This window comes from Poromitra crassiceps (genome assembly GCF_964638095.1).
Source record: "Poromitra crassiceps genome assembly, chromosome: 4".
Classification (NCBI taxonomy): Eukaryota; Metazoa; Chordata; class Actinopteri; order Beryciformes; family Melamphaidae; genus Poromitra; species Poromitra crassiceps.
The window spans coordinates 69,056,432-69,128,520 of NC_139626.1; the positions used below are offsets into that span (position 1 = coordinate 69,056,432).

The following is a 72,089-nucleotide window of genomic DNA, read 5'->3' on the forward strand; positions in this document are numbered from 1 at the left end:
GTGGGGACAACTGAAGCCGTTCCTGGACAAACTGAGTCAGGTGTGCTTGTTTAAAAAAAAATTCAGGAAGACACACCACTCCAATCCATACACAGCACAAATCCTCCATCTTTCCACCCATGGCTCTTGTAGGGGTGGGCATCACACGTTTGATCTCAATACAATACTACATGTATATGGATTCATTGGACAATGATGCGATATTTGCCAATATCACGATTTCTATACGATTCGATTGAGCGGCTGCGATCGATATTAGACTATATGCATTGATTTATATCCGAGAGGGGAGCGAATATCCTCTTTTTCTTGCGTGCTTGCTATGGTGCTCGCATTGTTTGTATGAGAAAGAGTACGCTAATAATTCATATTGATGTTTTCACTGGCCATCGATGCTGTGGAGCTGAACAGTCACATGAAATCTCTTGCCCCGGAAGTGAGTTTCCCATTCATTTTTTCCATAGACATTTAAAAAAATCCCTATATAACAAGTTTTAAGGCTGGAACCAAGCCAACTCGTGACCTACTGAACTGTGAGTGACCATAAAACATTTAACTTGGAGCAAAAACAAAAAATGTATCGGATCATTGAATCGATGCATCAATGCAGATCGATGTATCGTTCCACCCCGAGGCTCTTGCTCCGTAGCCTGGTAAACCAGCCCGTCACGTGAACTCACATTTCATTTGGTTTTCCGTGACGGTCTGGCCCCGACGCCAGTGGGGGGGTTTAGCAGAAGGTGCAGAGCGGAAGAGCCAATCAGCGACTCCGCTGTGATTGACAGCGCAAGTTGGCCAATCAGGAACGCCACTAGCACTGCACTAACAAAACAGTAATGGCTGCCTCCTTGCCTGATCGTCTCGAGGAGTAATGTCAGCGTTTGTCTAGTTTATACAGCCATAAAGTGCTGTTAGTGCAGAAATAGACTCAATAACAACAATTAAACAAGTACAGGAGTATCGTCGCAACCGCAGAGTTTCTTGGCGGAAAATATGTTTTTGCCATTCTCCCGAGTGGATTTGGGTTTGATTGGATCCGACGCTGATTGGCTGAAGGAGTTGTCTGACAAGGCAACTACGCCCGCCCATGCTCCCGCCCCTGCTAAACCCCCCCCCCATGGCGTCGGGGCCAGACCGTCACACAGAACCAAATGAAATGTGAGTTCACGTGACGGGCTGGTTTACCAGGCTACTTGCTCCGTGCACTCAAATCACATGTTGTGTTCTCTCTTGACAGTTCATCGTGTATGAATAATGGTTCAGTATTGACACAATATTTGTTGTGCTCTGTTCACAGAACCAAAGCATTGAGATGAGACATGAAGCTGTTATCTGCACCCTCGTACTGTACCTTGGCGAGAAAGAAGAGGAACTTTTTGACGAATGCCAGGTAATGCATGATTTTTTTAACACTTTAAAATGTTAATTTGTTATCATTTAAAATGCAAATTAACAGTAAGAGAGGAAGGCAGACGAAGGGACGGAGGGAAGGGATGGAGATATTACACTCAGCGATGGCCCAAATGGCAGATAAAAAAAAATAAAAAATCATACTGTATCATCTGGAAGAACAAACTCAATTTCAATGATTCAAATTAAGTACAATCAAAAATCAAACGTGCTCTACGGTTACAAAGCCATAGGTGGGCCTTTTTCCATTGGCCCCTTTGGCCACTTGAGCTAAACCATGTCACCCTGATTTATGTTTCTTTTACCACTTTAAATGCGCCGAGCCTTGCCCGAGATGGACATGGGGCCAAAGGCACGGATCATGTTATCAGGAAATGGTACAGTAAAATGAAGCAGATATCTGAAAGTACAAACCGAAACACACGAGACAAATTAAACATCAAACCACAGAGATTTAATTATTAGAAGCTACAAAAGAACACTTGAGAGGCTTTTAAACACACCTTTCTCTCTGCTCTCTCCACTCTGGAGAGAGACAGGAGAGTTTGCTATTACAACCTATGCTGCAGCACAGCTGTTTATTTGAGGGGGAGGAGGGGGGTCGTCAAGGGTTGACTGAGGCGTTGCTGCAGCTCGCTTGCAATTTTGCAACCCGCTCGAGGTGGGTCTAGTGTGCTTTGGTCCCATTCCAGAGAAGGTCCATCTCGATCGCAGCTCGGCATGGCTTGGCACATAAAAAAAATTGTAATGGAAACTGAAATCAGCTCGACATGGCATGGCTTTACACAGCTAAAGGTGACAATGTGAAAGGTCAATTAAGGTGCAGAGGCACACGATTGGCTGAAAGCAACATGTATGCAGGGGCTACAATCTGGAATGCAGCCATCTTGTGCCATGTTCTGCAAATATTTTATGAATGCTGGCTTACTGTAAAAGCATCACAGCGTGAACTTACTGTAGATTTGACACAATTTAACATAATCTGAGCTATGTTTAACTCATTGAGTGCCAGCCACTTTTGGAGAACGGACGCTCCCAGTGCCAGAGTTTTCAGAGCGTTTTCAGTGATTTCTCGAGGCCCACAGAATATTGTGTGATATTACTATGTAAACACCGAACACGCAAAAAGAACAAGGAGACTCTATTGTATCATCAGCAAAAAAAAGTTTATTGATACCATTTTCCGTTCTTTAGTTATGAGCCGGAGAAGATAGGTTGTTTTCAGCGTTTTCAGGCATTTCAAATTATAAGCTGAGATATTCAGCCTTTTGTGAAATGCAGCATTTCAAGCACATTCACTGACTCTAGATACGGTAATATTTTCTGATGTAGTGATGTGGTGTAGTTGTGTCCTGCCCTGCGTGCCCCACCCCCCCCCCCCCCCCCCTCAGCTGAAAACTCCTCCCCACACTAGTAACACACAGCCTCGCACCAAGCGTCTAGGAAGCCTGGGAAGCGCCGCCTCCCAGGCAGCGCAACATGGAGAAGCCACACGCGGACTGCAGTGAAAGGTTTGGCTTTTCAGTGTCGCGCTGCTGCTTTTCTAGCGGCTAATCATGTGGAGAAACTATGCTGACAGACAGACAGAGGCAGAAGGACTCAGTTGTGTGCGCGGATTGACTGTGTTCGCAGCCCCCGTCAGTTGCAGCCAGAACAATCTACATGGCTCTGGAGTGCAGCATGAGCGGGTTCTCTTTCATCAAGGCTATTTTAGGCTGTGTATTCCTGACATTTCTGTAATCTGGAGAGCACTGTCGCCACCTAAGGGTTCTGTAAAATAGGTTATAGACCTCCAATAGCTACTATAGTTGTACAGGAGCTGCGGGAGGCTTTGATCGACGTCCCACCGTCAAAAAACGCATTGGACGTCGAAGGACGTCCGTGGCACTCTACGTCACTATTTAATTGGACGTCGAAGGACGTCCATGGCATTCAATGAGTTAATAAAGATCATTTTTAACACTACTGTATGTGTTCATTCTGCCCTGACAATGTAATCACTTCAAATGATTCAATCACTCTATTTTGTATTTGTTTCTCAACTGAATTGTCTTCTTTTTTCTTGTCAATTGTATGAGGGGGACAGTCGCAGTGATGCCACTCAACACATCCTCAAGATCCTGGTCGTCCATGGTGCTGATCGAGAGGAGCCAGTGGATGTATCCGTCGTCCTTGAGGGCAAGGAGATGTCAGGATGCGACAGTACTGCTGTCGCCATGGCAAGTACTGTACAATCTGCTGCTGGTACGCCTCAAATCACTTCTCCATCTTGCAAAAGACTGTAACAATTCACCTGCATTGGACCCTCGTCTCGCATACAGCAGCTTGTGGACTTTCCAATGTCATGACAGACATTAATCAATAACAGATGCATCTGATATAGAATGGTTGTTTTTTTGCTGTAACTGAATGTTCATTCAAGTGTCTGCTTTTCTGTAAAATGTTTCCAAAGTCAAGTCCTGGACATATTTGACCAGATCCAACACAAGTCTTTTAGAGCAGTGGTTTTCAAACGTTTTCACATCAAGGACCCCTACATGACACAAATTAGACCATGGACCACATTTGATAAGATTTTGTCCCAGGGTCCACCATCTGATACAATATTACAGAAAGTGTATGAAAATCCATGACCAAAATAGTCATACATTCTGTCATTGGATTACTTTTGGATGGAATTATAGTCAAAAAAATAATGTCTGTCGCTTTTTGATGGGGATCTTCTTAAGGACCCGTGGGGATCCCCAGGACCCCACTTTGAGAATCACTGTTTTAGAAAGTCAGAACATTTATGGTCGCTATGATTAAGGCACTTAAAGGGATAGTTTGGTTTGTTTGAAGTGGGGTCCTATCAGCTAGTTGTATACACTAACTGAAATAGGTACAGTGTTCTGGACGCTGAGCGCACCGTCTATCGAGACCCAGCACTCCAAGCAACAGCATCCACAGCTCTGTCTCTAGTACACGGGGCCAATAACTAAAACGTAATTTAGCCACCTAAAACAACGCCCACCTAAACAAATCAATATCAGTGTACATGCAAGCTCTATTTTGACAATTTTCAGCACTTTACTTTACCGTCAAACAGCCCTCTCATTCGGCACTATTTCCTCCCAACGTAGAACTACTGTATTCCTCCGCTAAACACCTGCACAGAACACAGAGCCGCGGTTTACAAAACAGAAAGGCTTAGAAGAGAGACAAAACACTGACTTACCTTAGAGACAACAAGTCACCTGGCCTCTCACGTCTGGGACGTTTTCCCCAATTCATCCTGGGAATGGTGAAAAAGGTCTGCAGGACACCCCGGCATTTAGGCAGCCTATTATGGCAGTTCCTCGTATCTCTCTTTCTGCGTGTTCACTCTCTCTCTGCAAAAGTTCCTCTTCTGTATATTAGTCTCTCTGGTTCATAATTGTATTTGTCACCAAGGTGAATGGCATATCGTCCTCGCTATCAAAATACTCATATTTTCGTTTGTGTATTCTATTTGTTGTCTTCACTAACAAGCTGGGAGAAATAACCCAAAATAACAGCTGATCTGCGGAGTAATCCAGCGCCGCGGCTCTGTGCAGGCGTTTAGCGGAGGAATACGGCAATTGTACGGTTGGGAGAAAAAGTAGTACCGAATGAGAAGGTTGTTTGGCAGAAAAGTAAAGCGCTGAAAATTGTCAAAATAGAGCGTACATGTACACATATATCGATTTGTTTAGGTGGCCGTTGTTTTAGGTGGCTAAATTACGTTTTAGTTCTTGGCCCCGTCTACTAGAGAGACAGAGGTCTGGAGGCTGCTGCTTCAGAGTGCTGGGTCTCGATAAACGGTGTGCTCAGCGTCCAGAACACTGTACCTATTTCAGTTAGTGTATGGAACTAGCTGATAGGACCCCACTTCAAACAAACCGAACTATCCCTTTAAGTGAATGATTTTTGAGTGGTCTTGTGTCTGCCCTGGTATGTCACCTTTTTCATTATCCATGTTTGCATCCCTGGTCAAGCTAATTCCACGGTTTTGTTGTTTCAACCATTTGGAAGGTTTTACGGAATGCACCTTAAGTAGATGCTTCCAGATGTCACATGTGATATGAACATTGGTGATTCATTGTTGGGAAAAAAATAAACTGTTAAATGGTATTTTAGTTGTGATTTGTGAATATTTCGTAACATTTATGGAAAACATGTAAAAACATTTACATAATAGACCCTTCTCACGGGGGCCATTTTGTGTCGAAAAGGCAGAATAAACACAGGTGCAAGCAAAACACTAATGAGGATTTCCAAATTCCAATCATGGAAGTTGGAAACCCTCATTAGTGTTTTGCTTACACCTGTGTTTACCCTGCCTTTTCGACACAAAATGGCCCCCTTGAGAAGGGTCTAATTATAGTGAGTAATTATTAAGTAATTAAAATGTCAAACAGAGAACAATACAGATGAATAAGATTTACTTGATAGTTTTAAATAACATTTACTTAAAGGTTTTAAGTAGATCTTACTTGATACTGGCAAGTGAGTTGTACTTAGTATTTCAGCACTAAAATTTACTTGAAAATCGCTGTGCAATTTGTCGCAGTGTTTTCTTTAAGTAAATCTTACAAATTATTTCTTTGAGTGTACCCAATAAAATAAAATGTAAAATTGATGGCTGTAGGCCAAATTTACATCTGCCAGGAAGTCTTGGTTTTATGTGAAGTCTTTGACAATGAAAATAGTATTATGGAAAGTACTGGAAAATCCTTGAATTTTATTTTGTAATGTCTGCATGAACGCTGGTTATAATGAATATGATTAACAATCTTATCCCCTAGGGTTAGATAAACAGAGGAGGGAGCAGTTAATTTGGAATAGAAGATCATTATAATTATAGCAAATAATAAAATAAATAAATAAGAAGGAAACCATGCACAGAACATACAATATGATTATTGAGTTTATCTGGATGAAAAATGCAATCAAAATTAAACAATAGTATGACTGTTGAGATAAACTGATTTATATAAAAGAGAACTAAGATTAGATTTTCTGTTTCAGGAAAAACAGGAACATCGAGGGAGACATCGAGTTCAAGACAGATGGAACATTTCAATAAAACAGACAGTTTAGCAGTGAGAAAGGATATTGATCTATGAATGAAATTGGAATGAATGAAGTGTGTGTGAATAGCAAGTAGGTGGAGCCAATGAAGACGACTCAACGCGCGACGAAGAAGAAATAAACCTTGCCACAAGAATCCTGCACTCCCTAATTGAATTCAGAAGCATATGCCAAATATTGTTAGTGAACTATAGACCTTGAAAGCTGTTAAGTGTAATAATATGTACTGTAAATGATTGAATTGAATTGATGTTGTTGTCTAGTACTAGAGTATGTAACTAATTAATTCTAGAAGTATTGTATAAAAGGCCTATTATAATATAGTATAAACATTATCATTATATAATAAGCATCATCATGGATTTTTGGTATCGCTGGTAGGCTGGGTTATGCACAGGCTTTTTAAGTGGGTGGTTCTATCAAAAGGGATAGAAGCTCGCAGAGGCCTTTGCCTACTTCAAAGGAAAGCAAATGGAAAAAGTAGGTTTACCTCTGAATGTGAATAAGCTGTTAAAAGTCACCGCACTCTGTGCAGAGCTGTGTGCAGGGTGGTTCATGACATGGTTCCCGGGTCATTTGATTCATAGAAGTGTTTTGGGCTTTGTGGATTATGTGATCTGGGAAAGGGCTGCGTTGTGGACCTGCTTGTGCGTATCTCTGGATGGGGTGAGATGTCAAAATGCTGATGATGTATGCTCATAGACAAAAGTTGCAAAACCAAAAAGCAACTTTATAATAAATCCCTCAGTTAAGTTTTTCCTTAAAAGGAAAAGAGGAGGGAATTGTAGATAAATAAAATATAACTCCTGTTCATTACTACTCCAGGAAGATAGAGGGCGCTGTGAACTGCAGACACAGTGTCTGGGCGGAGCCTAGACCAAAGGTTATAAAGGAGTAAGACACTCTTTGTTCGAGGTCATTTGCCATCTACAGGAGGTTGGGAGAGCAGGCAGTGAACTGGATCCGTTTGTTGGACTTTTGTTTTGTAAATAAACTATGTTACAATTTACTCTCTAGTAAATGGACTTATTTAAAGGTTAAAACAAAACCTCTCACCACAATTATTTACACAATAACCTGATTCTGTCTCGTCAAATCTGATACATTTAATGTTCTAAGTCAGATGTCTGTTGTTGGGATGGAGCCCAATCCAAATTCATTATGAGGAGAAGCACAGATCATGTGATGCAAACACATATTTACCAAGTTGCTTATTAGTATTCACATAAAAAAGACATGAAGGACAGCACACAGAGAGAGAGAGAGAGAGAGAGAGAGAGCGAGAGAGAAAGAGACTCCTGACACACGTTGCTGTTATGACAACAGACCATGGGACCTGTCCCGTAGTTTCTTTCTGCTATATCTAACAACAGATAATTTATTGCTTTAATTAATAAATTAATGTTCAATTCAATAATGTTTAAGTTTTCAATGTCTAAACGTTTGCTTTGGCAATAAGTACAGTGTTACGTCATGCCAATAAAGCCATTTGAATTGATTTGACAGAGATGGACACAGAGAGAGAGAGAGAGAGAGAGAGAGAGAGAGAGGGAGAGAGAGAGAGAGAGAGAGAGAGAGAGAGAGAGAGAGAGAGAGAGAGACAGAGAAAGACAGAGAGAGAAATGGAGAGAAAGAGATTCAGATTAATGTATTAAGGACTGCACAACAAAGTCGTCAGAATTTGCTTTCGGTACAGCATATTATATTATAGCACATTAGCTACTGTGTCAGCAGAAAAAACATGGACAGTACAGATAGGAAAAGAATACACAGACAGTACAGGTAGCATAGGAGCTGTTTTTGAACCGAGTTGTTTTGGTGGAAATGGATCTATAGCGCCGGCCAGAGGGCAACAGTTGGAACAGCTGGGTGAGATGAGTCAGAAATTATCTTTTGTGCTCTTGTGATTGTGCGTTTATGATAGAGTGAGTCTAGTGATGGGAGTGGGGTGCCTATGATTTTTGAAGCTTTTTTGATTATGCGTTGTAGTTTGTTTCGTGAATGGCTGTCCAGACTGCCGTAAGAGAGAGACAGAGAGAAACAGAGAAAGGGAGAGAGAGAGATGGAGAGAAAGGGACAGAGAGACAGAGAGAAACAGAGAGAGAAAGAGACAGAGAGAGAGATACAGAGAGAAAGAGAGAGACAGAGAGAAACAGAGAAAGGGAGAGAGAGACGGAGAGAAAGGGAGAGAGAGACAGAGAGAAACAGAGAAAGGGAGATAGAGACAGAGAGAGACAGAGAGAAACAGAGAAAGGGAGAGAGGAGAGAGAAACGTCCTTCCCTCCATTTCAAACACAATCAAGGTATATTTCATTGTTGACATGGTTGTTGTTGTTTGAACTATATAATGTTACAGTAACATAAGGTTTTGTGTTTTGTTTGTTACAAACTGTATTTTCCCCTCCGTCTGTATTACCATGTACTAAGTGCTTTGGCAACACTAATTCACTATGGTCATGAGAGAGAGGGAGAGAAAGACAGAGACAGAGAGACAGAGTGAGAGAGAGAGAGGGAGAGAGAGAGGGAGAGAGAGAGAGAGAGAGACTACAACAGGAGGATTTGGCAATATATTTAATAATTATCTACCGATATTAAAGCAATGTGTTATTTGAAGGCACAAACATTGTATTGACAATGAATGTTAAATTAGAAAAGACATTTGCCCGATTTATGTGACTTCTGGGATAAACCACGCCCACTTCCTGTCTTCTATCTGGAGACAGAGACAGATCATTTTGTTGGTTAAACAGAGACAGACACAGATAATGACGTCTCTGTAACCTCTAGTCTGTTGTTGTCCATGTGAAGTTACAACTGTTCAGTTACCACATTCACTCCTCTACAATCAGCCATGACCTGAACTGTGTGTGTGTGTGTGTGTGTGTGTGTGTGTGTGTGTGTGTGTGTGTGTGTGTGTGTGTGTGTGTGTGAGATCCTGTACAGAGTGAAGCATCATCTCAGCAGCTGTGTTTGGTCACAGTGTGAGTGTTTCTCTCTCACTCCTCTACCTGACACAGAGACATTGAGTTGCTACCTGTGCTAAACCCAAACCCAGGGTAAAGTGGTTCAGTGAAGGTGGAGGTGAAGGTGTGGAGGTGCATCAGTGTGTCAGAAGAAACTATGTAGAAGGACAGAGAGCCAGCAGGCCAGTCCAGATACACTGCTACTCTGTTAGAGGGGGAGGGGGAAGATATGGGTGTTGATTTATTATTATTGTGGCAGGCAGTGTAACCATCATCAGAGCAGGCCAGACTCCAGGACTTTTCATTCCCTCCAATCGTGCAGTTACCACCCTTTTCTTTCTTGCTGATTCCTCTGTAAGTTACTCCTATAGAAACCCATCCTTTCCTCTCCACCTCCCAGTAACAGCGACCAGTCAGACCATCTCTACACAGCAGCTGAACCAGGCCGTCAAATCTCTCTGGGTGATCAGGATATGGCTGCTCCTCTTTCACCTTTGTCACCTTTCTGTTGTCTTCAGACAGGAGGAGGCGTCTGTGTGCTGTGTTTGGGTCCAGTGTGAGTTCACACGCATCTGATGAGACAACAAGACACAACACAGCAGCAGCTTAGAATAGAATAGAACAGAATGTCTTTATTGTACACACATGGACATTTGACAGCACTGTGTGTGTGTGTTGCAGTGTCTTAGTATGTGTGTGTGTGTGTGTGTGTGTGTGTTGCAGTGTCTTAGTATGGGTGTTGCAGTGTCTTAGTGTGCGTGTGTGTGTGTGTGTGTGTGTGTGTGTGTGTGTTGCAGTGTCTTAGTGTGTGTGTGTGTGTGTGTGTGTGTGTGTGTGTGTGTGTGTGTGTGTGTGTGTCGCAGTGTCTTAGTATGTGTGTGTGTGTGTGTGTGTGGGGCATGAGGTGGCATAAGCCATGGCCGGCTCATCCTTGCACATGCTCGGACATGGGTCATAGTCTTCCGTCCGACCTCTCAATAGTTCGACCACTCATGAGTTAGACTACCCAAAGATCCGCCCTATTATTTTATTCTTATAAATCCGACCTCCCAAAAATCCGACCGCAGTAAATTAGACAGTTGCGTGGGACTCCAGAGAGAGAGACATCTCTCTCTCTCTCTCTCTCTCTCTCACACACACACACACACCCTCCATCTCTCTCTCGTTCCGAAGCAAATGCGCAGCGGGTCGTGCACGCCACGCACAATTACGGCGTTTTCACAGTTCATACGGTTATTTCGGTGCCTCGTAAGACCAGACACAAAAATTATAGTCTGTTTTGTTTTCCAGAAATTCCAACTTGTTTGGTTCGGTTTCACACCAGCCAAAAAGCACCGACCAAAGTTGCCAAGTGCCAACGCTCAGATTGGCAGGAGACTTGACTCCTAACCGGAATTTCTGCGTAGCCTATAGGCTATTATGGCGATGTATATGACCCTAACCCTAACCCTAACCCTAACCCTACAGAGAAATGCACAGACTGCTTCTGTTGGAAGTGCTGTATATAGGCAGATTTACGCGAGGTCGAACTACTGGGTATGAAATCCGACAGTCGGAATAATGGCGTTAAAATGGTCGGATTAATGGAGGGTCGACATTATGAGACTACAATGATAAAACTCGCCGTAGACATCAATGGTCGGATTAGCGGGTGGTCGGAGTTATGTGTAGTCTGACCTATGGGGTGTCGTACTAACGCGTGGACCCCCCCGGACATGCCTGCACATGCCTGGACATACCTGCACATGCCTGGACATGCCTGCACATGTCTGCACATGCTTGGACATGCATGCATATGCTTGCACATGTCTGCACATGCTTGGACATGCCTGCACATACCTGCACATGTCTGCACATGCTTGGACATGCCTGCACATGCTTGGACATGCCTGCACATGTCTGCACATGCTTGGACATGCCTGCACATGCTTGCACATGTCTGTACATGCTTGGACATGACTGCACATGCTTGGACATGTCTGCACATGCTTGGACATGCCTGCACATGCTTGGACATGCCTGCACATGTCTGCACATGCTTGGACATGCCTGCACATGCTTGCACATGTCTGTACATGCTTGGACATGACTACACATGCTTGGACATGTCTGCACATGCTTGGACATGCCTGCACATGCTTGGACATGCCTGCACATGCCTGCACATGTCTGCACATGCTTGGACATGCCTGCACATGCTTGCACATGTCTGCACATGCTTGGACATGACTGCACATGCTTGGACATGTCTGCACATGCTTGGACATGCCTGCACATGCTTGGACATGCCTGCACATGCCTGCACATGCCTGGACATGCCTGCACATGCCTGGACATACCTGGACATACCTGCACATGCCTGGACATAACTGCACATGCCTGGACATGCCTGCACATGCCTGGACATGCCTGGACATGCCTGCACATGCCTGGACATGTCTGCACATGCCTGCACATGCCTGGACATACCTGCACATGCCTGGACATGCCTGGACATGCCTGCACATGCTCTGACATGCTATACCTGTGTGAACTGCGTCTCACTATACTTGACATTGATTGGTTTGTAGATCGTGACGGTAACTGTCTGCCTTTCCGAAACCCTGCCACTCCGAACGTTAACTTCCATTATTCGGACTGGCGGTCCTTCACCTTTTTTTCATAGGTCCCACCATTACGAAAATTCCTGCCTTCATTATTCGAAATGTCGGCCCTTCCTCTTTTTTCTAAAGGATCCGCCATTCCGAAGTTTAGATATTGTGGAATATGGCACAAAAGTGCAGCCATTTCAGTCGCACACTGTGCGTCTCAGCAGCGCAGCAGTAGCCTATTAGAACTGGGCTTTTACTGATGCTTTCTGAAGGCTATTTACTTGATTAGACTTCTATTTTCCTTAGGATATTATTTTTTTCGTTATTGTTTAATTGTTTTCAGTTAATCAGGCAAGCTTATCCTATTGGAATTTATAATTATTTCGTATGACATTTTACACAGCTGCAGGGCGCATGGAGGGACAACAGAATTTTAGGCTTGGCCGCGGGCGTGTCAGCATGTGTGTGCGCTGCTCTCTAAGCAGGGTGTGTGCGTTGTGCACCCGCCTATACAGAGACACATAGCCTATTACTATCTTGCACATTGTGGAGTTAGAGGGAGCACCAACAACATCTTTGAACAACACGTCTGTTAGCAGAGTGGGTTAATGCAGCAGTTCTCGCGTGCACTCCCAGAGCAGCAGCAAGACGGAGGAAATAAATATAACACAAGGAACAGTTTCTCTTTCTCTCTCTGTGGTTCTTCTCCCATGGAGCTGGGTCAGAGACACACACACATACATACGTTTTCCGTGCATGTCATTGGCTGTCACCGCCTGTGTTGCCTTCAGGTAACATCCTAAATTACCATGCTATACAATTGAGAGCATATTTCTCTCTTATATCAACAACGTCTTTATTTTAATTTTGTTGGGCTCCACAATCATTTCGAGGATTCGAGGCAACAGGCAACCCATTTAGCAGCATCTGAGAGAGGTGCCTGTCTGAACGAGGTTCAGCTGCCTGAACGTGAACTGGAAGTCAAATCAAGTTCGGAGTGGCAGACCTTATGAAAATCGGAGTGGCGGGATTTCTGAGTGGCAATATTTCTGAGTGCCGATATTTCTGAGTGGCGGAACGTTGGAGTGGCAGCACGTCGGAATGGCGGCATGTAACCGATCGTGACGTCTGATGTTGGCTTGTTGTGAATGTGATGTTTTGATGGGTTTGTTGGTATCGGGGGGAACAGTGTGAAACAGTGTTTTGGAGGTTGACTCACACCACTCATTTCAAGTAATTTCATAACCAGGCTATTAGCCTATATAGGCTACTACTGCCATCCAAAGCTGAACAAAGAATGCCAGCTGCACGGGGAGCGTTGTCCCTTGGATGGAGTGCATGTTACACCAAACTTCATTCATAAATCTGTCAGTTTAATAATGTTGCCTTCATTGTCGGCAACGATAGGCCTACAGCCAATAAGGTGCTAATTAGGAATCGTTAGGAGAGACAATAACAATAAGCTGCAGCTTATATCTCCATAAAATATCCACCTTTAGCCTGCTGGAACACCTGTCAATCATTCCCTGCCTGTTGAGCGAGGTGGTGGTGTGTCTGTCTGCCTGCACTGTGTCTTTATTAATTAAGGGACTAGTTTGTGTCTGTGTGTTTGCTTCTTACCGTGATGCAATATGATTAAAAAAAGGAAAGTAATTTCTTTATCTTCAGCTCTTCCCTCCTCTCATAGCCTACAGTAGGATATCCTCTCTCACGCTCATCCTCTCTGAAAATAGCCTACCTAACGTTTAAGTGTTGGAATGTTTCCCCTTTTGACTTTTTACAACATCGTCGGATATTTCAATTAAAAACGTGCTCTCCTCCTCCCACCATGTGCTACAGTGGCTCATTTTTCATTGTTTCTCTGAAAATAGCCTCGTTAAACTAAACTTTCCTGTATTTGGTCCGAAAGTCCAAACTATCCCAAAAATGCTTTCACACTGCAAGCGAACCACACGATGGTGCAGTTTGATCCAGACCGAGACCACCTCTTTTCATCGGATCAAGGACCGGGCGTTTGGTCCGCACCGTGGTCCGGAGGTTTCACACCTGTCATTTTGGTTCGGATCAAACTGGAAAGTCCGAAAGTCCGGACCAAACGAGGTAGGTGTGAAAGCGCCCTAAGAAGAACACAATTGCTCGAGTGACATCACTGATGACATCACAACTGCCTGATGTAGTCACCTGTAAGTCAGCAGTTGACCTGGGCGAATCCATCGTGTGTTTTTGGTTGTTTTTGGTTTACAATTTTAGTTACAGTACATGAAGATGCCCACAGCCCTATGTTCCCACCAGTGTTGGGCAATACGGCGTTACTTAGTAACTGTAATCAGATTACAGTAACGTGTTACTTAGTTACTGTAATCAGATTACAGTTACACATTACACTTTTGCAAATCCATGAGCGTACAGTGAGCATCATTCACACCTGCAGGAGTTAACTGTGCTCTTATTCTTCTCTTCCTACCTCGATAACCATTGTGTTTACATGCATGTTGTAATTAAGCGGTTTTGCTGTCATTTCGCTGTGCTGCTTCTCTCTCTGCTTGTCAAATTCATATTAGGTTGTGGGCCAGATTTTTTCAAATAAGACCTCATGGGGGCCAGATTATGTTTAGGCTATTTGACTCGTCAAAACGTGGATATTTATAGTGCCATAAGAAAACATGTTTCCTATTCATACATGTATTAACAATACTTAGGCTACATATTGTGGTTGATGATGAGAGAATGATAAATTGCATGTTGGCACATGAAAACCCCACAAAATTACAAAGTAGAGAAGTAGAAAAGTAGTGTAAGAGAGAAGTTTAGCCTATTGTAACAAATAGGCTAGCCTCTCATATGTGCTACAGAAGGCATTTCCTACAACTATTCCCAATAATAATTACATACGTATTGTTAATTAATTAATTATCTGTCCAGAATAGCTGGTTCAGATACCGTGGTTAGCTGTCCTGTGATCAGTAGGTTTAAGGCAGTTTTAATGTTAGATGTTAGACAGGTGTCGACAGGTGTCTCATGAAAAGTGTTGTGTGGAGACTGAGGCTCAAAGGAGATATCGGGAGAGATCGAGACATCTGCACAAGCTGTCACAAACACACACATACACACACACACACACACACACACACACACACTTGAGCTACGGTAGCTAATTTGACATAGTAAATTATAGGGCTGCCATCGCATGTTTAAAATGCCATTATTTTGCATTTCAAAGCATTTTTAATTAGATATTAATCATTCTTACCAGTGTGTCGTGATTGGGAATCAAATGAATGCAAATAAATGTACTTTGTGATCTTGAATTTTAGATTTGGAATGTAGACAGGAGGTAACAATGTCTACAAAATATATCTAGAACCGATACTTCCGGCGGCGGCGCTGTGGAGCAGTCGAAACCCAAAATGACACAGCCGAAGAAGGCTGTTTCTGAGCTAAAAACGTTGGCACTTCCATGTGAATAATGGCTCGGTATTGGAAACTGTGTATTGATAACGTGTATATCGCGTGAAGCCATTGGAGCCGACCTCCCAGTGGTTAGAGGACCCGCGCATCTGAGACTCTGAAGGAAGAATGAGTGATGAGTCTCGCGCTAGCTAGCTGGCCGCTAGCTACTTTTAGGTGATCGCTCGCCTCAAACTCGATGTACTTCGGTGATATTTTAATTCCGTTTTACACAAGGTGCAAACTACGGCTCTTGACTTGTCCACTGTGCCATTTGGGGAGTTTTTTTTTAAAGTAAAACGAGCCATTTAAAAGCGTATTGCTGTCGTTCTCTTCCATGCCTCCTGCACAAGCAGGAGACAGGAAACCGAACGACTTGACTACAAGTACGGGTGAGACGAAGGGACAAAATAGCGGCATGCGATTAACGCGATAAAAAAACAACTCGTTATGGTCGGCATGCATTCACGCGTTAACGCTGACAGCCCTAAAATTTACGGACACAAGACATCTCTATTGCTGTTTTATTGCCAGTTACATCGGCACTAAAGGCTTAAATATACTTCTGCATCCGCCTTGACTTGGAGCCTTGCCGGCGGCAGCTAGTCCTGTATACTCTAACATCAGCTTGATGAGGGGTCGCAGGGAAGTCGGCAGCAAAAAAAATGGTAAATTGTTTCACTAGGATTTCAGTGACTACAAGTTAGCCCAAGGAAAGAATGTAGTGCATTATTAATAGCTTTCATTCTCTCCCGTTAACTCCCCATCTACATCATCATCATCATCATCAGTATATAAATGGGAGCTGGGGCTCTTTCTGTCTGTCTGTCTGTCTGTCTGTTTGTTTCTCTGTTTCCCATTGTGACATCATCCGTGATGTCATAAATCCCATTGACATCATCAGTGATGTCATAAATACCACTGATGTCATAAATCCCACTGTGACATCATCAGTGATGTCATAAATCTGACATCATCAGTGATGCTGGTCTCATTGGCCACGCAGCAGCCGAGCTGCGGGCAAGGCTGCGCAGCGGCCGATCTGCGAATACGAGCTGCAGGGCCAGCTTGGCGAGCTGCAGAATTTGAGGAATCGAGGGTGCGAGATAACTAGTTATATTATACTCGTGCTGTTCACGTCATTTGCATCGAGTCACATTTTTGAGGAGCTGCATGCAGGCTGTGCCGGGAGGCTCGGCTGCGGCACACCCCTCGGCGTATTTGGCCAGGGGTTTAACGTAGAAGTATGTAAAGCTTTTAAGAGTTGCAGAACTTTTCCCTCAGTTCATTGCTTTTTATGTGTAAAAGTCCTCCGTGTCGACTTGTAGGCTGTTTTACTGCCAATAAGTTAAGCTGCAGAACAGAGGAATGATCATCTGTTTATGTAAGGTACTGTCCTATGGATAGAAGTGATGAGTTGAGGTGGGGGCCCGGGATGGTGGCTGAGGGAAGAGGATGAAGATGTGCATGTGTTGGTGTGTGTGTGTGTGTGTGTGTGTGTGTGTGTGTGTGTGTGTTCAAGATTCAAGATTCAAGATTCAAGATTTTTATTGTCACTCCATGGTACAAGTATCACGTGTACTCCGTTTACAACATAGTACAAATATAACAGGGCATATGAGTGCAAAAACAGCAAGAGACACAACAAACAATAAGGCAGTATAGTGATAAGACAAGTCAGAGACAGTGGCATATTCACTGCACATAGGTGCACATGTCATGTGCATACTTTAGACGTGCTTAAACATTTTAAATTCGACGTATTTGACATACAGGTGCAAATAGCATGTACCTTATTAAACATACAATTAAACATTAGACATACGTAATGGTAGCAGCTACAGTATGGTACAGTACAGCTACTACACTATTTGTGTATGTTAAGGAGTCTCGTGGCCTGCGGGAAGAAACTGTTCCTCAATCGATTTGTGCGTGCTTTTGGAACCCTGTATCTCCTCCCTGAGGGTAACAGGGAGAACAGGCTGTTGTGGGGATGGTTTGTGTCTTTGATGATCTTCAGGGACCTCCTGAGGCACCGCTGTTTATACAGTTCATGCAGTTCTGGCAACTCACATCCTGTTACGTGCTGGGCCGCGCGTCTCACTCTCCGTAGCGCCCTGCGGTCCATGGTGGTACAGTTCCCGTACCAGGTGATGAAGCAGCCAGTCAGCAGGCTTTCAATGGTGCCTCTGTAGAAGTCCCTAAGGATTTCTGGCCTTAGCCCAAATTTCTTCAGGCGCCTGAGTCCGTGTATTCGCTGTTGGGCCTTTTTGACAACCGTGGCGGTGTGACCGGCCCACGTCAGGTCCTGGTGGATGTTGACTCCCAGGTACTGGAAGCTGTCCACCCTTTCTACCACTGTGCCGTTGATGGTGATTGGGAGGTGTGCGCCCCCCCCCCCCCTCCTGTAGTCTACAATGATCTCCTTGGTCTTGGAGACGTTCAGAGAGAGGTGGTTGTCCTGGCACCATTGTTCCAGGGCCCCCACCTCCTCTCTGTACGCCGTCTCGTCGCCCCCCGAGATCAGCCCCACGACTGCTGTGTCGTCTGCAAACTTCACGATGGTGTTCGAAGTTTGAGTCGCCACGCAGTCGTGGGTGTAGAGGTCGTACCAGAAGGGGCTGGAGACGCACCCCTGGGGCGCTCCTATGCTGATGGTCAGTGGGGAGGAGGTGAGGTTGCCCACCCTCACCACCTGGCGGCGGTCTGTCAGGAAATCCAGGATCCAGTCATACATTGCTGTGTTTAGTCCCAGGTCCTTGAGCTTGCGTACCAGCCTGGAGGGTACTATGGTGTTGAATGCTGAGCTGTAGTCCACGAACAGCATTCTTACATAGGTGTCCTTCCCCTCCAGGTGGGACAGGGCGGTGTGGAGCACGTGTGCTAATGCGTCCGCTGTGCTCCTGTTGGGGCGGTATGCGAATTGTAGCGGGTCGTGGTCCGGGGGGAGTGTGGGGCGGATCTTTGATATGACCAGCTTTTCAAAGCACTTGCTGGCTATTGGCGTGAGGGCTATTGGGCGCCAGTCATTGAGGCTGGTCACTTTCTGCTGCTTGGGAATGGGGATGATTGTCGCTGCTTTGAAGCAGGAGGGAACTCGTCGGAGGGAGAGAGACTGGTTGGGGTAGGAGAGAGGGGGGGGGTGGGGGGGGGGGGGGGGAGGAGAGAGGGGGGGTGATGGGGGGGAGGAGAGGAGGAGAGTGGTGGGGAAGGAGGGGAGGCGCTCTGGCAGAGGGGTCAAACCTAGTGTAGAACGCGTTGAGTTCGTCCGGTAGGATGGGTGACGTGCTGGGGTTCTGTCGTTTCACCTCTTTGACATCTGTGGCAGCATGGAGACCTCTCCACAGGTGTCTGGGGTTGTTAGTGTCCAATTTTGACTGCAGCTGCCTTCCGTAATCTCTTCGTGCTTTTTTTATACCGGGTCGGAGGGCATATTGTGCCTGCTTGTATTGTTCTGGTGTACCAGAACTGAAGGCGGTGGTCCTGGCGTGAAGGGCAGCCGTGACATCACTGTTGACCCAGGGCTTTTGATTTGCCATTATTTTGATTCTCTTTGTGGGGACTATGTCGTCGGTACACTTCCTTATGAAGCATGACACCGTCTCTGCATATTCGCCCAGGTCTCCTGCAGCTTTGAACTCTTCCCATACTACGGTGTCAAAGCAATCCCTCAGGATGTCATCTAATTGGTCTGACCAGCAGTGGGCGGTTCGGAATGCTGGGGGCTGTTTTTTTAGTTTGTGTGTGTGTGTGTGTGTGTGTGTGTGTGTGTGTGTGTGTGTGTGTGTGTGTGTGTGTGTGTGTGTGTGGAGGTGAGGTGGGGATGGCATGCAGGTTGGTTAGATTTATTTTATTTGGAAGAACTACAAAAAATACACACTTACATTTCTTCAGCCTCTCATCATATCTCTCTGGTTTCAGCATCTGCTCTCCACCATGGCCCACCCTGGAGGAATAAACAAAGTCAGACCAGCAGATTCTGATAATGGAAACATGGACATTTAAAGGAACACTATGCAGCATTTTTCCACACACACACACACACACACACACACACACACACACACACACACACACACACACACACACACACACACACACACACACACGCACACACACACACACACACACCAGGGTGGGAATTACACTTGCCCCTCCCTCTGGCCGTGATGCCCTGACATCCCTAAGGCCACCTTGGCAGTGCCCTGCTAGCAGCATGCTACTGTCAGTTGCTTTAAAAGTGTCAGCGCTCTCAGTTTAATGTAGCTGCTCTATGCAAAGGATGGCTCATTTTAACACAGATTTCAGAAAATTCCCTCTTCACTATGTCAAAAGAGCAATCAATGGCCTTTGTGCCCTGACATGTGGCTTTCTGCCCTAAAACAATTTGTGACGCTGAAGGCCAAATGGCCTTGCCCCTAAAATGATGAAATTCTCACCCTGACACACAGACACGCACGCACGCAGGCACGCACGCACACACACACACACACACACACACACACACACACACACACACACACACACACACACACACACACACACACACACACACACACAAGGGCTGCTCAATTAATGGCATTAATAATTTGGAGGGGAAAAAACAATCGATCATAATATATTATTGAATGCAGCCTGTAGAATAATAATAAACACAGATTATGCATTTATATGAGAAAAGACTCAAGACCGACCCCATGCGTTCTGAAGCCGCCTCCCTCCTGGCCTCCCTCTTGCTGAACTCCATGACTTTTTTTCTGGGTCTACTTTTCCATGTTCATTTTGATTTAACACCAGCTGTCAGGTCAAGTCACTGTTGCACTGTTGCACTCTGACTCTTCATCATAAGTAACACAACACAGAGGCTGGAGTCAAGTTGGAACGGGATCGCCATGTTATTCACAGGGACGGCTGCTGCTAACCTCCTGTCACCATGAACACGGCAAACAACACAACCACTTCCGTTTCTAGCCTTAAAAATAAAAACAAGCAGCGCAAAATAAACTTAAATGACTCATATATAGCCTTAACTATGAGGAACCTACATAAAATAGCTTAGACATCAACAATACTGGTTGTGATGTTATGATCACATATGGTGTGAAACTAGACTAAAGCATTACTCAAATTTATATTAAGGTTAACGTTACATTTAATTTTGAAAGCCCGCGGCAGAAGACATACTTTTACATTCTGGCTGACTTGACGGTGCTCATTGAGGAAACTGGAGAGGGCAGAGTGCTGTTAACGTTAAGCACGGCTTTCCCCCCCTCACTCGTGCTGATTTTAAACATCTCTAAGTGTACAGTAGGGTGCAGCTTCTAGAGATTATTTGTATAATGTCTTAAGATAGAGAATTAGTTCAAATCACCTTAAATATCGCTGTAGAAAAGCCAATTGGCGATCACTCCCTTTAATCGTCAATGGCTGAGTTTCCCAACAAAGAAGCTTCTTAAGGAGTTAAGAAGGCTCCAAAGAAGTGTTTCCCAAACGCCTTCTTAACAGAAGATAAAAAAAAAAAAAAAGGCTCTTAACTCATTGAGTGCCAGCCACTTTTGGAGAACGGACGCTCCCAGTGCTAGAGTTTCAGAGCATTTTCAGTGATTTCTCGAGGCCCACAGAATATTGTGTGATATTACTATGTAAACACCAAACACGCACAAAGAACGAGGAGACTCTCTTCTATCATCAGCAAAGAAAAGTTTATTAATATCATTTTCCGTTCTTTAGTTATGAGCCGGAGAAGATAGGTTGTTTTGAGCAAAAAGAGACGTTTCAAATTATTAGCTGAGATAATTAGCCTTTTGTGAAATGAAGCATTTCAAGCACATGACTGACTCTGAAGCTAATATTTTCTGATGTAGTCACACCTCAAAAATAATTTCCTTCAATAAAACAGTGAAAACCAAGGAATTTTGTTTGGCAAAATAATATTTTTTAGCTGCAACCAGCAGCGCTGGCCCCTGCGTGCGCTGCTGGTTGCAGCTTCTTGCTGGTCTTGATTTACTGCTGGTGGGCATCAGATATTCTAGCTTGCGTTTGCCAATCCTGTCCTGCTGTCTGGGTCTGTCTGGGTCAGTGTTGTACGCTGCTCTGCGTGCCCCCCCCCCCCCCCCCCCCCTCAACTGCAAACCCCTCCTCCGTGGGAGTGTCTCTGGTGGCTTTCTGCTGCGTTTGCTCTGCACTGAAAAGTCCGCTACATCCAGCTTTTTTACAGCGTCCGTGTGTATTTGTCACCGGCTCCCATGCTTCCAGTTGAGAATAATAACAACTCCACAACTAATCATGCGGATGGGCTATCGCAGCGGACACGGAGGGGCTCAATTGTGGCAGCAGATTGGCTACTGCAGGCACAGCTAACGATATGCTTCATGCATATCGATGCATACGGATGCGATGCGATTTCCGTTTCCCCAACGACTTCTTCTCTGTTTTTTCCTCGCCTTTCTGTAATCTGGAGAGCACTGTCGCCACCTAAGGGGTCTGTAAAATAGGTTATACACATTCAATAGCTCCCATATTTTTATAGGAGATGTAAGAGGCTTTGATCCACGTCCCACCGTCAAAAAACGCAATTGACGAACATACTCGTCCTTGGCACTCTACGTTACTATTTGAATTGGCGAACATACTCGTCCTTGGTACTCAATGAGTTAAGAAGCATCTTAACTGGAGCTGTCCACCATCTCGATGTGAGAGGTCCTCTGCAGCCCACTAGATGGCACTCTGAGCCCACCAGTGGGCCACGACCCAGTGGTTGAGAAACACTGTTGTAGAATAACCTAATCATGGTCATGTTAAACAAGAACTTCTTCTATTAAACATTATTTATTTCAGACATGGACTGCAGTTCAAATTGCTTTATATACACAGCATACAACAAAATTGCGAGAAACACTACAGAATTTAAGCGACCTTGGGTTCTGTGAAAGGTGCTATATAAAAGATTCAAGATTCTTATTATAAAAGGAATCCATTCTGATTAGAGGAATATAGCCTACGGTAAAACATTTAAAACACAATTAACCATACATACAGGGGAGATTTTCAAGTGTTCCCCAATTTAAAACACTAAAGGGTGCATGAAAGAAAGTAAAAAGGGAAAAACACAAGAGGAGCAGTGGACACAAGTATCTCCTTTTGCCTGACGCGGCTGGGTCTGCCAGTGTTTCGTCATTAAGAAGGTGTTAAGAATGCCCCAGACCCTTCTTACAAAACCTTCTTAACGAAAGATCATCTTAGCGCTAAGAAGATTTTGGGAAACGCAGCCTTCTTAACGGAAGATCAATTTAGGCTAAGAAGCATTCGGGAAAGGCGTTGGCTTCGTTGGCTTCTTACGGGAGCCTTAAGAAGGGTCAAAGAAGCTTCTTAGCGCTAAGACGCTTTTGGGAGACGCATGCCTTCGTAACGAAAGATCATCTTAGGCTAAGAAGCAATTGGGAGATGCGTTTGCTTCTTAACTCATTCTCTGCCAGGGTCATTTCGGTCTGTGTGCTCCCAGTGCCAGGATTTTGAGCATATTTCCTGATCTTCCAGGACCCACAGAATATTCTGTGCTAGGAATAAAATTACACAACATATCTCACAATAAAGCAGAGACTCTCTTCTTACCCCTTGTAAAAAACTGAAACTCTCCCATGTTTCCTTGTTTAGTTACAAGCAGTGGAAGTTAGCTTGTTTTCACTAAAAATGCCCTCCTTGGGACAGAAATATGAGAAAAATAGGTTTTTAGTGAAGGACACCGTTTCAAGCAGAACTCTCTTTTGAGCCTTTTATTTTTTGCCTCAGTGACACATCAGACATATACAGTATTTGTTTTCCCAAATAAATAAATAAAAAATAAAAAATAAGAGAATGTATTTGAGGGAGCTGTGTCGGTCCATCCCGCCCAGTGAGCGGCTACAGAGAGAGAGAGAGAGAGAGAGAGAGAGTCTGGCCCCTGGGGTTTCTTGACAGATGAGTCTTGGCCGCAGTATTTATCAAAGTATGATAAATATGTGCACAAAATCAAATAAATAATTTACTTTTACAGTTGCCATGTGGATTTTTAGCTTAGCTTGATAAAAGCATAAACAAATGGAACGAACCCTTATGTGGTCACACTCACACACTCTCTCTCTCTCACACACACACACACACACACACACACACACACACAGGAATAACGAGTGCTGTAACGTTACCTGCTGTCACGTTACCTCTCATAACTAACGTTAGCACAGAAGATCACACAATAGCTACGTTAGTGCTGTAAACTTTGAGATGTTTATGTGACACATGTTTCGCCTTGGTTGCTGGGGACGGGTGTGTGACGCGGTTTGACGCGTTTGACGTATCCATGTGATTCCCCCTCCCTTGAGTGTGACAGAGCTCTCCCTTGAGAGGGAGAGCTGGCAAGAGGAAACGTGAAGCGAGTCATGCCGGCGGCATAAGTTATAAACAATGCGTGACAATTATACTCGAATGTTGTGTGTGTGATCATTTCATCTCAAACGCGATACAAAAAATAGGCTACTTTTTACCATCGTCATCGCTCTCTCCAAGTGGCACCCATTTCTCCTCCTCCGATTCATCTGTGTCAGAACGCTGTGAAGCTTTTGGGAAACCCAGCCAATATATGATTTGATTGCACGCACGCACGCACACTCACACACACACACACACACACACACACACACACACACACACACACACACACACACACACACACAAACAAGATTATAGACTCAGGGGGCAGTGGTGGCCTAAAGGTTAGAGAAGTGAGTTTATGATTGGAGGCTCGTTGGTTCAATCCGGAGGCCGGCAGGATAAATCTGGGTGGGGGAAGTTAAAAAGCAGTGCTTGCCCCTCCCTCGTTACCACCACTGAGGTGCCCTTGAGCAAGGCCCTTAACCTCAACCGATTCAGTGAAGCTGATAAGTGGTGAGCAGATCAGACTGGTTATACTAGTCAGCTTCCAGGTGTGACTGTGTGTGAATGTGAACAGGGTGCATTGCGCATACCTCCGCCAACCTCTCTACGTTTTGTGGTGTTATGTGAATCCATGTGGAAGTGAGGGGCCATTTTGTGTTTGGCCACGCCCCCTTTTGTCCAGTGAGCATTGGAAGTTAATCAGTTCTAAGTTGGCCTATGACTTACTTTTCTATACACAGTTTTGTGCAAATCCATTCATAACTTTTTGAGGCAGACAGACAGACAGAGAGAGAGAGAGAGACAGACAGACAGACAGAGAGACAGACAGACAGAGAGACAGGCAGACAGACAGACAAAGAGACAGAGACAGACAGAGAGACAGAGAGAGACAGACAGACAGAGAGAGAGACAGACAGACAGATAGACAGAGAGAGAGACAGACAGACAGACACTCAGAGAGACAGACAGAGACAGACAGACAGACAGACAGACAGACAGAGAGACAGACAGACAGACAGACAGACAGACAGACAAACGGAGAGACAGAGAGAGAGACAGACAGAGAGACGGACGGACGGACGGACGGACAGACAGACAGACAGGCAGACCGACAGGCAGGCAGGCAGACAGAGAGACAGACAGACAGAGAGACAGGCATGCAGACAGACAGACAGACAGGCAGACAGAGAGAGAGACAGGCAGACAGCCATGAGACGGACAGACAGGCAGACATACAGGCAGACAGACAGACAGACAGATGGGCAGACATAGAGACAGACAGACAGAGAGACAGGCAGGCAGACAGACAGACATGCAGACAGAGAGACAGGCAGACAGACAGCCATGAAACAGACAGACAGACAGACAGACAGTCATACAGACAGAGAGACAGACAGGCAGACAGACAGCCATGAGACAGACAGGCAGACGGGCAGACAGACGGGCGAAAACATGACCTCTATACAACCCCATCACTTATGAGCCAATAGAGGTGAGTGGTGGTCTATTTATCTGCACAGACTCTGCCCTCTGCCTGCATTTTCATATGTTCTTATAGTTTTGGTCTCTATAAGACTGTTCTGGGCTGCTGCCTTTGGACAGTAGACCTCCATGGGCAGGAGGGTGTCACCTGACATGCTAGCATGTGGAGCAGCAGGAGAGGGGCCAACTTTGGATGCTGTGTTTACTAACAGCAATTGACAGATCCTACATAGTCTGCCTTTAATAACCTTTAATATGGATTTTCACTCATATCCTCCATTAACCATTGAACAGTATCCCTTGTCTTCTCAGTGTGACAGAGAATGTGTGTGTGACTCTCAGCCTTCTAGTAGACATGCCTCTCCATACCTGAGAGATTCCAGTCTCCAGTGTGGATCCTTCAGGCCAGCAGAGAGCAGCTCTCCTGCTCCTGGATGATTGTAGCTCAGGTCCAGCTCTTTCAGATGGGAGGGGTTGGAGCTCAGAGCTGAGGCCAGAGAAGCACAGCCTTCCTCTGTCAGCAGACAGTCTGACAGCCTGCACACACACGCGCACAAGCACACACACACACGCACGCACGCACGCACGAACGCACACACACACACACACACACACACACACACACACACACACACACACACACACACACACACGATAAAACGATGGAGCCAGGAGTCAGAAGTCGTCTTAAATGAAGTATAGATCTTGGCCAAGAGATACACTCTTGCATATTCACGAATGGATACACAGGCTTACATACAATAAACAGAAAGTCAAAGATACTTATAGGACACACATCGGATTACATCTGTCTTGACGCACATTTGAAGGCTACTCTCTGGCCCTGTAGAGGGAACAGTGACACGGTGACCGGGCACAGTGTGAGATAGAGAGGAGCTGCAAATGTAAGGTACAGGTTATCTGAATATGAATCTGTCTGTGTATGCACAATAACTATGTGTAACTTAAATGAAAATGTATATGAATATAGTAATAAGTAGTGATTGTCCAAATAAAGGCTAATGTGATTAAAATTTTTCGCTATCACCTACTGTGAAAATAGTTCTGATAATCCTGTCAAATTCTAGCAAAACTAAAGTACAAACAGTTCAATTACAGACAAATTATTTAGTGAACAATGATTTATTTACATGGGAACAATAATTTAATTACATGTGAACAATGATTATGCAATTTACAAAGTATTTGGCTTCCTGAAAGTCTTTGGGCTCTATCTTCCCGGTATTTTTGCCTTAGCGCCCGTTAGCGCCACGCAAAGCCCTACTTGTGGGCGTGTCGGCCCGCTGCGCTTCACGTCATCTCGGCGCACATCTCCGTATAGGCATGTTTAAGCTAAACATCTTTCACAGCTGTGATCATGCCTGCCCCCTTAAAAGCACAGCGTCAGCAGCTGTGCACAGTGCTATCATCATGGCGACACCACAGGCACAGAGATTCAGAGAAGACGAGATGGAGGTGCTCATGCACGAGGTGATCTATCCTTCACTACTATCAATTCTGAATCACTATAGAATGACCCTTTCACTCACCCATTCATTAATCCATCCATCCATTCATTAATCCATCCATCCATGCATATCCATCCAGGTCGAGGTCAATAGCAGGGTCCTCTTTGGCGAGGGGATCTACCCCGCCGGGAGGGCCGAGGCCTGGCGGCGCGTTGCTGCCAGCATGAGCTCTGCGTCTGGCATCGACCATACTGGAGAACAGTGCAGGAAACGGTATAATGATGTCAGGCGCAGAGCCAAATCCAAGCTGGCAGCACGCGCCCAGTCTCGGTCCCGGACCGGCTGGTTGGGGCTGGTCCCCTCGCCGACCCAGAAAATGAGCTGACGCCGGCGGAGGAGGCTGCTGCGAAAACTATTCCCAGCGGGAGTGTGACTGGATTTCGAGGCGCCCAGGTGGGCGGTGTGGCAGGTAATGATCCATATTCCCTTTGTTTAATAATAAATACTATACTAATCCAATAACGATAGATCGCCATAGGACACTACCCAATGATAGCATATCAATAAATGTCTTTGGTTATATACTGAGTTGAAGTCAGCGGTGTGCGTAAAATAATGTTTGTTGGGACACACGTGCTTTACGCATGGAGTTCACCAATGATAGATCGCCATAGGCTAGCGGGACACTACCCATAGCCTATCAATAAATGTGTTTATGGTTGTAGCCTACACCTGAGTAGAAATTAGTTGTTTGTTGGACACTAGGCTACTTTGCGCACGGATGTCACATGGCATCAAGCACACCACCAGGACAGCGAGGGCTCTCCCCAGGTCCAGGAGGATGAGTCGATAGTTCTCTTCCCCGCAAGTCCCTCTCCCTCCACCCCCGCCACAACCCCCCCCCAACCCGCCGGAACCCAACCCCCCACCAGCCCACCCCGCCCAGACCCTACCCCCCCCCCCCAACCGATGCACCCCGTCCCCGTCCGGGAGCGCGCCCGCTGCTGCTCCCGCTCCGGCGGCAGCGCCTCCTCGGGCAGCAGGAGGTCCCGACGCCGATCCGGCGGCAGTGCCTCCTGCCGGTCCAGCTCAGCGGGTGCTGCTGCGCTCATCCCGCGGGTCAGATGCGGGCCGCGCATGGGGAAGGGGAAAAGAGGACGTTAATCCCATTATTTGTTTCCCATTATCATTCTTTTTCTATTAAAAATTCCCCTCTTTGAGATGGTTTTGTGTCCAGTCTTTCTTCCACTATAGGCTACACTCATATTCCAAAACACTCAAGTGAAGTGCATTCTCAATTCAAAGGTTAACAATTACACTACAGAAAAAGAAAAACATCTGGAAAGTGGCACAAGCTCAAAAGTAGACCAAACAAGAGAAAAGGGAATGTCTTGGATTTTGTTAAAGGAATTCACTGGATAAATGTAATCACCACTCAGTAGCCTACACATGTACTATATCGTGATTCAATTTGGCTCCTAATATCCAAGACATTCCTTTGAAAAAAATCCAAGAAATTCTGATGGTGGATTGGGCCATGCCTCCAATAGCACTGAGGGGGTGTTGAAATGACCCGGAGGCATAGACATATAAAGCAGCAGTGACTTTTCCAGCCACCGGTAGTGCATGGGGAGAGCTGGAACCAGTCTGCAGCTCTTCTGCTAAGATATGGCACACGTCTGTGACAGCCTGGCGGGTGAGACGCAGCTGCCTCCGGCAGTCCTCCTCGCTGAGTGGGTATAAGCAGATAGGCTACTTTTCAAAAATGGGTTGCAGGGTGCTTTTACTGAGACATAGGGCAAGCGGAATTAGTGAGAAGCAAGGCAGCCTTGATACATGACAAGCAGGCCAACAGTTTCCTAAAGCACAATGCTACAAATGCAGTGAAAATAATCCATTTGGGGGAAGGCAATTCTGGGCAAGTGAAAAAAAAATGCGTGGGCTACCTTAGGGACAGGTAGGTAGTCCTTGGACGGTAGACTCTCTCCCGCCTCTGCTCCTCCATCCCCTCTCCCAGCAATAAATGACACTAAATGACACTTGTGCGAGACACATGATAGGCTAGAGGCCCACCTGGGCCTGGGTCACGCCTACACCTGTGTCATCACAGCGCAAAACTGGACGGTGGAGGCAGACGATAGCTTAGACGCAGGGAAGATAGCAATAAGAGGTGCGCAAACGCAGCGCAAAGGCAGCGCAAACGATGGCGCCGTCCATCTGGGGATCCAGATGGACAACATGCTTAAATGGAACGCACAGGTCGACTACTTGTGCGCGAAGCTGGCTCAACGTCTCCACTTTCTGCGCAGACTTAGACTGTTCGGCGTGAGCTCCAGCATCATGTCCACTTTCTATAACGCCGTACTAGAAAGCTTGATCAGATATGGCATGACCGCATGGTTTGGGACTCTCACTGTACACCTCAAATCGAGAGTCATGAGGATGGTAAAAACTGCCATGAAGGTGATCGGCAGAAAGGATTACCCGACACTTCAGTCCATCTTCGAAAACAAAGTTATTAACCTGTCAAATAGAGTTCTGACTGATCCAAACCACATCCTCTACTCGGAGTACGAGATGCTCCCCTCGGGCAGACGGTTCAGAGCCAGCCGCTGCAAAAGCAATAGATATAGTCTATCCTTCCTTCCTACTTCTATTGCACTGCTGAATAGACAGCGAGCCCCTTCCTCACGGGTGTAACAAAGCGCGCTTGTTCTTTTCTTTTAGTCCTTCTTGTGGTTTCTCCTTGTTTTCATCTCGCCATGGTTTTATGCTTCTATGATTTTATGATTTTATGCTTTTTATGGTTATATGCTTTTATTTATCTTATTATTTTATCATCTTATTTTCACATGATAGTGCAATAAGGGTCAGTGTAATATGGGGGGTGCAATTTTTCTTGCCTAAACAGGCACCGCCTGTTCAACCCGGGTTCTGTGCAATGTCTTGTTCAAATGCTACTGTTGTCTTGCTGTCATGTTGTTGTTGTTTTCTTTTTCTTTTGTTGGTATATGTTACTGCCCATCGACATGCTGTAATGCACTTTGTAGCCCAAGACAAATTTCCCCTCGGGGACAATAAAGTTTATCTGATCTGATCTGAACAATAGGGCCCTTTGACTTCTGATACCAGTGAAGATGGCGGCGTATGACAGTGCTCAGTAAAACGGAGGCATGGACAAATCCTGTTTGTTAACTTTTGATTTGTGCCAAGACAAGTCCGTCTCTTTGTAAAGCTGCTTAGCTAGTTAGTGTGGGCGCAAGCCATTTCTTATTTTGTTTAGAGCGGGGAACTTTCCGATTACAGAGCCCCGAACTCTCTAGCCCGCTAAAAGACTGGACTCATAGCCAAAGCTAGGCTAACTGTAGCCTAGTGGCCTGGCTAACAGTAGCCATTTATTTCATTCTCCTAAAACGACCAAACAAGATATCGTCAGAAGGGGACTTCACTACAAATCCGACCGGGGACTGCGGTGTCTACAAGGGGGGGTTCGTCTTTAACCCAGGATCTGTGGTGGACGTGCCGCTCTACCAGACAACATCAAGCGGGGCCCATCGCTGAAGCTAAGGCAGCTAGTATGAGCGCCCCTCGGCTCCCAGCAGGCTTCTGTATGGAATTTCACAGTCTTCTCTTGCTGCATGAGACCTATCAAATATCCCCCAGAGCTTGGTAAGCCAGGAACACTCTTTCAAGAGCCTGCCGAACCGAGAACCCTCTTTCCCTGTGCTGGGTGTTCCAGTCTAGCACACAAGCTACTGACTGAAGCTGAGCTGCACCTCAGGTGAATCTGGTGTTGAACAATGTGGCTGTTGAGCAGGTGGTGGAGGCAAAACGTCTTGGTGTCATTTTAGAGTAGACTGTAAACTGTCGTGGACAAAGCATATAGACTCTATTGTTGGTAAAATGGGAATATAGCTGTTATTAAGAGATGCTCTGCTTTTATATCACCTCATTTGACCAAACAAGTACTACAGACTCTAGTTTGATCACATTTAGACTATTGTCCCATGATATGGTCAAGTGCAGCTAAGAAAGACCTAGGAAAATTACAGCTTGTTCAGAATAAAGCAGCTCGGCTGGGCCTAAGATGTAATATGAGATCCAATATAAATAAAATGCATGTCAAGCTATCCTGATTAAAAGTAGAGGAGAGGCTGACAGCATCATTCCTCGGCCGACTCAGAAATATCAATGCATCAAAAACACCTAATTGTTTGTATAGTAGACTAAGATTCAGCTCAAACACACATGCCTACTCAACTAGACATGCCAGCAGAGGTCTATACACTGCTCCTAAATGAGACATGCCAGCAGAGGTCTATGCACGGCTCCTAAATGCAGAACACAGATAGGGCAGCGTTCAGCCCTGAATCGAGCCATGAAGGCATGGAATTCACTCCCAGACAGAATTACTTGAGCTCAAAGCAGGGCAAGCTTTACAAAACAGATGAAACAACATTGAATGGAGACACGGTTGTAATGAAATCGATGGATCCCACCGAACTTGGGGGCACTGGCAGAATCTGCACAGCAAAATAATGTATTTTACTGGACAAATCTGAAACCTACCGGTCACATTTCAATAACAGTCTATGTACAAACATATCATGTAAATACAGCGCTGTGGAGTCAGGGCAGATAGGACTGGATGTCTGCCTCCGGACAGCTATTTCCAAGCCAAGGTAGATAGTGCTGCCTGCTGGCTTTAAATGTCTGAATACATTACCGTTTTGTTTTATTTTTTATGTTACATAATCCAAAAAGGTTCATGACGTCTGACTTAGTTTTACAGTATTAGATATTTCATGTGAAAAGACGTTATTTGTTTTTGTCATACCTGACAGTTTCGACTGCTATGCTTCCTGCAGCCTTCTTCAGAGACGTCACGTGATGTTGCTGTGACGTATATATGGATGGTTTATGTGGGTTTGGCCATCCCACCTACATAGGTGGGATGACCATGTCCCCTGCTGGCCGGTATTTTATGTAGGACTGCATCCCAGGTATGCGAGAGCATGTAGGCCCCCTCGTCCCGGTTTACAGTCGTGTGGGCACGCTTCCGGATCTCTAATGCCTCCCTGATCCAACGGTGGTATTTGTTGTTTTCCGATCTAATGACCTTGGCCTTCTCCCAGTCCATGATGTGGTTTTCCCTTTTGCAGTGATCCGAGATGGCTGACTTCAGATTCTCCTGCTCCGCTTTTTGTTTGATTGCACGCGTGTGCGCTCCAGATGTTTCCTTTTCACATTCTTTCTGGTGTTCCTTCTTTCGTGTGCCAAATGCTCTACCTGTTTCTCCGATGTAAGTTTTATTGTAGGTGGGATGGCCAAACACACATAAACCATCCATATATACGTCACAGCAACATCACGTGACGTCTCTGAAGAAGGCTGCAGGAAGCATAGCAGTCGAAACTGTCAGGTATGACAAAAACAAATAACGTCTTTTCACATGAAATATCTAATACTGTATGTTACATACTTATTGGCCAAGTATATTAACATTTATGGACTAGACAAGTCTGCCCAGGTTACAGGTAGGCAGCCATCTTGCATGCTGAGAATGTTCTCCTCGGAATGAGGATTGATTGACAGCTGTCATGTTGTGATATGATTGGTTGAAGTGGTGCACAATGTAGTTAACAAGAGTAATCTAATGGTGTAAAGTTTGTAGGAGAAGCAGCTATAATAATTTAAGTAACGAGTGAAGTCCAACTGCTGTAGTTGCAAAGTGACGTTTGCTTGGGGGGGGGCTCATGTCAGTGGGGGGATTCAGCTGAGTTCAGGAGGAGGTAGTGGGGTTTGTAGGGGGTGTTGGTAGGGTCCTTGGTGGAAGTGGCTTTCGGGCCTTGTTGGTCAGGCGGATGTCGGTGGCGAAGAATCTGTTCTTGTGGCGAGTGGTTCTGGTCTTGACAGACCTCAGTCTCTTGCCGAGGGGGAATGTTTTGAAGAGCTTGTGGCCAGGGTGGGAGGGGTCGGCCATGATCTTACGAGACCGCTTCAGTGTCCTGGCTGCATGCAGGTCCTGAAGGTATAACAGGTAGCATCCGATCACCTTCTCAGCACAGCGGATGATGCGCTGCATGCAGTCTGTTAACTCATTGAGTGCCAATGACGACTATAGTCGTCAATTCAAATAGTAACGTTCAGTGCCAATGACGACTAAAGTCGTCAATTGCGTTTTTTGACGGTGGGACGTGGATTAAAGCCTGATCCATCTCCTGTGAAAGTATGGTGGATGTTGAATGTGTAAAAGCTATTTTACAGACCCATTAGGTGGCGACAGTGCTCTCCAGATTACAGAAAGGCGAGGAAAAAACAGAGAAGAAGTCATGGGGAAACGGAAATCGCATCCGTATGCATCGATATGCATGAAGCATAACGTTAGCTGTGCCTGCAGCAGCCAATCTGCTGCCACAATTGAGCCCCTCCGTGTCCGCTGCGATAGCCCATCCATATGATTTAGTTGCCGACACCAGCGTCTTTCTGAAAAGTTACATTATTCTCAGCTGGGAGCCGGCGACACGCCGTGAAAAAGCGGGGTGCAGCGCACTTTTCAGTGCAAAGCAAATGCAGCAGAGTCACCAGAGACACTCCCACGGAGGAGGAGGAGGGGGGTGGGGCACGCAGGGCAGCATACAACCATTGACAGTAAACACAGACCCAGACAGCAGGCTCGATGGACAGAGACAGGCAAACAAGCTAGAATATCTGATGCCCACCAGCAGTAAATCAAGACCAGCAAGAAGGTGTAGGGTCTGCGCACGCAGGGGCCAGCGCTGCTGGTTGCAGCTAAAAAATATTATTTGGCCAAACAAAATTCCTTTGTTTTCACTGTTTTATTGAAGGAAATTATTTTTGAGGTGTCATTACATCAGAAAATATTAGCTTCAGAGTCAGTGATCTGCTTGAAATGCTTCATTTCACAAAAGGCTCATTATCTCAGCTTCTAAATTGAAACGTGTGTTTTTGCTGAAATCCACCTATCTTCTCCGGCTGATAACTAAAGAACGGAAAATGATATCAATAAACTTTTTTTTGCTGATGATACAATAGACTCTCATCGTTCTTTGGGCGTGTTCGGTGTTTACATAGTAATATCACACAATATTCTGTGGGCCTCGAGAAATCACTGAAAACGCTCTGAAACTCTGGCACTGGGAGCATCCGTTTTCCAGTGGCTGGCACTCAATGAGTTAATGTCCTTGAGAGTGGCAGCAGTGTACCAGATGGTGATGGAGGAGGTGAGGATGGACTCAATGATGGATGTGTAGAAGTGCACCATCGTTGCCTTTGGCACTTTGAATTTCTTCAGCTGCCGCACAAACTACATCCTCTGCTGTGCTTTCTTGTGCTTTCTTTTCTTTCTAATGCCCGAGTGGGCCTTGAAGATGTGCCCTTCTCACTACATGACCTCACCAACAGGAATGGACAATATCTGGTAGACCTCCTCCAGGAATATAATCTCATGGCCACCAACACCCAGTTTCAGAAGCGTCCGGGAAAGCTTTGGACTCACCAGGACCCCAATCTCGGCAGGAAACAGCTGGATTACATCCTTGTGCGGAGAAAGTGGAGGAACAGTGTGTTGGACACAGAAGCCTACAGCAGCTTCAGGACTGTCGGCTCTGACCACAGAGTCGTATCAATGCGTGTGAGACTGAGCCTACGGCAACCCAAGAACAAAGGCAACAAGGAGAAGATCGACTGGAAAGCACTTGCCACTCACCCAGAGCTACAGGCCCAGTACACAATCGTGGTGAGAAATCGCTTCCAGCCACTGGAGATAGAGGAGAATGCCACGGACTGCTATAAGCGCTTCATAGATGCCAACACGGAAGCTATGAAGTGCCTGCCAAAGAGAGTAAACATCAAGAAGAGCCTCATCTCTCAACATCCAGATGTCGTTTCGGCACGAAGCACTATCAATGAGTGCTATAGAGAATCTGGCAGGAGCAAGTCAGTAGAACACCAAACTAAAATCAAAGCCGCCAAGTCCAACCTCTATACCATCTACGATCGGCTCAAGGAGGAAGAGCTAGCCCAGCGGATCAGTGAAATAGAGACTGCCAATGAGGGACAACAACACGGAGAAGCATGGCGCCTTGTGAATGAGGTGACTGGGAGAAAGAAGTCACAGGGGGGCCAAATCGAGGCTAAGTGCAGAAGTGGTATAATCACTTTAAGAACCTGCTAGGAAACCCGCCAAATGTGAGAGATGAAGAGGAGGAGATCCCAACTATCCTCACCAACCCCTGCATCAGTGACGGACCTTTCACCATGGTCGAGCTAACAAAGGCCAAGAACACACTAAAACAAGGAAAGGCACCCGGCCCAGATGGAATCCCCACAGAGGTGTTGAAAAACTGCGATCTGGATGACATCCTCCTGAATTTCTGCAACACTGCATTAATGGAAGGAGAAAAACCAGATCAGTGGTCCCACACTAGCATCATTCCTGTCCCCAAATCAGGCACACTATCTAAAACAGACAACTACCGTGGCATCAGCCTAACCTGTAATCTGGCCAAACTCTACAACAGGCTTATCCTTAACAGGATAAGGGAGGCCATCGACCCCAGACTCAGGCCGAACCAAAATGGATTCCGTGAGAAACGCACTACAGTCTCGCAGATCCTCGCTCGAAGAATCATAGAGGAGGTAAAGAAGAACAACCTGCCTGCTGTCTTGACATTCATTGACTTCAAGAAAGCATTTGACTCTGTACACCGGGGGAAAATGATAAAAATCTTGAAGGCCTATGGAATCCCACCACGTCTTCTTGGAGCCATTGAGGCCACCTACACTAACACCACAGCACATGTTGTCTCCCCAGATGGTGAGACGGATACCTTTGAGCTGCTTGCAGGAGTCCTGCAAGGTGATACTCTCGCCCCCTTCATCTTCATCATGGTACTTGACTACGCCCTCAGGCAAGCTGTCAATGACCATGAAGACTTGGGATTCACCATCACACCAAGGAAGTCCAGAAGAGTTGGCCCGATACAGCTAACCGATCTGGACTTTGCAGACGATATCGCCTTGCTGTCAGACGAAATAACAGATGCTCAGGAACTTATATCAAGACTGGAGACAGAGTGCAATAAAGTGGGATTGCACCTCAATGCCAAGAAAACAGAATATATGGCCTACAACACACCGGACCATGCCCCTTTGAGGACCGTGGAAGGAGCCCCACTCATGCGAGTCTATGACTTTAAATATCTTGGCGCCCGCATGGAGAGCTCAGAGCGAGACATAAAGGTGCGACGAGCACACGCATGGAAGGCGCTCAACGACACCAAGAAGATCTGGACCTCAAATTTATCCCGGGGGCTCAAGAAAAGGATCTTTGTCGCTACCATAGAGACCATACTGCTCTATGGGTGTGAGACATGGACCCTTTCCAAGGCCACATCACAATCTATAGACGGATGCTACACGCGGATGCTGCGAATGGCATTTAACATCTGCTGGTCACAGCACATCACAAATAAGCAACTCTATGATGACTTACCATCCCTCACTAGTAAAATAAGAGACAGGCGACTACAGCTAGCTGGCCACTGCGCCAGACACCCTGAGCTGCCTGCTAGCCAAGTCATTCTGTGGGAACCAACTCATGGAAGGATGAACCCAGGAAGACCATTTAAGACCATGGTCAACACCCTAAAAGAGGACTGCGGAGCTGTAACAACTGGGGAGCTACGCTCCCTGATGGAAGCACGAGACGTGTGGAAGGTCCGACATCGTGCCCGACGGCGGCCATCCCGGCCTGAGTCGATGCAGTGAGTGAGTGAGTGTGCTTTCTTGATGAGAACTCTGATGATGATGCTCCCATTTCAGGTCCTGGCTGATGATGAATCCCAGGAAGTGGAAGGACTCCACATTGTCATGCCATGATCTCTTATTTCCTTATTACTGACAGAACTAAGTATAACTTTATAGCCTAACTATCCCTTTTTATCTTTTTATTTGCTAATTTTTGTGACTGATATATTTGCTCATTATTATTGAGACTGATATATAGGGCTCTACCTTCCGACAGGCGCTATCCCCTAATAGCGCTTGCGCACCTGTTTGCGCGTGCTTTAAAGCACGGAAGATAGCATTCCGCCTTGCGCCATCCGCCAGGTGTTCTGCCGAGTTTTGCTCCCCTGCCGAGCAGCAAAAAAAAGCATCCCCACCTCACGGGAGCATACTTGTAATGATTTATACAGAAATGTAACTGTTTAAAAGTGATATAATTGTCTGGTAGACGTGACCTCGCTGATTTCTAAGTTAAAACAGCCCCGAAATATGTTGGGGATGCAATTCTCGGCCGCAATGCAGAAAGGTTCACGGCATGTGTCGCAAACGCAAATTAGAGCCGTGCCAAAATCATCTGCGCCCCAAAATGCCTGCGCAAACAGGATTTGGGCGGTCTTAACTACCAGAATTATTCACAGGCGTGGCCAGGCAAAGCTGGCATTACGTCAATCAAAACCAATCAGATTCCCGTCTTGCAATGGCTGTTTGCGGGGGCATGCAATATGCTGTAATTCTCTCCATGCATAATAGAGTGTACTCACTCGTGCGAGGACAGAGGGAGCTTATTGACAGATCGTCTGTGGTGCCAACGACCCTTCGGGTTATGAAGGTAAATAGGTAAATGTCCATTGTCCAACAAGTTTTCTCAATTAATTTCCCTCTTTGCAATGTGATAAATGTTTCTCAGTGAGTTATAGTTGATTGCCTCACTGAATTATCTGCTAATACCCAATTTTAGCAGCATACTTTGATGTCTTGGCGTGGCAAGGCTGTGCGTAATGACATATCCAAAAGGAATTCCACTTTCCACTGCACAAATACCTCTCTGCGCTGGGAGCGCAGGCATAATCTCCTTGCAGTGCACCCAGCGCAGAGAGGTATTTGCGCGTAAAAGGTCCTTTCCAAAGCTCTTAGCGCAAAGTAATTGCGCACTGCTGATGATAGGGTAATGCCATCAATCGCACATTTTAGCGCTGAAATGCCTGCTTTGGCATCGGGCAGCCAGTGCCCAGTACAATTATCACAGGCATGTGCTTGTGTCCGCCCCCAATTTGCATTGCGCACAGCGTTAAACGAGCGCAAATGCTAAATTAGCGCTTTTGGGAAGATAGAGCCCATAATGTTATACAACTGTCCCTATTATGTTTTCTTTATGCTTATTATTGCTTAAGATTATTGACAGACTGATATATAATGTTATACAATTACCCCCCCTCTCCCCCCTCATCATTATTGAGACTGGTATATATATACCGTATATATATATAACTCCATACAACTGTACCGCCCATTTTAACTCCATACAACTGTACCGCCCATTTTAGTTTTTTCTCCTATTTCATCATGATTAGTGACAGATTGATATATGACATTATACAATACTACATATATATATATATTTATAAAACGGCTCTCTCAAATCAAGCAATCTGATTGGTTCACAGCCATTGTATAAATCCCGTAACCCACTCCAATAACCCATGGCCATGGGTTATGAGTTGCCATGGCAACTCTCTTACTAAAAGGCTTTGGTTACCTCAAATGACAATGTAGAAAAAACAAATGGCGGAGACAGCTGTCAGATCCTTGTGAATCGATCTTCGCTTATAACTTTACTAATACTTCGCAGAAAATTATGTTTTGTACAAGAATAGACGCGGGCTAATGTCTTCTTTGCAAAAAAAAGGCTGTTAACCCCGCATTTAACCCCGCATTTAACCCCGTAACGTTAGTTGGTGTCAGGCTTTCCAGAAAGCTCTCAGCTTCTCAGCAAGCGCTGAGAATGCAGCGCTGCGCTCGAGCTGCGTGTCGGGCTTTCCAGAAAGCTCTCAGCTTCTCAGCAAGCGCCAGGATTGGCCAATGTCAACTTCAGTCTCCAGAACGATCCAATCAAATCACCCGCACGTTCTTGCGGTCCCGCCTTACAGTAGTGTTTCAACTGACTCTACCAGAATGCCATGGCAGTCGGACTTATAGTATTACTATTATTATTATATTATCATACTTGGAAACCGTTTTATAAAAGCGAGCTGCGTGTGTTGTGGCATATATCCCGCTGCTCAGCAGTTATCCCACTCGGCCTGCGGCCGCGTGGGATAACAGCTGATCAGCGGGATATATTTGACACTGGCTCTCATGCTATATTGCTTATATATATATATATATATATATATATATATATATATATATATATATATATATATATATATATATATATATATATATATACATATTAGGGCTATCAAAGTTAACTGATAATAACGCGTTAACGCAAATTCCTTTTAACGCCACAATTTCTTTTTTACGCCCGATTAACGCATGCACTTTCTGGGATTTTTGAGCCTTGGTCCACCCGTAGTTTTGGAAATCAAGAAGTAAAGCAGAAACAAATCTCCGTGAGGAGAAGAAAAGGAGGAAGAAAAGGGTATAATGACAAGTTCAGCTTCAAGTAGGGTGAGCAGATGCTCTGCTTTGTGCGGGACTGCACAGCATTTTCATGACTTTCCACACATCCTGCAAATTGAGAAGATGTGAGACAGTGAGACAGAGAGAGAGAGAGAGACCAAGACAGCGAGAGAGAGAGGCGGGGAGTGAGCGAGGCGGGGAGAGAGCGTACCCTCGCCCACCAGCTGCGGCTCGTTAACTAGTCTTGCCAGCAAGACTACTCATTAAGAGACTGACACTGCAGTCTCAGAGATGCGTGAGTATTCTAACTACAGTGTAGCAATAATAACAATAGCCTACCAAAGGCCAATTACATAATATGATACTACCCATATTCTTTGCACAAACACAAAGCTCTCCAATGTTGTTCGGCACAATTAACTCATTCTCTGCCAGGGTCATTTCGGTCTGTGTGCTCCCAGTGCCAGGATTTTGAGCATATTTCCTGATCTTCCAGGACCCACAGAATATTCTGTCCTAGGAATAAAATTACACAACATATCTCACAATAAAGCAGAGACTCTCTTCTTACCCCTTGTAAAAAACTGAAACTCTACCATGTTTCCTTGTTTAGTTACAAGCAGTGGAAGTTAGCTTGTTTTCACTAAAAATGCCCTCCTTGGGAGAGAAATAGGAGAAAAAGAGGTTTTTAGTGAAGGACACCGTTTCAAGCAGAACTCTCTTTTGAGCCTTTTATTTTTTGCCTCAGTGACACATCAGACATATACAGTATTTGTTTTCCCAAATAAATAAATAAAAAATAAAAAATAAGAGAATGTATTTGAGGGAGCTGTGTCCCGCCCAGTGAGCGGCTACAGAGAGAGAGAGAGAGAGAGTCTGGCCCCTGGGGTTTCTTGACAGATGAGGCTTGGCCGCAGCCTCCTTGCTACAGTATTGTCAGTAAAATGGAAGAACCTCAGAATAAGTTGGAACCTATTTCGAGACATGGTCTTTCCGAAATAGGTGGTGTAGGACTACACACAGGACTGGGACTAGGACTGGACTGCGCCTCCATCGACTCAGAGTCTGAAAACACAAAATATCAAAGTATGATAAATATGTGCACAAAATCAAATAAATAATTTACTTTTACAGTTGCCATGTGGATTTTTAGCTTAGCTTGATAAAAGCATAAACAAATGGAATGAACCCTTATGTGGTCACACTCACACACTCTCTCTCTCTCTCACACACACACACACACACACACACACACACACACACACACACACACACAGGAATAACGAGTGCTGTAACGTTACCTGCTGTCACGTTACCTCTCATAACTAACGTTAGCACAGAAGATCACACAATAGCTACGTTAGTGCTGTAAACTTTGAAATGTTTATGTGACACAGACGGCTGTGTGTGATCATTTCATCTCAAACGCGATACAAAAAATAGGCTATTTCTTACCATCGTCATCGCTCTCTCGAAGTGGCACCCATTCCTCCTCCTCCGATTCATCTGTGTCAGACGGATCAGAACGCTGTGAAGGGGAGCCTTCGTCGCCCTGGCGCTCCGTCGTGGAGCAACAACAAAATAAACGCTGGGTCTTCCTCGCCATCGTCGCCATCCGAGAACTCTGGGTCGGACTCTGTTTCGACCACAGGCTCCATCTGGACCCTGGGCAGGGGCACGGGACGACGAAGCCCCATGGTCTCTTCGATTGTCCGCTGGCGTGGACCGGGGTGCGTGCTAGAACTGGGCCCAGGGGAATCCAAGTGTGGGCCTTGAGGACACCCAGCTGCGGCTGCGGCCACGCCGGCCACCGCGGCGACCGCCTCTCTTCATCTGCTACTGCTAAATAGATTACTGCTAAATGGGTGACTATACTATAAATACTAAACTAGCGGGTTCCTTTTATCAGTTTGACTTGAAACAATGTCACAGGCTGGGAAAGTGTCTGATGTAATGTAAACAACCAAAACATGAAAGTACGTCCGAGTACGTCCTTGGCACAGAACGCCATTGTTAAAAGTACGTCCGGGTACGTCCTTGGCAGAGAATGAGTTAAGAGGCCTAAAATCTCAACAGCATTTAGTCTTTGAGATTTAGTCTTCATTTGCCGATATTTACTGTAGTCTTCACTAGCCTAACACTGCTGCTATATTACAAAATACATTTATAAATGCCATTCTAAGCTGTGCTCTTAGTTTGTTTTGTTCAGATGAACCAGTGGGCTAATTATGCAGCCTACTACAGTAGCCTATATGCTTCTACTTCAGTATACAGTATGGTTCAGCATGCACACCCTTGAGGTTATTCTGAAGAATATTCTGGACAGTATCTGTCACTGTTCCAATAATAATAGTCATATCCACTAGGGATGCTCGGATCCGCCTTTTTCGCGCCTCTGATACGATCCGATATGTTGGGGTCCAGTATCGGCAGATACCGAGTACCGATCTTATACCAGTGCTTGACATTAACGGCTGTCCAGTTGCCCTTGGCAACCATTTAAAAAAATATATTGGCCTGTGGTTGCCTCAGTGGCAGCATATTTTGTATTATGCTAAAATTTTTAGCATATAAAAAATAGGGACAGGAAAATGTGCACCCCAAAATAAACATGTTTCTAATATTCCTAAAACCTTAAATCGATCTTAATAAGATTACATCACACACAGACTCTCTCTCTCATCTCCCCGATGCAGCCCTGCGACCGCAGTTGCTAGGCATCAGCTTTGGGTTGCCAAAACTGTAATATGGTTGCCATTCTTGGTCACCTTATATTTTGAGTCATTAAAATACTATGCACTTAGTCAACTGGCATGGGTTGGTGGTACAATATGGAAATGATTCCTGTCAGAGAATCCTTTGTTGTTTGAGCTTTGATTATTTCCATGAACTGAGTTGAACATACAGATATTACAGGGTCTGAAATAAACATAAGCAAATAAGTGGTCTTGAGTTTAATGTAAACCCAAATATAACAAATATGACAGTTATTTATGTTATACAATAGCTAAGTACACTGTGTATTGAGATAAGTAACTAACATTACCTCTCTTGTTTAGCACATATTAACAGATTGTCTTAATAAGGGAGAGTAATAAACATTTGAACTGTGTCCATACACGAATACAGGATACAGAATTAGGCTACTATTATTCCCACACAATAATCAACATTAGCCTACATAATCCTACATTAGCCTGAACAGCACTGATAATAAGGTAAGGTAACTTCATTTGAAAAGTAGGGTACTTAAACCGTCAATCAAGACGTCGGCAAGTAGGCTATGCTAAACAAACAAACAGAATGAGGTAGAATTATTCACAACATAAGTATCACAGCTTACATGTAGGCTATGTCCTCACGCAAACTTCAGGGTTATAGACAGTCCATGTTATTCTCTCTGGACAGCGTTTCACGTCTCTGGAGAACATGCAACAGCTGCTCGTTAAAGATTGTTAACTAGCTGCAGAGTCGGAGTTGTTCTTAATCAAGCAGGGCTGCATCAGGGAGATGAGAGAGGGAGAGAGAGGGTTTGTGTGTGATGTCACCTTATCAACTGGGCAGCTGTTAATGTCGAGCCCTGTGTCAAACTGGTTGGCGTAGCTAGCATGAAATACCTCCAAATAGGTAATCCTCTGGCTTGCTCCATGCTGTTAGCTGCTCCTGCCTAGCCTACATCAGCTTGTTTGGAAACAGTCTACCAGGCGTGCACACATAAAATTAGAGTGAATAGAATGGCCCCTATGGATCGGTCTATGGATCGTGCCATTTGCCACTGATACCCGATCTAGAATTTTGTGCTATATCGGGGCCGATACCTGATACCAGTATCGGATCGGCCCATCCCTAATATCCGCATAAAGCAAGCATATTCGTCTACTCCCATGTTGATAAGAGTATTAAACACTTGAAAAACATCGGTTTAAGGTAGATTTAGAACAGATTAAAAATTGTGTGATTAATTTGCGATTAATCGGGATTAACTATGGACAATCACGCGATTAATCCAGATTAAATATTTTAATCGATTGACAGCCCTAATGTATATATATATATATTGTCCTTATGCTCCTGATGCTACAGTAATGTACTTTATGCATGTTGTGTTAAAGTTGTGTAAACTAACAGTTTTTAAAATGTAAACAACATAGCCGGGGCTAGAGTGAGCACTCAAAGCTGGCTCCATAGGGTCCCATTGCATTTCTCCCCAGAGAACGTGGTTTGTTTACCAAAATGCTGCTCGGCTGATCCCTCGTACAGGGTTGCTGTTTTACTGAGTGAATCACCTTGAGCCGCCCTTCATTAAAATCTCGTTTTGGGTCCCTGTTTTTGATGGAATTGGACCTGGGGTGTCCTTGAGGAGTCACTGAACTTGCTGTATTCAGCGGTAGGTTCGGTGGCTCCTCTGAGACATTCTGGGACACTTTGTTGAATTTTGTTGCTTTAATACCACTGAATCTGATGGCAGGTTCTGGGTGACACCCTTCCACCCCCCCCCCCCCCCCGTTATTTTAATTAATTTTGTTTTTAACTGTCTCACCTTGGTTTTGTAGTGTTGTTTTTTTCTTCTTCTTCTAATATGTGTGTAAAGTGGACAATACAAAAATCAAACATGCATAGAATCATGCAGGTCATTTTTACTCAGGTCTAGCTCGCTCAGACAAAAGGACTGATGACAACCCCTTACAGCATTTAAAAGCATAAAAGCATAAAAGCATCATAGCCTGATCTTACCTGAGCGTCTCCAGTCTACAGTGTGAACTCTCCAGTCCAGCAGAGAGCAGCTTCAGCCCTGAATCTTGTAAGTCGTTGTTACTCAGGTCCAGCTCTCTCAGACTAGAGGACTGGGAGCTGAGAACTGATGACAACTCCTTACAGCATTTCTCTGTGAGTTTGTTTTGATTCAACCTGTTGTAAACAATATAAATTATTTACTTGTTCACATTGACAAATGTAGAATAATTATGACTACAAAGAAGAAGATCCATCATAAAACAGCATACCATCTTATAGTTACAACAAATTGTTACACAAAAGCATCATAACCTGATCTTACCTGAGAGTCTCCAGTCTACAGTGTGGACTCTCCAGTCCAGCAGAGAGCAGCTTCAGTCCTGAATCTTGGAGGTTGTTGTTACTCAGGTCCAGCTCTCTCAGACTAGAGGACTGGGAGCTGAGAACTGATGACAACTCCTTACAGCATTTCTCTGTGAGCTTGTTTTGAGTCAACCTGACAAAACAGAAATTTTTACTTGTTCACCTTGTTTGACAAATGCTGAAAACCTATGAGTACAAAAAACATTTATCAGAAATAGCAGACAATGTTATAGTTACAACATATTGTTAACCAGAAGTATCATAACCTGAGAGTCTCCAGTTTACAGTGTGGACTCCCCAGTCCAGCAGAGAGCAGTGTCACTCCTGAATCTTGAAAGTCGTTGTTACTCAGGTCCATCTCTCTCAGACTAGAGAACTGGGAGCTGACAACTGAGGCCAGAGCGTCACAACTTTTCTCTGACAGCTGACAGTCATTCAGCCTGGAGCAAGAAGAAGTTTGAAAATCTACACTTTTCTGTATGAATATTACATATAATATATTGAATATATCTAGTTAACCATGCACATAACCATACACATTCAAGTGATCTGCATTCTCTACACAAATTGTAAGTTATCTTTGTTTTTGTCCCTGTCTATCTGTTACACCCGTGGCTCTGTCCCCTGTCTCTCTCTGTTTTGTTTGTGTGTGTATTGGTATGTGCATGGTCTCTCTTCCTCGTTCTCCTGGCTTCTGGCTCAGCTCGTCCTACACACCGGTCTGCTCACTGCTCATCATCTCATCTACCCTGCGTCTTTAACCATCAATCGTTGCCAGATTGTCTTCACCACAGTGGTAGATACGCTCAAGGCCAAATCTATTTCTAGTGACTTTCTCCTAGTGTTTTTTGTGTTTAGCCTTTCTTGTGTCCAGGATCATCACCTGCCTGCCTGTCGTGCAACGTGCAATGCCTTCTGGTAGCGAAACAGGGCATTTCGAGAGAGATTGTCTGGGTAGCTGCTTCTTCATTTGCATAAAGTAGTTCTTGCTCAACTTTATGCAAATGAGGTGCGTGCAGCATGCCGCCTCCCGGAAACCGGTATACGATCACTTAAGCTAATCATTGTAAATCCAAAACAAAGGCAGATGGAGAAAACTGTCACTTCATGGTTTATTGTAGGCATCAACTGTTGTTTTCAGAAATACATTTGGCTGAGTTATTTTTATAGTCAAAGAGAAAGTTTGAAACAAGTGTTTCCCCAACACTTCAAACCAGGGAAGGACAGCCCACGATTGAACGTGTTTGTTCATTTCATCCAATGTCATTGCTGTTCATCAAGAGGCACGCCTATAGATGTGCAATGCTGGGGAAAGCGGCAGGATCCCTCATGTCAATTGACACTTCTGTGGATCACTATCTCTTCTCTCCTCCCATCCAAACCCCTTCTCTCTCCCCTCTGTCCTTCTCTATCTGTCTCTCCCTCTCTCTATCAGATCTTGCAGCTTTTTAACTTATTAGGCACCTTTTGCTTTCTCTCACCTTGCGCTCGATTGCTAGCTCACCCTGCAGCTTGCATACACAGCTCTACCACTGTGAGGGCTCATTTGCTCCCTCACCTTGAGAACTGATGACAACTCCTTACAGCATTTATCTGTGAGCTTGTTTTGAGTCAACCTGACAAAACAGACATTTTTACCTGTTCACCTTGCTTGACGGATGCTGAAAATGTATAACTACAAAAAACATTTATCAGAAATCAGCAGACAATATTATAACATATTGTTAACCAGAAGTATCATAACCTGATCTTACCTGAGAGTCTCCAGTCTACAGTGTGGACTCTCCAGTCCAGCAGATAGCAGCTTCAGTCCTGAATCTTGAAGGTTGTTGTTACTCAGCTCCAGCTCTCTCAGAATAGAGAACTTGGAGCTGAGAACTGAGGCCAGAGCTTCACAGCTTTCCTCTGACAGCTGACAGCCACTCAGACTGAAGGAGAATTAGTTATGTTATGTTTTCCATTTTGTACTCACATCACATTTAATGAAGTTAATATATCCACTTATCTATCCACTTACATAGCTTTAATAGAGGCTTTGAGCACTGGCAGCAGCCTCAGAAGAGCCTTCTCTGAAGCTGAGTATTTTCTCAGGTCAAACACATACTGCAGGTCGTTGTTACTCAGGTCCAGCTCTCTCAGAGTAGAGGACTGGGAGCTGAGAACTGAGGCCAGAGCTTCATAGCTTCTCTCTGACAGCTGGCAGCCACTCAGCCTGAAGGGCAAGAAAATAAATTGTGAAAATTGTATTCTCTTTTAAAATCATTCTTGTCTGTGATTTTTGTTTCTACTCATGTCAGTGCCTGTCTGTCTGTGTGTGTGTGTGTATGTGTGTGTGTGTGTGTGTGTGTGTGTGTGTGTGTGTGTGTGTGTGGCACTGGCAATCGAACTGGAGTTCCAAAGGACAGTAGTTGAAAATTAGCCATCTTGCTAACACTGGCACATTTACAGTAATGTGCATTGTCCCTCAAGTAATACTATAATAAAATTACCTAGGTGGACCGGCGGTGTCTGTCAGTCATGATTTGCGTCACCTTTTGTGTCACGAATCATGATGTCGCTGACACGCCACTCCCCCCGGCCCCACACACACACACAGACACTCCCAACCCCTCCACACACACAGACACCCACGGATAAAAATGATTTTGGGAGGATGTAAATGGAACACAATTTCAATCTGTCATATAACAATAAAATGTATGTTCTTATCTCTACACAGTAAATCTTAATACCTGGATTACTCTGCATTGTTCAAAATACAAGATATTGTGCATTATTTCTTTTAGGGTATGCATATATAATGTTATAGACTCTTTATACATATACACACTCATTAACCCATACAGTGTTGTATTTAGTCAAAATACTTCACTAAACACCCTCCCTTAAAAATAAAAAGTTTTTCACTTTTCAGAATCGTTTTAAATGTCTATGTCACAGTACAGTGTTGGTGCATGTTTAATAGCATGGTCCCAATGAACATGTGTGCTAATGTTGTCCCATATTCCCCAGTTTTTACCATTCATGAAAAGTGACAAACATAATTAACTTTTATTTTGAAGGCAGCCAATCCTCCGCCCTGCATCAGGAACAGGAAGTCACATTGTACCTTTACGAGTGTTGCCAACTTAACGCCTTTGTCGCTATATTCAGCTACTTTTCAGACCCCCCTAGCGACTTTATTTCCGAAATGTGCCTAGTGACAAATCTGGTGACTTTTTCTGACCAGGGGAACTGGGGAGAACAACCAAATCTGTTGAATTTAATGGATTTTGCCTTTAAATTGGTGCGGCTGCCTTGGGTTTTCTCTCTCTCTCCTCATCTCTGCCTGTCTGACACACACAGCGCTTCAGTGCAGTCCCTCTCCTCCACTGAGAGAGCAGCAAGATAGGGTTTACTTGTAATTTCTAACAGCATATGCTGAATCTGGCCCGGGCGGGTGGAGTCACTCAGCACTTACTATTACAACCATTCAGTCAATGATTACACTGGCTACACCGAGGCGTGTTTTCTAAGCATAATTTGATATGCAAAATTAGCATGTGACGTCATTTACCGACTTCTAGTGACCTTCTGAGCAGCCAATAGCGACTTTGCTTGGAAAAGAGTTGGCAACACTGCCCTTTACACCACACCATGCTCGGCACAGCCACAGACACTCTGGAAAATGTTAAGTCTCTCCTGGTGTGTAAACAGCACGGTTGAACGATTGCTAACATTACACTGCTAACCTTAGCAGCCTGATACAATAGCCAACTAACTTGCTATGCAAACTATGCCTATAACTAACAGCATTTCATTTTCACGTGTTTGAAAATGGGATTCTACTAATGACCACCATGAATTTTGCAATAAATAAATAAATAAAATAAAACTAAAATGTGAGGGGGCAACTGCTCCCTCAGTTTCAAAGGGCATGACACTTCTGCTTGTGGCCAAAGGCCACAGTCTGGCAGCCGCTTGAAATTGTAACTGCAACAAAGTTGTGTAGACCGTGTATAAGGGCTGTCACAATACTAGAATTTCTCACTTCGATACCAATATAGGGCTGGTCAATATATCGATATATATCGATATCATGATATGAGTGAGACTAGATATCGTCTTAGAGTTTGCATATTCTAATATGATATGGCATAAGTGTTTCTTTTCGTGGTTTTAAAGGCTGCATAACAGTTAAGTGGTGTAAATTGCTGGACTTACCAGACTGTTCTAGCTGTTTTAATATTTGCCTTTATCCACTTAGTTATTATATCCACATTCCTGATGATTATTATTTTTTAATCTCATTGTGTACATATTTTGCACCAATATTCATCCCTACAGTATTGTTGCAATATTGAGGTATTTGGTCAAAAATATTGCAATCGTTGATTTTGTCTATATCATCCAGCCCTATACGATTCATAGGAAAATATCTAAAATAAATAATACTCGTGATATCATTTCAAATAACAACACATCAAGAGGCATAATGTGGGTGGCACCCACATTATGCCTCTTGAGCACCGTGCTGTATCAGGTTTTCTGGCTTGATCTGCACTCTGAACTATGTTTCAAATTCGGTACGAGAGAGTCTAATTTCACCCATGAAATTTGTCATTCTCAATTTCACATGTTCATGTCTACAAGATGACACCTGAGGCCAAACCCCCACCTCCAGGGAAACATGATATTCAAGTGATCCGCATGCTCTACTCTACAAATTGTAAGTTATCTTTGTTTTTGTCCCTGTCTATCTGTTACATCTGTGGCTCTTTTGTTTGTGTGTATTGGTGTGTGCAAAAAAAACATGTATCAGAAATCAGCAGACAGTATTATAGTTACACCCACAATATCAATAGTATAATTACATGTAAGACCAGGTTTGTTGTTTATCTTTTGAAGTGTCCTTGTGGACTGTGTTATGTCGGTAAAACCACAAGAGAGCTAAACACTCATATGTCAGAACACAAGAGCACTATTCGGAACAAAGACAAAGGGCTCTATCGTTGCAACGGCCTTAAATTAGCACCTTAACCATCTAACCGATCCACTCGATCCAGTCCGCGGGTTGCGGCTTTATGCTGTCATCTCTGCCAATTTGGATATCTCAGCACATCACAGATCATAGCCTGACTAAAACGATTCAACCTACAGCCAGGCAAATACAGATCTGTTCAGCAGGGCTGATGCAGTCTCCCTGTGGCCTACAATATAGAACGTTAACTATCGGTGACATTATTGATACGATCCAATTCCATGATCTTTATGTTGTAAACACATAACTTTCACAATAGTGAACAAGCACCCCCACTCGGCTCATTCAGGGCAGGTAGTTTTATAACTTGTAGACTACCTGCTGCACAGGCTAAATGATGCACATAAATATAGCCTACATTATGTAAAGTCATTGCATAAATGTGTTTTTATTGTGAAAGTACGTGTGAAGTAGCCTAAGCCAAGTCTTGCTGGAGCGGACATCACAGTAGAACCACAGTAGAACTGTGTTACGGCTGTCACCCGTCTATATCACGTTGTATTTGCGAGGGATACATATACCACCTGGATTACATATATGTTTCACATAGGGTTGTGTTTTGATTTTTATGTTTTATTATGTCCAATATTGAAATGTTCTAGAATTGCATGTTGCGTTAACATAAATATTATTTCTATCTACCACTTAGCCTATTTAGGCTGATTTGGTTGCTATTTCTTGTCTAAATGTATTAGCCTCAATGCATGCTGGGAGATTTCACGTGTGGCTTTGGTAGGGGAGCCGTCGCAGTGTTTGGGCAGAATGATATCATTTTCTCTCGCTACCTTTTCTTCTCCCCCACTGCACAGATGCAACAGCCTCTGAATGACAGGGGCTCAAAACTACGGTATAACAACTTTTTTTTCATCGGTCATTGTGCCTGTCTGATGTACGAGAGAGAGGGAGTGAGAGAGAGCACAGTAATATCCCCGGCGAAGATCAGCTTTTTTTCCATTTGAAAAGCGATAAGCGCTAAATTAAAGCCAGGGAGGAAGATAGCGTTAGGCCGGTATTTAAGCCCATTCTGGCCTATTCTGGCACTGCGCGACGCCTCTTCGGCGTAAAGCGCATTTCGGGGCCTAAAACCATGATGCTATCTTCCCGAGGCAGGCGCAAGGCGTGTTTTTTGCATTTAGTGTTTTAGCGCCTAAGGCCAGTGGGAAGATGGGGGCCGAAAGGTCTTAAGTGGTGAGACATTTTAATTCTGCTGGCCATGATGTGTGTTCACTCAGGTTTCAGGGAATTGAAGTTCTAGCACCTTTGAAGAGGAGGCGATAGGGACTGAGCTCTGCTACAGAGAGAAGGGCCCCTATCGTTGTATCGGCATAGAAACTATGCCGAGCGCCTGGCGCAGCGCTGATCAGTGGGCGTGGACCAGCGCACTTGATATCTTGGTGTTGGCGCTACACGCAGCCTAAAGCATTACAACCACGCCTTTCTACAATTATGCACCGTCTACTCATTGGATAAGTGCAATAAACGAATCACACGCTTTCCTTTTAAGCTCCAATTCCAGTGGTCCAGTAAAACCAGACAAAGCCAAGCGCTCTGCTCCCCCCCCCCCCCCCTCCCTTCATCCCGTCTGTCTGTCTCCATATATAGGCTATTATTCCATATTATTATGCTTCTCAAACCAATCTAACTGCAGTTTAAATACTGCAAGCATGTAAATATGCTACACTATAGCAAGATCAAAGTGAAAATAATGTTCTAAACGCATCGGATAGAAAAAAATATAGCCTATGGCTGGATGTCATGAGATTAGATGAAAGTTTGGCCAGAATTATATCGTTTTCTCTCTTCTCCCCCACTGCATGATGCAACATCCTCTGAATGACACCTATCACTTTTACTGGATCTGATTACTTTATTCTATTTTATTTACTGGATCTTATTATTGAGTATTTGTATTTTATTTGGCCTATATATGCACCCCCCCCACCCCCTGCCCACAGGCTCTGACAAATATGTTCATTCTCAATAAAACCTTCAGTAATCAATCAGAGTGGCTTTAAAAGCCAGATTGGCAGCAGCTGGCACAGTGTGATCAATATGGCAGACCACAACCGATCCGTAAAGTTCTCTGCTGAGGAGAAAATGGTGCTGGCGAATCGGGTAATATATATCCACCATCCATTTTGAATAGATACAAAACAACTCTTTACTTAAGTCGTTTATTCATCTATCCATTCAGGTTCAAATGTACCATCGCGCACTGTTTGGGGAGGGGAATTACCCCGCCGACGCCAAATAATTCTAACTACTATGCTTTGCACACAGAAAAAATAAATACAACAGACAATTCTGTAATGAATAGCTGTAATGAAGAGTGGGGTTTGAAGAAGCGCTACACAAAAGTTTCTCCAGTTTCTCTCTTTCTTTCTCTCTCTCTCTCTCTCTGTCTCTCTCTCTCTCCCTTTCTCTCACATTAAACGATATACATGCCTATAATGTCAATTATCTGAATGAAATAATAATACATATTAAGTAGTAATATTAGTAATATTAGTAGCTAATTTTGGGGGGGGGGGGTAATAAAACGTTGAGCTATATTAATACAACGTTAATATTGCTAATCAAAATGTTCCAAAACGATTTTTTTATACATACTCTGCTGCTGTGTGTCTGGATCCCGCACATAAATGGGGATTATTATGATAGCCTAAACTAAATAAATCAACTGTGCATTACAGCTTCACCCAAAGCCTGAGAAGGGTTGCCACTGCATGCTGTAATCTTCCAATCTTATATTCTATTGTATTCTAAACTATTTTTTTCTATATTCTATTCTCCATTCACTATCCTGTCCCCGGCGCACTGAATAGGCCTGGTTTTGAAAAGCGCTCAGCGCTAAATTAACGCCAGGTCGGAAGATATCATTAGGCTGGTATTTAAGGCTGAAACACCCATTCTCGCGCATTCTGGGACTGCGCCACGCCCATTCGGCCTAAAGCGCATTTGGCAGCGTAAAGCCATATTGATATCTTCCCGAGGCAGGCACAAGGCACGTTTTTTTGCGTTTAAGGCCCGTTTTAGCGCCGAAGGCCTGTGGGAGAATAGGGCCCAAGCTTTCTGGATCCACACTTTACAGACTGAACATCCTAAAGGCCTTAATGAGGAGTTGTTGTTTGGTTGTTTCCTCTAGGTACTTTTTAACTTTATTTCAATATTTTCTATCTTGTCTACTCACATTGTGTCCACTAGACCCCCGTTTGTATATTTATGTTTCTGCCTGTTCTTTGTGAAGGGCTATTCTGCCCTACAAATAGTAACTATGCCAACACTGAAACTGAGAAAAATGGCTTTAAATATTTTTATATATGTATACGTTAAAGTATTTTTTGGGGCAAAAAACAATTATAATTACTTGACCTATGACCCCAGAAATGCAGATACGGCACTCTGTCTGTCTATTACCTTAAACAGATGTGTAGGTAGTACAAGGGAAAAGCGCAGTAACTACAATCTAATGTGCTTCTCCTGTCTTGTTTTTAATGAGACAATTGTAATCGGTTTTGATTTCGATACCACATCATATCTGTATTTAATTGTTTTATTGTTTACATGTTTAAAACATTTAAATGGATGAGTAACAGATACATTTAGGGAATCCTGACGTCAGTTGATGTCATCTTCACCACTGGTGTTGCTTTTTGGTCATCATTCTGACACAATTAATTAATGAGCACAGTTGTTTTATTATCTTAATTTAGAACAGGTTTTCTTTACAAATCAGATCAGCTTTTCAGATTGATAATTCATACAAGAACATATATATTAAATAGCATATTAAAATTATTTTGAATAAAATGAATTACAGACTGAGTCTGAATGCTGATAATTTATGCAGCAATTAAAAAGCTTGTCCTGATGAGCTAGGTATGTGATACCAAACAATTATCACCATCTACAGCCAGATTAACACTTCCCAGTGGATAACACAATTCCCTTCTTTATTGGATGATCTCTTATGGATTATTAGCTAGGAATACATCATTTATGATTTTAAAGACACTGAAGACTCATTCATTAACAATTTGGACAGCTGTCAGTGCGCTCTCATATTGGGAATTAACTGGATTAACTAAACAGATTGTGCCATTATGAGTGATTGATATGTTGGGCTTCGTTGTGGAAAGAGCTGGAAAATTGCAGTAACTACAAAATCCAACCAAAAACCAGTCTGAACCGCAGTAGCTACACCTCAAAGTGTAGTTACTGCGTTTATCTGTTTAAGTCCCGCTGAAGCTCTGTGACACCAAATCAAACTGCAGTAAGTGTAGTTACTGCAGTTTTGTCTGGTTTTTGGTTGGATTTCGTAGTTACTGCAATTTTTATACTCTGTTTTTTTCAAATATAGAGCAACACTGAACTTAGAATATTTGTCACATGATAAAACAGATATCTAAAAGTTCAATTTCAATAATAACAACATTTTGACCAAAATTGTAGTTACTGCGGTTTTGATTTGGAGGGCAGTATTGACAGGGGAACATATCCGGCTGGGCCTTATTTAATTAAATATTGAATTCTTATATTTGTAAACTCTACTGTAAGAGTATTTGCTATGTACATTTTTTGTATATTCTGTAACTTTATTGATGTCCTTATCTGTGTACGCTTACCTGGTAACTGATTGGATTATTGAATGTAGTTCCGGTTTGACTGTATTCATAAGCCATTTCCGCCTCACTCGGCACACCGCTGATGAAGGCTACCTGCTGAAATGCGTACGTTGTTGCTGCTGTACATGCTAAGTATTAAAACGCCTAAAGGACTTTTTTGAGTGCTGGCCTTTTCTCTTTTGTACGTTTCTACCGTGGCCCTGCACCTTGATTGACTTTAATCTTGAAGTGTGCTCGCTACTGCTGTTGTTTAATATTACAGTTACATGTTTTAACCAGAAGTATCATAACCTGATCTTACCTGAGAATCTCCAGTCTACAGTGTGGACTCTCCAGTCCAGCAGAGAGCAGCTTCAGTCCTGAATCTTGAAGGTTGTTGTTACTCAGCTCTAGCTCTCTCAGACTAGAGGACTGGGAGCTGAGAACTGAGGCCAAAGCTTCACAGCTTTTCTCTGACAGCTGACAGTCACTCAGCCTGGAGGAGAATTAACGGTTTAAAAGTTTGAAAATCTATTTTTTTCTGTATGAATCTTACATTTAATATATTGAATATGTTTAGTTAACCATGCACATACAGAGCTGTATTGGAGGCTTTGACCACTGGCAGCAGCCTCAGAAGAGCCTCCTCTGAAGCAGAGTATTTCTTCAGGTCAAACATGTCCAGTTCTTCCTCTGATGTCAGTAAGATGAAGACCAGAGCCGACCACAGAGCAGAGGAGAGTTTGTCTGTGGATAGAGTTCCTGATCTCAGGTGCGTTTGGATCTCCTCCACTAGAGAATGGTCATTCAGCTCATTCAGACAGTGGAACAGATTGATGCTTGTCTCTGGAGATGGATTCTTTCTGATCTTCTTCTTGATGTACTGGACTGTTTCCCGATTAGTCTGTGAGCTACTTGTATGTTTCAGCAGACCTTGTAGGAGAGTCTGATTGGTCTCTAGTGAAAGGCCCAGGAGGAAGCGGAGGAACAAGTCCAGGTGTCCATTTGGACTCTTTAAGGCCTTGTCCACGGCACTCTGGGAGAGGTATTTTAATGCTGATTTGGCTCTCAATCGCTTATGCCACCATGAGGCTTCTGACAGCAGATTGACACCAGAGTTGATGAATGAGACATTGACATGAACAGCAGCCAGAAACTCCTGAATGCTCAGATGGACAAAGCAGAAGACCTTCTTGTCCTGGTACAGCACACACTCCTCTTTAAAGATCTGTGTGAACATTCCTGAGTACACTGAGGCTGCTATGATATCAATGCCACACTCTGTCAGGTCGGCTTCATAGAAGATCAGGTTGCCTTTCTCCAGCTGCTCAAAAGCCAGTTTTCCCAGAGACAGAATTATCTTCGTGCTCTCTGTATTCCAGTGTGGATCTGTCTCAGCTCTCCCATGGTACTTGATGTTCTGCTGTTTGGACTGAACCACCAGGAAGTGGATGTACATCTCAGTTAGGGTGTTAGGCAGGTCTTCTCTCTCATTGGTTTTCAACACATGGTCCAGAACATTAGCAGTGATCCAGCAGAAGACTGGGATGTGGCACATGATGAGGAGGCTTCGTGATTTCTTGATGTGGGAGATGATTATTGTGGCCTGCTGCTCATCTCTGAATCTCTTCCTGAAGTACTCCTCTTTCTGTGGGTCAGTGAAGCCTCTCACCTCTGTCACCACATCAACACACTCAGGAGGAATCTGATTGACTGCTGCAGGTCGTGTGGTTATCCATCGGCGAGCTGAGGGAAGCAGTTTACCCTTGATGAGGTTTGTCAGCAACACGTCCACTGAGGTAGACTCTGTGACATCAGTCATGATCTCGTTGTTCTTGAAGTCCAGAGGAAGTCGACACTCATCCAGACCATCAAAGATGAACAAAATCTGGAACTTGTCAAACCTGCAGATTCTTTTGGTCTCTGGAAAAAAGTGATGAATAAGTTCCACCAAGCTGAACTTTTTTCCTTTCAGCAGATTCAGCTCTCGGAAAGTGAATGGGAATGTGAACTGTATATCCTGGTTGGCTTTGTCTTCAGCCCAGTCCAGAGTGAACTTCTGTGTAAAGACTGTTTTTCCAATGCCAGCCACTCCCTTTGTCATTAATGTTCTTGTTGGTTTGTCTCTTCCAGGCAAGGGTTTAAAGATGTCTTCACATTTGATTGGTGTTTCTGATCTCACTGGTTTCCTGGATGCTGCTTCAATCTGTGTGACCTCATGTTCATCATTGACCTCTCCACTCCCTTCCTCTGCGAGGTAATGCTCTGTGTACATCTGATTCAGAAGTGTTGGGTTTCCTGCTCTAGCAATCCCCTCAAACAAACACTGAAACTTGTCCTTCAGACTGGATTTGAGTTCAGATTGGCAGATGGCATCAAGAGTTTCTGAAAGAACAAAGAAAAACAACATCAATGAGCAGATGTTTTGGGAAACATGAGAAATGTGAACATGTTTTTGTAAATGTGTATCTCCACTCCATGACAGCTCATCACTGGTGAGTGAACAAACAGGTCCTGATTGTGTGCAGCTCAGTGTGAAAGACAACTGCTGTGGTGATGTTTTGTTTCCCACTGTGCACCACTGTGTTCAGTGTATTACACTGACATTAACAAATTAATAATTTTACCAGATTATCCAGAGGGATTTCGCTCATTGACCTTTCAATCTTGAAATGAATAAATCTTGTTTGGCAAATGTTTAGATTTTGAGAGTTTGGACATTGTTATGGCTTATTTTATTTTAAACTATAGCCACTATATGGCATAAAGTTCCAACACAAAGGTAGGCTACTTGCAGTTTGTTGATCTTGTGTTCTTGTTGGCTTAGATTATTTGTCTTATTCCAAACAAATAATGACTCAAATACATTCTGAAAAGTAAAACAGGTCTTTACAAGTCAAAAGAAATCAAAAGGAGAAAAACTCAAAATGTTCTCCTTTCTATACACTTGTTTTGATCATATTCTACTTTTTGTCTTTGTTGCGATTGAGAACTCAGACGTCATCTTCCAGCTATGGCTTGCACACCTGATTCAAATGAATTAGATGGAGTGTCCCAAATGATTTGCTCCTATATTCTTTTGCCAATCTTTCACCTATAGGTGGCGTCATTGTCTTGAAAACAAAAACTGGCTCTAACAGACAATGAACCACGCATTCTCCACCATCTCTCTCCATGATGTTAAAGCTGTTAAAGCCTCTTACTTCTCTGCAGCTCCTCAGCCAGCTCCTCTTGCTTCATTCTCCTCAGGAAGAGCAGTGTGATGTTTAGAAAAGCCTCTCTGCTGCTCGTCCTCTGCTGTTCCTCCTCACCATCTACAACCTCCTCATCCTCCCTCTGACTCTCTGAGTATTCTTGGTACTCTGCATTCAGAACCCTCTGGAAACTTTTCAGCTCCTTCTTCACAAAGGTGACGATGTTCTCCTCAAGCAGCTGCAACATATGAATTGAACTTTCTGACTGAAGTCATGGAACACAACATCAGATCCATCATAGAGTGAAAGTCCGCTGCTCTAAAGAGTGCAGCTTGGAGACTTGTTGGAGGTTGTTTTGTATTTCATTTGTAGCTGAAGTAAAATGTAAAGTCAAAGCTGTTGTTGTTCATTTATTTATTTACACACCATAAATATGGAGTCCAAGTCTGTCTGATGCTTCTGGGCAGACTGACCACTGGGAACCTCTTTGCTTTGATGGGAAACTCTGTGGAGAAAACATTGAGAGACACCCATAATTAGATAGATAGGAGGCAAACCAGCAGGGTGCAGGTCCACTGACAATTCCTTTTCTACCCCACCCTTCCCTACCAGGCACACATTTTTGTCTCTTTTTCTTAACAGAGGACAGGGGATATTTAGTAAGATAGCGGGTCAACAGTATTATGCCATATAGAAGTGGCACACATCATCTGAAAGCTGGGAACCTGAAGGTTAATTTGAGATGGAGCTCAGAACTATGTGTCAAGTTTTTCTAGTCATAAATCTGTAATAAACGTGTTTTGGTTCGGCGCCTATTCAAATGTTGAAAATATTATAAGTAACTACTTGGTTTCCTCCTCCTATCATGTCTGATATGAATGAGGAAAAACAATGGCAGGAAATATCGACAACCCTAGGGTTAGGGTTAGGGTTACCCTAACCCTAACCCTCATCTTCAGCTGCCTGCTTTGTTCTGATTTAACGTTATAGAGCTTTTGCTGTTAGCTTGTTAGTACTGCTGACTAGCAGTTCCCAACCTTTTCCAACTCAGGGCCCACTTGAAAATCTCAAAACTTTTTGCAGCCCACCTCCAACTCCATAAAAAAGAATGTGTACTCAGCACTTTATATTTTTCCACAGTCACTAACACAGCATCTGAAACATGTTCAGCATTTTCAGTTTTACAGTTTTCAAGGAGCTGTCCATCAGCAAGGGGTTTTAAAATGTGTTTAATGTAAACACACACACACAATCCAAATGATTTGGCGGCCCACTTGCAATACCTCCGCAGACCACCAGAGGGCCACAGCTCACAGGTTGGTCTGGACAGTGTATGTGTGAGAGAGAGCAAGAGAAGGAAACAAAACTTCTGAGCTTTCAAACAAATCTTTATTGACAATAATGTCAATAGCCAGAACAGTCCACACATGGGCTGACAAGCCATTTTATTTTCTATTTTACACGCACCAGTCCACTTACCTTGTGTCTGAAGGTCCAGGTTCATTACTGAAGTTTAGAAAATCATCTTTAGACCGGTCACTCTTCATAGACAGACAGCTGGGTACTGGAGATTCTGCTCTCTGCCTGTGGTGCTGACCTCTGGAAACACAAATGTTTTATAGATAGTTCTAGTGAAGACAATAATCTTTAAATTCATGTTTTGTTATCATATTCTACTATTTTCTTCATTTGTTGATTTTTTGGGGATTATGCATGTAGCTACTTTAACTCATTGAGTGCCAAGGACGAGTATGTTCGTCAATTCGTTTAGTAACGTAGAGTGCCAAGGACGAGTATGTTCGTCAATTGCGTTTTTTGACGGTGGGACGTGGATCAAAGCCAGATCCATCTCCTGTGAAAGTATGGTGGATGTTGAATGTGTAAAAGCTATTTTATGGACCCATTAGGTGGCGACAGTGCTCTCCAGATTAGAGAAAGGCGAGGAAAAAAGAGAGAAGAAGTCATGGGAAACGGAAATCGCATCGATATGCATGAAGCATAACGTTAGCTGTGCCTGTGAACAGCAGTCAATCTGCTGCCACAATTGAGCCCCTCTGTCTCCGCTGCGATAGCCCCTCCATATGATTTAGTTGCCGACACCAGCGTCTTTCTGAAAAGTTACATTATTCTCAGCTGGGAGCCGGCGACACGCTGTGAAAAAGCGGGGGGATGCAGCGCACTTTTCAGTGCAGACAGAGCAAACGCAGAGCAAACGCAGCAGAGCCCCAGAGACACTCCCACGGAGGAGGAGGAGGAGGAGGGGGTGGGGCACGCAGGGCAGTATACAACCATTGACAATAAGCACAGACCCAGACAGCAGCAGGCTCGATAGACAGAGAGACAGGCAAACAAGTTGGATATGTGATGCCCACCAGCAGTAAATCAAGACCAGCAAGAAGGTGTAGGGTCTGCGCACGCAGGGGCCAGCGCTGCTGGTTGCAGCTAAAAAATATTATTTGGCCAAACAAAATTCCTTTGTTTTCACTGTTTTATTGAAGGAAATTATTTTTGAGGTGTCATTACATCAGAAAATATTAGCTTCACAGTCAATGATGTGCTTGAAATGCTTCATTTCACAAAAGGCGGAATATCTCAGCTTCTAAATTGAAACGTGTGTTTTTGCTAAAATCAACCTATCTTCTAAGGTAAAGAACTCAACTAAAGAACGGAAAATGATATCAATAAACTTTTTTTTGCAGATGATAGAAGAGAGTCTCATCGTTCTTTGTGCGTGTTCGGTGTTTACATAGTAATATCACACAATATTCTGTGGGCCTCGAGAAATCACTGAAAACACTCTAAAACTCTGGCACTGGGAGCGTCCGTTCTCCAAAAGTGACTGGCACTCAATGAGTTAATATTGTTACAGCCAGCCCCTCTCAGCCCATGTGTGTGTGTGATTCATATTTATATTTATGTGAGGGGTGGGACTCTAGGACCTGGGAGCCCAGAGCAGGCGAAAGCAGCCTATATATGGTAAGGAGCAGATCCTGTGAGATCAGAGACATTCACGTTTGTTCTCGTCCGTCGTGTGTCCCTGTTTCCGGGTGGTCAGCGCCGTGTGTGCAACTAACTACAGAGGTATGTCACAGAATGTTTAGACATTTTGGGTTACGCTTTATTTGTTTGTTTTATGAGTTTTATGAGTACTGGCTGTTGCTGCAATTCCAGAATCTCTGGTGGTGCTGTGCAGCAGGAGTTGTGTGGGAACCAGAAACACACACTGCCATATGTGCATTAGTAGAGTCTGAGGTAGGAATTAACCTGTTCATTGTCTGATAGCAACCAATACCGTTTTGTGATGTTTAAACAATATTATTTTCTGTGTTGTGTTGTAGAGTGCCAGACCAGACCCAGACCCTGGTCAGCCCACGCTCCTACCTGTTGGGTACACATGTGCCTCGGGCCTAGGACGTAGGGAGTTGGGCTTGCCAGTATGGTGTATTGTAACAAGCTTGGGGGTGTTGTGTAGCTTGTTAGCCTCCTGGATAGCTAGCTAACGTGACAGACTCAAACCACGGCAGTTGTGGGATTTGCGCACAGACTGTTTATTACTTGTCGACCATATTAAGCCTGGTCTCTACGGCACTACTTGTCTATACACATGTAGAAGTTAGACAGAGAAGCTAGTTCACACACGCCAAGTCTTGTAACAGAGAATAGTCTTGCGTCTTGCGTGGAGGCATACTGGAGAAGAGGAAGGACGTAAAGTAGGTTGTCGTAAAGACAATACAATAACACGGAGCGCCACACAGTGGACCAACATGTAATTGCACCCAAAGTGACTGTTACATATTCCCCCCCGGTGAAACAAAGGCTGACCCCAGCCGCACACAACTGAGGAAAGACACTACTTTTCCAATATCCACACATATACTATAAGAAAAGCTCTCTCAATCACACAGGGAAAAACATAAACCTCCATAACACCGTTACACATGTCAGCATATAGAGAAATTCACAACCCAAAAACAAAACAAGAAACGCTCCAGCAGCAAGTCTAAACGTACAGCACAAAATCCCTTTTTTTTTCTTTTCTTCGTAAATGAACTTTAACTTAACACCAAAATGTGTTACTGAACAGTCAACCCATCCAACAACTTGAATGATGCAGAAAACAAAAATACCTCTTAGGCAGATCAATGAAACCAAAATATGCACCATACATTTACACAAAGGGTTACATCATCTTTTTTTCTCTCCCTTTTTTTTTTTTTTTTTTTTTTACATAGCACTTCCACTTGTGCACTTTCAACTGAAACCTCTACTTCAGGTCAAGCTTGTCAGTATGGTAACGGTTCGTCCATCTGTCCTCTGACCAACCAGAAGTGACTCTGGGGAAGCGTCTTGGTCTCAAGTCATAGTGTGCACCACCAAGGTCAGTCTCAGTCACAGGAGTGTCTCGGTCAGTGCCGTCAGGCTCACCGTCCATTTCCTCTGTCATGTCTGGGACACTTTCACAGTTCATGTACACATCAGGGACATGGCTCGATCCTTCATCCGCGGAAACGTCCAGATCCACAGACCTGGGCTCCTCTTGTTCCGTGGACACAGAAACAGGGCGCCTGCTGGAAGAAGTTGTACTCCACGTATGGAAAGGTTGCATGTTCACTACATGGAAGACTCCAGCATCCTGGCCAGTATCAACACGTGTGAGCCTGTAGTTGACATCACTTAACTTCTGTGTGACACGCAAGGGGCCTGTGAACAGTGGGGCCAACTTAGCTGTGAAGTTAGCTAAGGCATCTGACCTTGGGTGAGACTTTACCCTGACAAGATCACCGACTTTGTATGCCACTTCTCTACGTCTCAGGTCATAATAGCGCTTTTGACGTTCGTGGCTCTGATTTAGAGCTGCTCTGGCATGTTCATGTGCTTCCTGGAGAGACGCTTTCAGATTCTCAGGGTAAGGAACTCCAGGCTCATCCATTCCATCACAGGTGGGTTGAGTAATGAGATCAAGAGAAGTTTCTAGCTCCCGACCGTACAGCATCATGGAGGGGCTGAGACTTGTGCTTTCATGAGGGGCAGTGCGCAGCGCGAAGCAGATTTGGGGAATATATTTGTCCCATGACGTGTGCTTGTCCCCAACATAAGCGCGTATAGCTGCTTTCAGAGTTCGGTTTACACGCTCAGTTGCATTCGTTTGAGGGTGGTAGGCTGTAGTGAGCCTGTGTTCAGACCCAAGTGTCGATATGACACGCTCAAAGAACTCACTCACAAATGGTGATCCTCTGTCTGATATGAGGTACCTTGGAGCACCATGTCGGGCAAACACTTCGCTCATGAACTTCCCCGCTGCCACCTGAGCAGTAGCTTCCCTCACTGCGCTCACTTCAATCCACTTAGAGAAATAGTCCACAAATACTAGTATGTACGCATTTCCATGTTGCGTGCGAGGTAGCGGACCAACAAAATCCACTCCAGCATATTCCCAAGGTTTTTGAGGCAGGATGGGAACCATGAGACCTGCTGGTTTTCTCTGGCTTGGCTTGGTGAGTTGACATACTGAACAGGAAGTGACATACCGCTTAACATCAGCTGGCATCTTTTTTTTTTTTTTTTTTTTTTTTTCACCTTTATTTATACAGGGATATCTCTTGAGAGCAAGCTCTCATTTTCAAGAGAGCCCTGGTACAGAGGAACACATACACAAAGTTTCAAGTTACAGACAGACAATCAAAACAACATTAAGAATAGGTGAAAAACCCACTTTCAAGTAAAACAAGAGCACCTATTATGTGGGAGACCTTCTAAAAGAGTTTTAAAGGAAACAAGAGGGATCAATGCTTCTATTTTCAGAGTGTCCTGAAGTCTATTCCAACTGTTGGGGGCATAGAAAGCAAAAGCACTCTTTCCTTGTTCAGTCCTCACACGTGGGATAGATAGTCTAATACAGGACTGTGAGCGAGTTTGATAACCTCCACTGTTATGAATGAGAAGTGAGGACAAATATGCCGGGAGTTTCCCAATTAAAGCTTTGTAAATAAATAAAAGACAGTGTTTTTCTCTACGAGCCATTAGGGAGGACCAGCCCACCTTTTCGTACAAAGTACAATGGTGTGTAAGAAAAGCCTCGCCTGTGATAAAACGCAGAGCACTGTGATAAACAGCATCGAGGGACTTCAAAATGGAAGATGAGGCATGCATGTATACAACATCACCATAATCAAAAACCGACATTATTAATGATTGTACAACAGTTTTTCTGGCACTGAATGAAAAGCAAGATTTGTTCCTATATAAAAAGCCGATCTTCCTCCTCAGTTTCTTTGTGAGATGTTCAATATGAGTCTGGAAGGAGAGTCTGGTGTCTAACCAGATACCAAGGTACTTATAAGAATTTACTGATTCAATTTGCTCGCCTTGGAGCGTGTGCATACTAAGATTGACATTGGTGCAAAAAGATCTCGTGAACATCATCCACTTTGTTTTAGAAGAGTTTAAGACTAACTTGAGGTCAGATAGAGACCGTTGAAATGAGTCAAAAGCCATCTGAAGTGTTGAAACGGCCTGAGCTGGGGTCGCTCCGAAACAGTATAAAATAGTATCGTCCGCGTAATAATGGACATTGCAAAGTCCAGCGGGAGAAAAAATGTTATTAATATACAGTGTAAATAAAATAGGCCCAGAAATTGATCCTTGGGGCACGCCTTTACCGTTGGACAGTGAGTCGGACCTAACACCATCGGCTACCACTACCTGCTTCCTCTCGGTCAGGTAGCTGGAGAACCACCTGACCGAGAGTTCGTCCAGACCTGTGGCGGACAGTTTATCTAGTAAGATCGCATGGTCTACTGTGTCGAACGCTTTGGAAAGATCAACAAAGAGAGCTGCACAGTGCTGTCGGCTATCTAGACCATTCAGAATGTTATTTAAAACAAGGGATGTGGCCGTGACAGTGCTATGTCCCGGTCTAAAACCTGATTGATGGGACTGGAGAATATTGTGCGTGTCTAAAAATGTCCGAAGCTGTACGTTTGCTAATGATTCAAGCACTTTAGCCAGACAGCATAGTTTTGAGATGGGCCTATAGTTATTCAGCTCGCTCCGGTCACCTCCTTTGAAGAGGGGGGAAATCTGAGCTGACTTCCATACAGATGGAATCTCGCTGGTAGTGAATGTTAAATTAAATATGTGGGCAATTGGTGCTGCGATCAGGTCAGCGCTAAGGCGTAAGAGGAATCTTAGGCCAGAAGAACCTGTGCCGTAGCCTTGCTAGTGTCTTTGTAACACCTAGATGTCCCGCAGTGGGGTGGTCATGGTAATAGTTGAGAAGAGAGCCACACATTGATGTAGGGGCATAGAGCTTGAGTTGCTTGAGCGGATGTAACCCGCATTTCATCTTGGGGTCTTGGTAGTAGAGTAGACCATCGTGTATTGCGTACTGTAGAGATTGGTTTCCTCCTGTCTCAGCTGGGAGCTCCTCCTCAAGACTCCTGAGTAGCTCACCCGTCAGTGGGTCATCCAGCTGCAGCTGTCTCACATGATGTCGGTCTGCTAACATCACTGGGGGCAGGGCACGAAGATCAAGACCCCCTATAACAGCAAAATCAGGCAGGAGATCCATGGGAGTGTCACAAGAGGGAGACAGGGGGTTTCGGGAGAGAGCGTCGGGCACTTTGTTTTGTACACCGGGCTTGTGCACTATGGTGAAGTCAAAGTCTTGGAGCCTAAGAGACCATCTGCCTAACCGGCCATAGAGGTTAGGACGACCCATTAACCACCGTAGACTGCTGTGGTCTGTGATGACAGTTACATGTAGGCCCTCAACATAGGGTCTGAAGTGTTCGAGACCCCATATCACTGCTAAACACTCCTTTTCAGGGGTTGAGTATGGCTTTTCGGACTTATGCAGGGTACGGCTTGCATACGCTACAACCACGTCATTGCCCCCTTCATCCTTCTGCATCAAGGCCGCTCCCAACCCGATGTCACATGCATCAGCATGAATGTAGAAAGGAAGTGTGAAGTCTGGAAATCTCAAGACCGGCGCAGATGTTATGAAGCGTTTCAAGAGATCCATGGAGGCCTGGCACTCATCACTCCAAAGGAACGGTACGTCTTTCCTGGTGAGGGCATGGAGGGGTTCGCAATGGCGTGCATAGTCATGGACAAAGCGACGATAGTATCCTGTCAGGCCCGTGAACTGTTGGACTTGCTGTACGGTGGATGGCGTTTTGAATTCCATCACCGCCCTCACTTTATCAGGATTAGGTTTTATACCTAAAGGTGTGATGCGGTAGCCGAGGAAGGTGAACTCTGACCGGCAGAAGTGACATTTACTGACCTTCAGCGAGAGACCAGCTGCTTTCAGCCTCTCGAGCACCTCCTTAAGGTCAGCCAAGTGTTGCTCGAAGGTTGGTGAAACGACGACGATGTCGTCCAAATATACTGCACAGGTCTTGTAGACAAGACCAGAGAGTACTGTGTTCATGAGTCTTTGAAACGTGGCAGGTGCATTGCAGAGTCCAAAGGGAAGCACACGGAACTGGAATAGACTGCAGTGAGACACGAAAGCTGTCTTTGGTCTGGATTCCTCTGCAACTGCCACCTGCCAGTATCCTCGAGCCAAATCCAGTGTGGAGATGAAAGGCCCTCTGGATAGGAAATCAAGAGATTCATCCACACGTGGCAGAGGATATGAATCTCTCACTGTAACTTGGTTCAGTCCCCTGTAGTCAACGCAAAACCTGGGATCAGTGTCCGGTTTGCTCACGATCACTACTGGAGCCGCCCACGGGCTTGATGCCGGCTCAATGATTCCGTCTTGCAACATTTGTTGTACCTGATCCTCGATCAGTTGTTTCTTTGCTGGAGATGTGCGGTATGGAGGAAGATGAATGGGCTTTGCCTTCTCTGTATCAATGACATGTTCTGTCAGAGAGGTGCGGCCTAAACGACCATCAAGCATGTCTCCAAAGGGTGTCAAGAGACCTAACATCCGCCCCTTTTGCTCCATATCAAGATCAGCTTCATCCACTTTTGTGTGAAGGGTGGACGTGAACACGCCGAGACACATGATGGTTTCGTGTCCAGTGTACGGTACACAGTCCTCCTCCTCTTCAAACAGAACTGCGCTATCATCCATAATCACAGTCCTTGAGGGGATATGGATGGTTATTGAGGCTCTCATCATGAAATCCATCCCCAGTACGAGAGGTGAGGAGAGGTTGTGAATTATGGCAAAGCGATGGTAGAAATTTTTGTTCATGAAACCAAGCGACAACCAAGTGACACCTTCAGGGGTGCAAGGAGCATTATCTGCAAGAGACACTGGCGGACCCTCCCAGTTTTTGACTTTATTGGGGTTTTCCCCATTCGTCTGAACAAGTTCTGCACGGACAGCTGAGAGTGATGCCCCTGTATCGAGTGTCGCATCCAAACACACACCTTTGAAGTTCACTTTCACTCTAAAAGGCGTGTTCCAGTGTGACTGCGACGTTACATCCTCCACGTGACCAAGCATGTGTTCATCTTGTGAGGTCGGTTCATGTGTGCGAGGCTCAGTTAGCGTCTGGAGAGAGGATTGCCTCGATGAGATGTCCTCCCTCCTCTGGAGTTTCCCTCCTGCCTGTTGAGCTGCCTGGACTGATCAGACGCATCAGCTGCTCCACTCCCGTGCTCAGCCGTGCTTGAATTTGGAATCATTTGCTGAGGTTGATTGTGCTGCTCAGGTTCCTCTCGAGCACGAGTGTTGAAATGGGCCACGCTGTTGCAGCTGGGGCAGGTACGAGAAGTGAAACCAGGTCTCGAGCATTTAAAGCAGTAGGTGTCGCTGGTTGTATTCCCTCTGGAACCAACAGGAAAGTGAAGCGGGCCAGTTGGACCAAGAACTGAGTGAAGCTTGTGAGCCCGTAACAACAGGTCCATCGCTGTTGGGATGTGTGTCCCGTAGAGAGCAACTCTGTATCTCTCCCGTGCATGCTTACATATCAGTTCAATCTGTTCTCGCTGAGGGGGTGGGCTTTTTAATTTGTTATACTCACTCAGCATGTGAGCTACAAACGTAGGTAGAGGTTCCTCCTGCCCCTGTACACGATCGAGGATGCCTCTCATGACACGTTCTTGGTTGTCTCCCGGCAGGAAAACTGTTCTGAAAAGCTCACAGAAATGACCCCAAGTGACAACGTGAGAGCTGAGAACCTTGAACCATTTCCTAGGTTCCTTTGCAAGAACGTTTGGCAGCTCATGAAGTATTTGGACATCAGGTAGATTCAAGGAAGACCTATAAGTATTTAGTATTTTAGTAGTAGTTCAGCTTGGTGTAGAGCTGCTGCGAGAACTCTGCTTGTGTTGTTGAGCTCAAGTGAATTAGATTGATGGAAAGAGGGGGCGTGTCCAGCGTGAGCTTTAGCAGCATACTCCCCACTAGAAGGTGTGGGTCCCATATTTGCTACAGCAGGGGCATAGGGGGTTGAGGTAGCCACTGGCACAGGAGATGACTGATGAGCTGCAGAGACATCCGCTTGGACTTTGCTGGTTTGCTCCCAGTGTGTGAGCATGCTCTTTTGCAGATCAAGGCACTCACGCATACATCCACTGAGTCTCTGAACCTCAGTCTTTAGATCCTGAACCTGCACATCAAGAGTTGGTGCAGTCTGATGAGGAACAACATTTTCTGGAATTGCCTCTGTGCCACTCTCATGTTCAAAATCAGGTAACACTGACAGCCAGTCAGAGTCAGACATCATCATTTACAGCAGGTAAACAAATAGTGTTGAAATAACAATCAATCAGGATCAGATGCAAAATACTCATAAACACCACGCTAGTGAATGTAAATGACCCAAACTTCAAACGCCATATCCACAATATTCCAGGTATTCATATTACAAGTCACACTTTTTATATTCTGTTATGCAAATTAACTCAAACATAAGTTTTGACTCACAAAAACAAAATAGATTTTTTTTTCTTCTTCAGATGACAGTCCTGGATGAAAACAATACAGTTTCAAAAGCCTTTTTTTTTTAAGCCTTATCAAATAATATAGCGTGTTTTTATAAAGTGGTTACCACTGTTCCAAAATCTAATCCGGTTCAGTTCAGCTCAGTTCAGAATCCACTCTAGTGAAGTAGCAAAAGTCAGATGTAGATTAGAATAAAGTAGATGCAAACTGAAGTTCCATACCATCCAGATTATGACGATTCAAAACAGTTTTGGTGGTGTAGCAACATTACCCTGCTGCCTGGACGTGAAACGGTTAACTCAGTCTGGAGCCTCCTCTGCGTGTCCCTGCTCCTCAGTGCTCTCCACACTGACACACAAAAAGTTTGGTAACCCTTTATTTTACAGGTACCCTAGTTACATATTAACTATTTGTAATTACACATGAACACCAAATGTAATTACACAGTAATTACCAATAGTTATAAATGATGTTCATATGTAGTTACATTGTAACAGACCTGTAAAATGGAGTGAGTCTGTTCAACTGTAGTTCATATGTAGTTACATGGTACCGGACCTGTAAAGTGGAGTGAGTCTATTTAACTGTAGTTCATATGTAGTTACATGGCACCGGACCTGTAAAGAAGCTCTGGCCTGGGACAGAGATTGCTAAAAGCCAGTGGTGGATTCGAACCACTGAACTTCAGATTGCAAAGCAGGCGGCGTTAACCACTCAGCCACGAGGGCTTTCCAACTTTCTTAGTGGAGTTTGGGAGGATAACTGTATGTCAGTCAGATGTAGTTGTCACTTCCTAGCTTTGTTATTATAAGCATAGACTTGGGGGAAAATGTTGATACTTTGTTAGTTGTAGCCCCCCCCCCATGAGCTGTAAATGGCTCATGGGACTATTTACACCACAATTCAGAAAATTATTAGAATGTATTTTTTTATTTAAAATCTTTAAATATAACTAAATGTTTCTAGAGCACAGTGCATACAATTTATTTAGCAAATAGGGGGGAGTTCCCCCCTTATGCGGATTAGGGGATTTATAGACTTGGGGGGGGGGGGGGGGGGTGGTATAGACTTTGGGGAGAGATGATCCGGGGGTCTGGTGACCAAAGGGGTCTTTGAGGGGCTTCGACTGGGTCCCCAACAAATTGAGAAATTGGGAAATTGATGGGGAAATGACTCATTTACAATAAGCTAACAATTAGAATGTAGAAGAATGGCTATTTTGATTATAGTTTCACTGTTACCTCTATATCTACAATACTTTTATTAGAATTTTTGTATGGGAATTCTGGACAAAATTATACCTAGAACTAAATAAAGTATCAATATTTTCCCCCAAGTCTCTGTGTATAATAACAAAGCTATGAAGTGACAGCAACTACATCTGACTGACATACAGTTATCCTCTTAAACTCCACCATGAAATTTGGAAAGCTGAGTGGTTAAAGCCGCCTGCTTTGCAATCAGAAGTTCAGTGGTTCGAATCCACCACCGCATTTTAGCAATCTCCGTCCCAGCCGGGAGCTTCCTTACAGGTCCGGTACCATGTAACTACATATGAACTACAGTTAAATAGACTCACTCCACTTTACAGGTCCGGTACCATGTAACTACATATGAACTACAGTTGAACGGTCTCACTCCACTTTACAGGTCTGTTACAATGTAACTACATATGAACTACAGTTGAACAGACTCACTCCATTTTACAGGTCTGTTACAATGTAACTACATATGAACTACAGTTGAACAGACTCACTCCATTTTACAGGTCTGTTACAATGTAACTATATATCAGGATCAGGATCAGGATATACTTTATTGTCCCCGAGAGGAAATTTGTCTTGGACAACAGTGCTACATACAGCTGCATCATAAAAAAGAAGACAACACAAAATGACAAAATAACATAACAGGAACAACAACAAAGGTCTACACATTTTTTTCGTGAAGAAATGCTCCTTACATATGAAGTGCATGGAATTATATTGCAAACTGACCCGTCAAAGGAAAAAGACCCATATAATAAAGAATTGCACTGAGGATAAAAAGATGACATGTGCAAAGAAATGGGCGGGAGACTAGATAAAGTGATCTATGCTACTGTGCAAAAGTGGCTTACAAATTAAAACAAATGGTGATAAAAGCAATTTGATAATAAAACCAAATAAAATAGTAAGACCACAGCATGATCACGTTTAAAGAAAAATGGTAAAGTGCATTATTGAAATGAAAAATTTAAAATAATAATAGAATAAAAATAATAAAATAATAAAAGGATTCAATAGAAAATTATAAAATTATAAAACAGGTCCCATGAGTTTTTTAGATTAAGCAGGTCGTTTGTTTAGGAGTGTGATTGATGTTGGGAGGAAGGAGAGCTTGTAGCGGTTAGACTTGTACCTACATGCTCTGTATCGCCTTCCGGAAGGTAAGAGTTCATATTCTGAGAATAGAATATGAGAGTAGTCATCCAGAATGCGATAAGACTGCTTGATCACAGCTTCCTCAAAGATTGATTGAAGGGACGGGTAGTTTTTTATTCCTATCACCTTCATAGCGGCTTTCACCATCCTTTCGAGCTTAGATTTACTTTGGATGGTGAGGGAGCCGAACCAGGAAGCTAAGCCATATCTGATCAGGCTACCGAGAACGGCATTGTAGAAAGTTAGCATGTTTGTGCTGCTCACTCCGAACAATCGGAGTCGGCGGAGGAAGTGGAGCCTTTGAGCAAGTTTTCCGCACAGGAAATCAACATGCATACTCCATTTAAGTTGGTTATCAAATTGAACTCCCAGATATTTATATGAACCGACCTGCTCAATTTCAATATCATCAATGATAATGGGGGCGTGTACACTCACTCCACGGGGGTCAAAGATCATCTCTTTGGTTTTGGAGATGTTCAGAGTGAGATGGTTTTGTTTACACCAGGCCCAGAAAGAGTCAATCTCATTGGAATACACTGATGGGCAGTCACCAGCTCGCAACAGGCTTAAAATAATAGTGTCGTCAGAGAATTTGATGACAAAATTGTTGGGCTGACTGCTTCGACATTCATTTGTGTAAACTGTGAATAGAAAAGGGGAACTCACAGAACCTTGAGGCACTCCAGTGCTACAGTGTTTTACTTCGGACAGTGTCCCGTTTATACAAACCTGCTGAGGCCTGTTCGTTAAAAGACTGTGGAACCATTTTACAATGGAGGGATTTACATTTAAATTTGTTAGCTTTTTGACAAGCAGCAGTGGGCAAACTGTGTCGAATGCGGCACTAAAATCTGCAAATAAGACCCTGGCATAGGCCTTGGGGTCTTCCAGGTGCTTACTGATCAGATGTGACACACTAATTATGGCATCTTCCGTGCTACGCCCCTCTTTATAGGCGAATTGGAGGGGATCAAGACTGGAGGAAACCATAGGTTTTACCATGCTTACAACAATCTTTTCAAAACACTTCATGACAGAGCTAGTTAAGGCTATTGGTCTAAAGTGCTTGTTTTCGGTGGGACAGGATATCTTTGGAACTGGTATAATTTTGGACTTCTTCCAAAGATCCGGAACAATATGGCTCTCTAAAGACAGATTAAAAATGGGGCACCATGCGTCAGTCAATTCATCAGAACAATATTTGTACAGGCAAGCAGGTAAGCCATCAGGCCCTGTAGAATGCTTATTCTGAACCTTTTTAAAAGCTAACTGTACCTGTCGGGGGACAATTTCCAGCCCATCTGAAGGATCAACAAGAGAGTTGGACATATCACTCATTGTTGAAGAAGAGGAGTTCATAGAATCATGTCTCAAAAAGAAATTATTAAGATTATTAGCATGATCAAGATCATTCATTGTCACAATGTGCTTTTTACTAGATGTCATGTTTGTAATCTTTTTCATAGAGTCCCAGAGTTTTTTATTGTCCATTTTACTGAAACTTTGTTCAATCGCTCTTCGATGTTTATCTCTGGC

At 44.2% G+C, this 72,089-nt stretch overlaps 1 protein-coding gene across 1 annotated transcript; it reads right to left on the bottom strand.

Moving 5' to 3' along the window:
• Window positions 1-9,296: 9,296 nt before the first annotated feature.
• Window positions 9,297-57,308, bottom strand: LOC310775926 (NACHT, LRR and PYD domains-containing protein 3-like). The gene is made up of 11 exons (XM_083636048.1): window positions 57,225-57,308; window positions 54,618-56,406; window positions 54,344-54,517; window positions 46,415-46,609; window positions 44,664-44,837; window positions 44,357-44,530; window positions 44,035-44,208; window positions 25,771-25,933; window positions 20,339-20,367; window positions 19,387-19,448; window positions 9,297-10,036 (listed from the first exon to the last, which is right to left on the bottom strand). The coding sequence occupies exons 1-11, from the start codon at window positions 57,259-57,261 to the stop codon at window positions 9,498-9,500; spliced, it is 3,510 nt and encodes a 1,169-aa protein (XP_083492174.1). The 5' UTR covers window positions 57,262-57,308; the 3' UTR covers window positions 9,297-9,497.
• Between the last annotated feature and the right edge of the window lie 14,781 nt (window positions 57,309-72,089).

Excerpts from the sequence above, each read along its gene's own strand:
- LOC310775926 (XM_083636048.1), bottom strand. The coding sequence starts at position 57,261 with ATGAAGCAAGAGGAGCTGGCTGAGGAGCTGCAGAGAA. Across the intron at positions 46,610-54,343 it reads TGTAGACTGGAGATTCTCAG|GCTGAGTGGCTGCCAGCTGT; the intron begins GTAAGATCAGGT and ends CTTGCCCTTCAG. Across the intron at positions 20,368-25,770 it reads CACACTGGAGACTGGAATCT|CCTCTGTGTTGTGTTACTTA; the intron begins CTCAGGTATGGA and ends ACTTGACTCCAG.